This window comes from Ambystoma mexicanum, chromosome 1q (assembly GCF_040938575.1).
Source record: "Ambystoma mexicanum isolate Mex_15411 chromosome 1q, UKY_AmexF1_1, whole genome shotgun sequence".
Classification (NCBI taxonomy): domain Eukaryota; kingdom Metazoa; phylum Chordata; class Amphibia; order Caudata; family Ambystomatidae; genus Ambystoma; species Ambystoma mexicanum.
Genome location: NC_090922.1, coordinates 912,332,701 through 912,404,789, shown reverse-complemented (window position 1 = coordinate 912,404,789; position 72,089 = coordinate 912,332,701).

The following is a 72,089-nucleotide window of genomic DNA, read 5'->3' as shown; positions in this document are numbered from 1 at the left end:
AGCATATCACACCCATAAATCACACCCATAGAATCAAATATCTATCAAATGTTTGCAAATCTACAGTTTGTGTACTGTTTGGTTTGTATGTGAAGTTTTGGCTATGTTATGTCATTAAGATTGTAAAGTTTGGTAACAAGCACTGTAGTATAACAGATCAATGGAAGTGAACATTTTGTATTGTGGTGTATGGTTAGATGTTTGCTTCAATGGTTCTGGTATGCAGCAGTATTTATGTGTTCTATTAGAATTTATTTACTGTTTGATTTTTTGAGATTGGATATATTTTTTCATGAGTTGGGTAACTGGAGCACCTATTCTTTTTCAATTTCTGTGATAAAAGAAAAGAGCATGTTAGTGTGTATATTTTATAAAGACTTATTACATTGCATAATAGACATTTCAGTTTTTTTTCAACCCTCATATTTAGTAGTTTACAAACCAGTGTACTGTGCAATTTGCTCAGTTTCTGTGTTTGTTTTTCAAATCATTGGGTCTGTGGGAAAAAAAATTCATGTTGGATTAAAAAAAAACTTTTTTGTTATGCTACAGTCTGTTTGTTTTCAGTGTTCACTTGTTTCTGGCTAATGTTCTATCTTTTGGCTTGTTGCAGATTTTTGGAGCAGTTATATACCTGTTGGCGTATTCTAACTGTCTATTTTTTGTTATAATTTAGTGGTATTGATTTATCTGTGTGGTTGTTGCAAAATCTTGGGGCAATTAGATACCTGTTGGCATATTCTAACAGTTTTTTAATTGAAGTTTTGTTAATGTGTAAGTACACATTAGTTATTAAATTTTGGTTTTAAGAAGATTAAATAAGTGTTTGTAAGATTTGCTGGTGATCTCTGCTTTAGAGTAATGGTGCTATCATTACATTCAAACCATCCACATTTCTTTTTTATACATGCAATGTAGTGACCTGCATTGGTTGTGGCTCCTGCGTGGTAGATTATACCTATTGTTGTGAAGGTTTTCTTACCAAGTGATACTTGACCATGTGTGAATCCAGTCAACTTGCAGTTGTTTTTGGTACCATCTGCATTGTAACGTAGAAGCATTAGTATTACGTATTTACTATGTGTTTGTATTAGTAAGGTGTAGTGATTATCTGAATTGCAGGTAGTACATAATCTGCCATGGTTTTCATTTTGTACAAGTTGCTGAAATGGAATGGATTCACAATTAGGTATGGATACATACACAAAGAGCTCATTAGGGATGTGTTCCTATGTCACATTGTTGCAGAGAGTGCATGTATGTTTCCACATGTATGAAATCTGGAAGATTTCATTTATAGGTATGTTTTTGTTTTCCAGTACTTGTAGTAAGTACATTAGAAATTCTTGTGGATCTTCTTGTGAGTTTATAGTGAATTTCACCATTCCAGCAGAGTAGTCCAATTCTTGTCTTATTCCATGAACACTATACGTGTTGTCAGGATTGTTTGTTGTGTTTCTATGAAGTACTAACATTTACAAACACAATTGGTCTGTACTGTGTAAGTAAATGTTGTCAACAATTGGTGGCAATGTAAATAGTATATTCATTGCTAAATTTGCGTAGCAACTTACACCAGTTATATTTGAAAATTTGAATGGACCAGATAGTGCTGTGTACAAGTCATTTTTTCAGAGTGTGTGTTGCTTCTATGAAGAAGTACCTGAGTTATTTTGAGTAATAGGTTCTTCTTTGGTTGTGGTAATTGATGAAGCATTAGCTTCCTTTACTCTCTTTGGAGGATTTACAGTCAGATCCTGTTGCATTTCTGTTTGAATTAGTTTTCTTGTAAAATGTTTTTCTTTTTGTGGAACAGGATATGTTTTTAGATGGGGGTTGTTTAGTGAACGTAGTCTATTGTATTCTAAACTGCAAAGAATATCAGCATTTAGTTTACTTGCATCAAAGTTGATTAGAAATAGACCGTCAAGTGTAAGTAAGCGTGATAGTGCTACGTAGCTCATGCCTTCTTTAAAGACTGTGTTACCAATATCTATCAATGCTTTGTCGAGGGTAAGACCTTGTGATTTAGGAATGGTGACTGCGTATGCTAGAGTTAGAGAAAATTGTTCTCTGTGTACATACATGTCTTTGAAGAGAAGGAATCGAGCTGTTGAGCGACCTATCCTTTTTACTTCTGAAAGTTTGTCAAAGAGAATATTGACAAATTGAATGTTGTTGTCACGTGGGTAAGTTTGAAAGCCAACAACTATACCCAGTGATCCATTAACTAGTCCTTGCTCCACGTCAAGGTTACGTTTAAGCATTACTCTACAGTTTAAGGATAATTTTAATATTTTCTCCAAACCAGCTGTGTTAAAGATTGCATTTTCTAAGGTATTTAGACTTGTTGTGGCTTGTTGACACAAGGGTAGTGTCATACCATGTACGTGCAGTTTGTCTGTGGAGCAAATTTCAATTTTTGTTTGCATTTCATTTTTCAAAATTGTTTCATTGAATTTGAGTTAGCATTAAGGACATATAATTGACATTTGTGTGCGCTAATTGTTCCATAAAATCAGTAGCACATGAGTTATGGCCATAAAGTGCATGGATGTGCTGGGTTTTTAATATTGATTGTGTGTGCTTCTTCAGATAGTACACCAAATCTAATACTTTTTAAAATGTTGGCGTAAGTGAGGTATGCAGATTGGCGCATGTTTTCTGTTAATTCTCTGTATTGGAAATGTAGCCAAAGGTTGACATTTCCTATGATGCCAACAGTTTTATGGCAGAGTTTGTGTCCTAAGGTTTTAAAAATAGGTTCACCTTTCACTGGTGTCAATTGAAGAAGATCTCAGAAAACAATAATGTGTTTTCCTCCAAAGAATTCTTCGTAGTTTGTTTTAAGTACTTCTTGCAATCTGAGGTGAATCAAAGACAACATTAGGTTGGAGACCATGCTCACTTCATCTATTAGTAGCATTTTCATTTGTTTTAACACTCTGCATAGTTTCATTGCAGCTTCTGTAGAAAGTTTGTAATATTCCAATTTGTTTTGGTGTTCTACTGAAATGAGTAGTAATCGATGTAAAGTGACACCGCCTATGTTGTCGGCAGCTAAACCTGTGGGGGCAGTTACAACAGCTGACAGTTTGTTGTTCGTCAATTGTTGAAGGAACTTGCTGATGATTTTGATTAAGAATGTTTTGCCTGAACCAGCTTCACTACTGACGTATAGTAGTATAGGTTTGTATTTTTGGCAGGTACATTCTTTATTTTCATGTTGTACACCATGTGCAATTTCTTTTGTTACTTCTTGAAAAATGGTGCGCTGCTCTTTGTTCAGTTTTGATTGTAGTACAGTTAAGTCTTCTGTATCTTCTTCATAGTTACACATGGTGTTCTCTTCTTCTGTCATAGCTAATTCTGCCTCATTTGCTATTAGTGGCTGTCCCAGTGGTTCTTGACTTCCTGTTACAGAAGGTTGATTACTGTCGGGAGTGTCCTTATCTAGTTGGGCCTGGAGTTCTTCTTCGTGTTGCTGTTCATTGTGCAACATTGTTTTATACTGCGTAAAGTTTATATTGGTGATAGTGCTTCCATTTGCTTTGAAAGCGTCTTCATAGGAGTCATAGTTTTCTAGTATCTCTTCTTCTTTTCTCCATGGTTTGAAATGTTGTAGCAGGGACATGTAATATAGTTCTTTCTGTTGAGGAGTTTTTAATGACAATTTGATATGATTAATTAAGCTTTGTTTGGTAAGTTTCACTAAGCTGCCTTCACAATCTGTCACTCTATATCTACCTTTTTTATCATCAGGTTTTATATTATTTTTGTATGTGAGTTTTGGGCTATGTGGTATAGACACATGGTTTCCAAAGTGGTACTCTTGTTCGGGTAGTTGTGTCTAGTAAATTGTTTTTCAAAATGTCTTGGCTGTTGGGATCATTTTTGGCTATTGTTTCTATGTCCTCACATGATTTGAGAACTCTTTTTCTAGATTTAGCAGGACCAAGACTTAGCCATAATATATTTTCAGATTTTCCATACAAAGCAGTACCGGTTAAATGATCTGCAGCTTCATAAGAGCCACATTCTCTATGAGAGAGCATTTTTATGCCTAAACTGTACAATTTCTGAGATAGTGTTTTGTCTGATGTTAGGTCATTCCAGAGGTCTTGAAGCTCTGTTTTTTCTGCTTTGTTAAGTAGGCTGTAATATATCGTGCAACTGCAGTGGAATGTACTGCACATCTATGTGTGCATTCCATAAGAGGGAAATGATTGCATTGTAATCATTGATATATTTTGATTCTTTTGTTCTTTTTATGTAATACTTGTTCTTAGGTGATTTACCTTTAACATTATGTCTAACTGAAGACATGAAGTTGTTCACTCCACCTGTTTCTGTAACTGGTCTAGGGAAACCAAAGCAGCATTTGGTGTAGTATTTCCCTTTGTTTTTGTATTTGCGACGACAATATTTGCCACATTTGTGTCTTTGAAATTGTAAATTTTGTGCATGAAGATCACTATTTGTTGCTTTTGATGGAGTTTCACAAGTGACATATCTTTCAATAAACTGTAAAACAGGGGAATCACTGTCTTGACTAAATTTAGGAGCATCTTTAATCCATAAAAGCATGTGGATATGTGGTGCTCCTCTGGCTTGGTATTCTTTTCTCCAAAAGAAGTGTTGCACTTCTCCGAGGGCAGGAACAGTTTTATTACAAATAAAGTGTAGCATAGCAATGAAACGATGATGGAAATATCTTGAAACATTAACAGGATCTAGAGAGCAAAGTTCTCCAGGTGTTAGTATATGCATGTTTGTTTGGTTTTTTTGATATGTGTAGGAAATCATGTAAATCTTCCCATGCATATTTTGCACAACTTAATGTAACAAACCAAGTGTGTGGGCCAAGGTTTCTTATCATGCAATGTACATCTCCATGACGTCGGAACCAGTACTCTTTGTACCACTCATGTTTGCTAACAGATTTGCTTGATTTTAAAACCTCATCTTTTTCTTGCACTTTTTGTATTAATTGCGTTGCTGACATATTTTGAAAGTGGGTTCCTGATTTCAATATGTGTGCAACTCCATAACATAGAGTTGCTAGTTCACTTTCAAAGAGTAGGTGGAATATGTATTCCAAATTTTGTTTAAATCTGGGATTTTCAGAATACATTCATAATAAGCGGTATTCTGATGCTGTTATCTGAGTGGTTCTATCATCGTACCTTCCTCCTTTGCCAGTAGGAAAGAGTAAAGGAAAAGCATGTGCTTCTATACTTTTTTCCAATTTTCTGATTGGTGATCCTTTGGTTTGTCGCATTTGGTACGTTTCTAGTGCATCATCTATGGTGTCATTAGAGTGTAATGGATGAATTGTATAATGGTCTAACATATTGGATACTGTAGCAGTATCTAGAAGTTCAAATTGACCAGTTGACTCTTGAATAATTTCAGTTGTTTCCCTTAGGTTTTCTTCAATATTTATTTCTTTGTAGTATTCATTATTGTCGTTTGGATATTGCAAGGCTTGTCTAACATTATGTAAGTCTACGAGTTGTTGCCTTTTTTTTGTCTTTTGTTGGTACAGCATTTACTAAGACAATTAAAGATTGCTCTGTTGGACGTTGCCCTCCCAGAGTGTGCACATTTTCTTTCAGATCTAATGGTAAATAAACTACTTTGCCACAAATGCCTTTCACCAATTCAGAGGCAGGTAATTTTGCTGTTTTGGTTGAAGGCGTATTATTGCTTGAAATGGGTGCACTGTTTGAATTATGATGCTCTCATATAAATTGAGTTGTTGCAGGGGTTTTGGTAGTGGAAATAATTACAAGTTATTTGTGATAGCACGTGAAGGAGTTTGGTTGTTGTCAAGTTTTTTAGTGCAGTAACAGCAAAGTATTAAGGGGTCAGTTATTTCGTATTTGTTTTCTGCTATGAGGTAGAGAGCTAATTCAAACCATTTGGAATCTTTATTGTCTTCTATTTTGTATGTTACGTGTGTAGTTTTTTGTGATACTTTTATAAAAAGTTCTGCGGCATCACACACACACATGGTTTGGTACTTCAGCGGATGTACGTTTAAATTTTAGTATTTCTTTTTTGTATGTGTGTAGTAGAAGGTTGTGTGCAGAATTGTTGCTAGTCTTCTGTAAAGCTATTGCATTTTGTAAGTGGCTTTCACTTCCCAAATATTTTCTCTGGATATGGTTGATTTCTTTGAGTAGGTCTTTGGGTGTACCATGTAGAAGAGTGTTATTTAAATTGGCTAGTGCTAAAGCAGGACTTTTAGCATATTTCAGTTTATAGACTAGATTTCTTATAGTTAAATGATATGTTGATATAATTTTGATATGATGGAAGGTGCTTTTGCAAAAAGGTCCTGTATTGCAGGCTAATGAATGTCCTTGTAGTCCTGTGTATTTGCGCACTGGACAGGTATTCATATTTTGCAGCACTTTCATTTTGATTTTGTCTTTCACATACTGATTGAGGAACTGGCATAAAGATTTGAAAGATTTTTTTGGGAATGTTACACATTGACGTGCATGGCCATTTGTATACTGGACATTCTGGTTCAGTCGAATGGAGAGGTAATTCTGAGTTTTCTGGGATATTTTTGTAAGCAGCATTTCTTGTTCCATTTTGGTATTATTAATTTTTTCATAACCTCGTCCACTGCTATGGATGGCAATTGTGTTTGTTTGGTTTTGTTTGTATGCTTCTTCATTAAAATATGCTTCTGTGCTCATGGTGGGACTCCATTCAACTCCACAGATATTTAAGAAGTTATTTTTGTTGACATTCAGTTTATTGAGAAGTGTTTTTTGTAATTTCAGAGCCCACCTCAAAGGGGAAATGGGGCACACTATTTAAATGTACATTCACCAGGCTCGGATTTTTGATATGTCCGCGGACATGGCAGTAGTCTGCGGACAGCGTGTATTACATACAGGGATTTTGGGGTGGAGAGGCAAGCAAATGAGAATGAGCGGAGGTACGGATTGGTCAGTAAAATATACTGGGTGTGTTGTGTAAGGAGAGATTTTGTCAGAACGTCTTTTTCCTGAGAGAAGAACAGATAGCTATGGCTGTGTGTTTCCGAAAACAGATTATCTGGATTTTAGGAGACTTATGGATACATTGGTTGGAGGTGCATGCAGAACGCTGTGGAGTAGCTGCAGATCTTGGATTTCCTCATGTGGAAGGGCACTGGCATGGAGTGCGTGGAATGAAGTGGCTGGGCTTGGGACCTCTCTGTGCTACTTTAGAGACAGAGCATCATCCAGACATAATTATGATTCATTGTGGAGGGAACAGTTTAGGACATGTGTCTGTAATTTCTTTGCAATTTTCAATGAAAGAATGACTTGAGAAGGTCATGGACATGTTTCCAAATTCACAAGTAATTTTTTCTCGTATTGCACAAAGACAAATGTGGCTGCATTTCTCTTTATTTGGTCAACAAATGGAGACAGAGAGGCGCAATGTCAATAAGGCTGTTTGTGCCTTTCTAAGAGATGCTGGCGTGTCCTCTTTTCACAATAAAAATATTATTTTTCGTAGCACATACATTTTTTCGCAGAGATGGAGTCCATCTTACTTATGCTGCAATCAGATTTTTCTGAGAAATGTGCAAAATGCATTGCAACCTTTTTTGGAATTATAGTCATCTATTTTGCAGTAGATGTTGACGATTTCAAGTTTTTCAAACACACAAAAACACCACCAAAAGGCTGTTTTCAGAGCCACCACTTCCTACCAGATAAAAGTGCATTGGTTTTGCTAGGACAGCACCCTAAAATTTTATATGTCCTAGGACTGTCCGCAGACTTCCAAAAAATGCACAGGGCCCTGCACTGTTTATTTGCTACTTCTGTTTTTAAACTGTGAAAGGTGGCTCTGAAAAGACCCTTTCTTTTTGGATTTTTTTTGTTTTTTTATTTTTGTGTTTTTTACACACAACACACTAGGAGAGGAGGGTAAAGGAGGGTAAGGAAGGGACACCAACCACAGGGATAAGAAAGGGCAGGTGGAGAGAGGAAGATGTAGGGTGGGCCTTACTTAGGTAGGTAGCAGGTCTTCTGGTGCTCTGTGACCGTAGTCTTGAAAGCACTGCGAAGACTCTCCCCCCTGCAGAGAACTACGTCGCCGTACATACACAATATTGTGACCCTCGAATGGTAAGGGTCAACAGCATTGCGAATGGCCTGTGAAGCAGCTTGAGGGATGCGCTCTCCCACAGGAGTGTCTCTTGTGGTGAGAGGAGCGGAAACGGAGGATGCTGTAAAGGAGCTCAACTTACTACATTTATCACAAGGTACAACCTTGCAAATGTCCTCACTGTGGAACGACGTTAGGTGTTGTTTCATGGATGTCGTACCAAAGCTATACGAACCATGTCTCCCACAACTCAGCACCATTTTGCACTGGTTGCAGGTGACCTTGTTTGCACGTGCTTTTGGTACGTTACCATGAACAGTAAACAACCACCACACCCAAAACTCCAGCCGAGTGCTGGTAGTAGGGAGCCCCTCGACCTCATTCTCTTCATCTTCTTCATCCTCCTTCTATACATCCTCACTCGTGTTCCCCTCTGCAGGCCCTTGTGGAGGTGGTGGTGGTGGAGGGTTTGGGGGTGGTGCTGAGGCAGATGTAGCAACAGCAGCCATGGATGCTATCAGGGTTGATGAGATAATCTCAGCAAGAGCAGCAAAGGTAGCAAATGTCAATCTGCAATAGCCAGAAGTACAATGAAGATCAGCTCTGGGATGTGGCCTTTTATAGGGTTAAGGGGTGCGCTTCGCAAACAGATCAAACACCCAAAAAGGTTAAAAAAGTTAGAAAAAGTATGTGGAAAGCCAGGGTCATTGTCTGGGACATGTGCAATGGTGAATTGTTACTGTAAAATAATTTGGATTGTCTCAATAAGTTATTTTAAAATGTTGGGGAACCGGACAGTGTCCGCAAATTAGGACACACGCTCAGCGTGGGTGCGGTCACATGATGATGCTGGGAACACATCCGTGAAGAGAATGGGTGTCCGCAGGACACCAAATGCACGGGAATGGTCGTGAGCATACGCGCAAAGCAAAAGTCTCAGTTCGCCAACTCGGTCTCACGCCCCGCAACGTGTATCTCTAGACCTTGAGGGACGCAAGAGAGTAAATTACGTACATCAGTTACATATATACAAATCCATATCAAACAATCAGCTATGACATGTTTAACACCCCCCTTTATTGGGTTTCTTTGAACTTGGTGTGATGATGGACATTTTCGACAACTATGACACCTTCAAACATCTATTCTAGTAACAATTTGCAATTTGTGAGTGCGGAGGCATCTTTCAGTTGTTTAACAGAACACAACGCTTCTGTTCTTGGAAGTGAGCTACATACGGGGGGAAGAGTTGCATTCCAGACCTTGCCATCTATGAGGTGCTATTCGTGTCCTGGGAGCCGACACGCTCTAACGGGGCTCAGCAAAGGGGGGCCATGAGAAGAGCATAATTCAAGCCTTTAGCTGCTTTATTGTAACACATTCTACCTTATAATGAGACTGGCTGGCAGCTGCGAAATGATTAAATGCCCTGCAGCTCTGCTTCAAGGCTACATTCGGGAGGGAGCCGGGCATTCTTCCTGGTGCTGCCTACGTTGTGTTTCAACGAACTCTTGTTATCCTCGCGGCCCTGCGGCCTTGTCCTTTTACGTGCAGACAACAATGTTTTATAGTCGAGCAGTGTAAGCGGAAAATGTACTGCGAAGCAATAAGAACAGAAAGCAATGAGCAATGGTTAGAAAACAAAATGGCGATTCTTGTTACATCAAAATGGCTGTTCATTGGCAAGCTCGGAAACCTATATTCTGTCATATCGTGCATGAGACGGTTGGCCCACGGCCATCAAAATACGTTTGTGGTCACACAGAAGAGGTATCCATTTTTCTAGACTGACAACGGACAGGCGTGATGTTCGCAGGACTTACGGGTGAGTTGCACATGTGCGTAGATGTTCTGCAGACTGTACGGACAGGTATAGTGTCCTTAGGACACCTCCATTTTGTCTGACTAGGGACACCGCGTGTGTTCTTTGGACAGTTTCAACTTGGCTGCGGACGGTACGGACAGGTATAGTGAACTTAGGATTCCGCCATTTTGTTCACTTACGGTCATCTCGGACACCAGGTGTGTTCTAAGAACAGTTCCATCTTGGTTGTGAACGGTACGGAGAGGTTTAGTGTCCTTAGGACACCCCCATTTTGTTCATTTACGGACATCCCGGACACTGGCTGTGTTCTAGGAACAGTTCCATCTTGGCTGCGAATGGTACGGAGAGGTGTAGTGTCCTTAGGACATTCCCATTTTGTTAATTACAGACAGCTCGGACAGGTGCGCTGTCCGCGGACATTCTAACTGCTTTTAAAAAAAAATAAGACACAAAGGATTGAATTAAAAGACACATAATATTTTTTTTTATTATATACAGATACACAATTTATGAAAGAGAGGGGGAACCAGAAACTGATACAAATACAGGAGAATTAGGGGTTTGGGGAGGATGGATGGGAGGGGATGTAGGGATGGAAGTCTCATCAAAACTTTTTTTTTGGTGTTGAGGGTTTGGGGATAGTTGACTGGGACATGGAGAGGGGGAACAGGTACATGTGAGACAATGGTATTTATTTTTTTCTTTTATCTGGTCCTCCACTAACTGTTTCAAAACATTGACATTTTCCTTGAGCATGTCCATTTTCTGTTCCATCCGTTGCAGAGTCTTTTCCAATGTGTCTTTTGGTGTATTATTTTCATTGTTTGTATGGTTGGTTAAAAATAAATATATATGTGTTAAGTACACATAAAGTAATGATTATTAATTTACTTATATGGAGAAGTGTCTACCATTATTATCACTGTCTTCAGACATTTCCACATGTGGACAATTCTCCTCAAACCATTCCAAAGTACTGCACATTTCTGTGTGAAAAACAAAAATATATTAATTGTAGTGTACATAATACAAAAACTTTAGAAATATATAAGAAAAATGAAGTTTACTTACTAGTTTCTGTTGTGTAGGTCTACTGTTGCTTCTAGCTCTGCAGTTTCTGGGAGGTAATCATATTGGAGAAATATCTTTTTGGTTTTGGTATATTCCATGTTACTACATATGGTATTTAAATGGATGGTTGACATTGTTAGATATATAGGTTTCACTGTTTATTTATTATTACATATAATGTGTTTATGTGCTGCTTTTTGAACTTGTGCAGTGTTTATATGGTATGATAGAACCATTTAAAATACCCCATGAGTGTTTGGGTAGTGTTGATGTCATCCGCAACCGTTCACGGACATACGCACAGTCCGCGGACATCAAAATCACTAGCTTGGGGTTCAGTATGTTCTATGTTATATGTATATAAAGTAAGGGAATCCTAGTAAACATCTACCAAATTCACACTATGAAAATGTATATTCAGTAAAAAAACGATGTTAAAGGGATGTTATGGTTAAGTTGCGCTACTAAAAACCTATGAAATTCAGTAAAAAAACTTTGTGCCCATGTTTGTGCATGAGTAGCTTAGTATACTGGATAGAACTTCACAATAGAATGATATTTATATCTATGCATTGCTTAATGCACTAATTAGCTCCTGATATTTATTCCAATGATCCTTGACACTTTTTTGTCAACATTATAATAAGAATCCCTTGTACAGAGTTTTCATGAAGAGTAAATGCACATGTGATGTCATCAGGGATGTCATCAATGACATTTGTGATGTCATCTTTGATGTCCTGGTTGTTAGTCTTAGCAGTGCACGGTGGTGGCACGAGTTATGGTTGCTTAGTTTACCATAACTGACGAATTTCAAGGGTTTTTTGGTTTTACTTCGAACCATAAGGTACCTTTAACAAAGTTTTTTTTACTGAATTTCATAGGTTTTCAGTAGCGCAACTTAACCATAACGTCCCTTTAACAAAGTTTTTTTTACTGAATATATATATATGTATATGTGACAAGCGATCAGTCGAGCGTGAAACACGTTGTTTGCAGGCCGTGCCCACGGGCGTCCTGCCTCTGTTTTTGCTGCTGCCATTCTGGCCGTGTTTTTTGTAATTTAATAAATGTAATAATCCTTTTTTTTCTTTGGGAGTTTTGCTGATTACTTGGTTTTGGAGTTTTAACTAGGCCCACGGGGAGTGCGGTCCCCTCTTTCCTCTTTTTGTTCTGATTATATATATAAATATATATATATTCAGTGAAAAAACTTGGGTGGGGGTACACGAGGAAGACACGGGGCATGAGCGGGGGGTGGGGGCAACATGAGACACATGGGGCATGAGCGGGGGGTGGGGGGTACACGAGGGAGACACGGGGCATGAGCAGGGGTGGGGGGTAACACAAGGAAAACATGGGGCATGAGCGGGGGGGTGGGGGCTAACATGAGGGAAACATGGAGCATGAGTTGGGGGCTGGGGGAACACAAGGGAAACACGGGGCATGAGCGGGGTGTGGGGGGCAACTGGAGATACACGGGGCATGAGCGGGAGTGGGGGTAACACGAGGGAAACACAGGGCATGATCAGGGGGTGGGGGGAACATGAGGGAGACACGGGGCATGAGCGGGGGTGGGTGCAACAGGAGACACACGGGGCATGATTAGGGTGTGGGGGGTAACATGAGGGAAACATGGGGCATGAGCAGGGGGTGGGGGGCAACAGGAGACACACGGGGCATGAGCGGGGTGAGGGGGGCAACAGGAGATACACGGGGCATGAGCGGGGGTTGGGGGGAACACGAGGGAGACACGGGGCATGAGCAGGGGATGGGGGTCAACAGGAGACACACGGGGCATGAGCGGGGGGAGGGGGGAACATGAGGGGGACATGGGGCATGAGCGGGGGGGTGGGAGGGTAACACGAGGGAAACACGGGGCATGAGCAGGGGGTTGGGGGAAACACGAGGGAGACACGGGGCATGAGCAGGGGGTGGGGGGCAACAGGAGACACACAGGGCATGAGCCAGGGATGGGGGGAAGAGGGCAGATACTGGGCATGAGCAGGGGGAGGGGGTAACACAAGGGAAACACAGGGCATGAGCGGGGGGTGGGGGGAAACATGAGGGAGACACGGGGCAGGAGCGGGGGGTGGGGGGAACAAGAGAGAGACACGGGGCATGAGCGGGGGTGGGGGGAACAGGAGGAAGATATGGGGCATGAACGGGTGGTGGGGGGTAACACAAGGGAAACACAGGGCATGAGCGGGAGGTGAGGGGAAACATGAGGGAGACACGGGGCATGAGCGGGGGGTGGGGGGAACAAGAGAGAGACACGGGGCATGAGTGGGGGTAGGAGGAACAGGAGGGAGACACGGGGCATGAGCAGGGGGTGGGGGTAACACAAGGGAAACACGGGGCATGAGCAGGGGGTGGGGGGAAACATGAGGGAGACACGGGGCATGAGCGGGGGTGGGGGCCAACAGGAGACACACGGGGCATGAGCGGGGATGGGGGTATACGAGGGAGACACGGGGCATGAGCGGGGTGGGGGCAACAGGAGACACACGGGGCATGAGCGGGGGGTGGAGGGTAACACGAGGGAAACACGGGGCATGAGCGGGTGGTGGGGGAACACAAGGGAGACACGGGGCATGAGTGATGGGTGGGGGCAACAGGAGACACACTGGACATGAGCGGGGGTGGGGGGTATCACGAGGGAAACACGGGGCATGAGCGGGGGGTAGGGGGCAACAGGAGACACACGGGGCATGAGCGGGGCTGGTGGGGGGAACACGAGGGAGACATGGGGCATGAGTGGGGGGTGGGGGTAACATGAGGGAAACACAAGGCATGAGCGGGAGGTGAGGGGAAACATGAGGGAGACACGGGGCATGAGCGGGGGGTGGGGGGAACAAGAGAGAGACACAGGGCATGAGCGGGGGGTGGGGGGAACAGGAGGGAGACACGGTGCATGAGCGGGGGGTGGGGGTAACATGAGGGAAACACAAGGCATGAGCGGGAGGTGAGGGGAAACATGAGGGAGACACGGGGCATGAGCGGGGGGTGGGGGGAACAAGAGAGAGACACGGGGCATGAGTGGGGGTAGGAGGAACAGGAGGGAGACACGGGGCATGAGCAGGGGGTGGGGGTAACACAAGGGAAACACGGGCATGAGCAGGGGGTGGGGGGAAACATGAGGGAGACACGGGGCATGAGCGGGGGTGGGGGCCAACAGGAGACACACGGGGCATGAGCGGGGATGGGGGTACACGAGGGAGACACGGGGCATGAGCGGGAGGTGGGGGCAACAGGAGACACACGGGGCATGAGCGGGGGGGTGGAGGGTAACACGAGGGAAACACGGGGCATGAGCGGGTGGTGGGGGAACACGAGGGAGACACGGGGCATGAGTGATGGGTGGGGGCAACAGGAGACACACTGGACATGAGCGGGGGTGGGGGGTATCACGAGGGAAACACGGGGCATGAGCGGGGGGTAGGGGGCAACAGGAGACACACGGGGCATGAGCGGGGCTGGTGGGGGGAACACGAGGGAGACATGGGGCATGAGTGGGTGGTGGGGGACAACAGGAGACACATGGGGCATGAGCGGGGGTGGAGGGGGAACACGAGGGAGATACAGGGCATGAGCGGGGGGTGGGGGGTACAGGAGAGAGACACGGGGCACGAGCGGGGGTACAGGAGGGAGACACGGGGCATGAGCGGGGAGTGGGGGAACACGAGGGAGACACGGGGCATGAGCGGGGAGTGGGGGGAACACGAGGGAGACACGGGGCATGAGCGGGGGTGGGGGGAACGGGAGAGAGACATGAGGCATGAGCGGGGGGTAGGGGGGAACAGGGGAGACACGGGGCATGAGCGGTGGGTGGGGGGAATAGGGTAGACACGGGGCATGAGCAGGGGTGGGGAGAACGGGAGGGAGACACGAGGCAAGAGCGGGGGTGGGGTGGAACAAGGGAGACATGGGCTATGATCGGGGGGTGGGGGAATGGGAGAATATTCCAGACAAAACACAAAGAGACAAACAACGCATACACATATGAGTATATACAGGGAAAGTGAAGTAAGCAAAAAAGCAGAAGTAGTAGCAGAAAGAGTTCATAACCTAACTGATTATCATTATGCAGAGAAATAATTCCTCTGTTTCAAAGCTGCTACTTTATGTATGTGTATCACATGATGTGACTGGACCCTAAGGAAAGTAGTGTGAGTACAATGAATAGAAATATGAGCATATACAGGGAAAGTACAGTGATAAAAAAAACTATCAGAAAGCGCTGATAATCCTACTGATTATATTCATACACAGAAAGGATTGCTGTCTTTCAAGCCTGTGCCTTCCCCTATGTATATGTTTCATATGATGTGACTTGACCCTAAGGGAATTACTGTAAGAACATACTTGAAGTATAAGTCTACAAATATAGTACCTTTTCAATTTTTGGTTCCTGACTGTTACTGAACAAAACCATGTGGCCTAGATATGTCAATAAAGGAAAAAAGGGGGAGCCAGACATGTGATGTCATCAGGGATGTCATCAATGACATTTGTGATGTCATCTTTGATGTCCTGGTTGTTAGTCTTAGCAGTGCACGGTGGTGGCACGAGTTATGGTTGCTTAGCTTACCATAACTGTCGAATTTCAAGGGTTTTTTGGTTTTACTTCGAACCATAAGGTACCTTCAACAAAGTTTTTTTACTGAATTTCATAGGTTTTCAGTAGCGCAACTTAACCATAACGTCCCTTTAACAAAGTTTTTTTTACTGAATATATATATATATGTATCTGACAAGCGATCAGTCGAGCGTAAAACGCGTTGTTTGCAGGCCGTGCCCACGGGCCTCCTGCCTCTGTTTTTGCTGCTGCCATTCTGACCGTGTTTTTTGTAATTTAATAAATGTAATAATCCTTTTTTTTTCTTTGGGAGTTTTGCTGATTACTTGATTTTGGAGTTTTAACTAGGCCCACGGGGAGTGCGGTCCCCTCTTTCCTCTTTTTGTTCTGATTATATATATAAATATATATATGTATATATATATATATATATATATATATATATATATATATATATATATAGATATAGATATATTCAGTGAAAAAACTTGGGTGGGGGTACACGAGGAAGACACGGGGCATGAGCGGGGGGTGGGGGCAACACGAGACACATGGGGCATGAGCGGGGGGTGGGGGTACACGAGGGAGACACGGGGCATGAGCGGGGGTGGGGGGTAACACAAGGAAAACATGGGGCATGAGCGGGGGGGTGGGGGCTAACATGAGGGAAACATGGAGCATGAGTGGGGGGCTGGGGGAACACAAGGGAAACATGGGGCATGAGCGGGGGTGGGGGGCAACTGGAGATACACGGGCATGAGCGGGGGTGGGGGTAACACGAGGGAAACACAGGGCATGATCAGGGGGTGGGGGGAACATGAGGGAGACACGGGGCATGAGTGGGGGTGGGGGCAACAGGAGACACACAGGGCATGAGCAGGGTGTGGGGGGTAACAGGAGACACACGGGGCATGAGCGGGGGGTGGGGGGAACACGAGGGAGACACGGGGCATGAGCGGGGGATGGGGGTCAGCAGGAGACACACGGGGCATGAACGGGGGGGAACATGAGGGGGACATAGGGCATGAGCGGGGGGGTGGGGGGGTTACACGAGGGAAACACGGGGCATGAGCAGGGGGTGGGGGGAAACACAAGGGAGACACGGGGCATGAGCAGGGGGTGGGGGGCAACAGGAGACACACGGGGCATGAGCCAGGGATGGGGGGAAGAGGGCAGATACTGGGCATGAACAGGGGGTGGGGGTAACACAAGGGAAACACAGGGCATGAGCGGGGGGTGGGGGAAACACGAGGGAGACACGGGGCAGGAGCGGGGGGTGGGGGGAACAAGAGAGAGACACGGGGCATGAGCGGGGGTGGGGGGAACAGGAGGAAGACATGGGGCATGAACGGGTGGTGGGGGTAACACAATGGAAACACAGGGCATGAGCAGGGGGTGGGGGGTACAGGAGGGAGACACGAGGCATGAGCGGGGGGTGGGGGGAACAAGAGAGAGACACGGGGCATGAGCGGGGGGTGGGGGGAACAGGAGGGAGACACGGTGCATGAGCGGGGGGTGGGGGTATCATGAGGGAAACACAAGGCATGAGCGGGAGGTGAGGGGAAACATGAGGGAGACACGGGGCATGAGCGGGGGGTGGGGGGAACAAGAGAGAGACACGGGGCATGAGTGGGGGTTGGGGGAACAGGAGGGAGACACGGGGCATGAGCAGGGGGTGGGGGTAACACAAGGGAAACACGGGGCATGAGCAGGGGGTGGGGGAAACACGAGGGAGACACGGGGCATGAGCGGGGTGGGGGTTAACACAAGGGAAGCACGGGGCATGAGCCGGGGTGGGAGCAACAGGAGACACACGGGGCATGAGCGGGTGTGGGGGTACACGAGGGAGACACGGGTCATGAGCGGGAGGTGGGGGCAACAGGAGACACACGGGGCATGAGCGGGGGGGTGGAGGGTAACACGTGGGAAACACGGGGCATGAGCCGGTGGTGGGGGAACACGAGGGAGACACGGGGCATGAGTGATGGGTGGGGGAAACAGGAGACACACTGGACATGAGCGGGGGGTCAGGGGTATCACGAGGGAAACACGGGGCATGAGTGGGGGGTGGGGGGCAACAGGAGACACATGGGGCATGAGCGGGGCTGGTGGGGGGGAACACGAGGGAGACATGGGGCATGAATGGGTGGTGGGGGACAACAGGAGACACATGGGGCATGAGCGGGGGTGGAGGGGGAACACAAGGGAGATACAGGGCATGAGCTGGGGGTGGGGGGTACAGGAGAGAGACACGGGGCATGAGCGGGGGGTGGGGGGGTACAGGAGGGAGACACGGGGCTTGAGCGGGGAGTGGGGGGAACACGAGGGAGACACGGGGCATGAGCGGGGGTGGGGGGAACGGGAGAGAGACACGGGCCATGAGCAGGGGTTGGGGGGAATGGGAGAGAGACATGAGGCATGAGCGGGGGGTAGGGGGGAACAGGGGAGACACGGGGCATGAGCGGTGGGTGGGGGGAACAGGGTAGACACGGGGCATGAGCAGGGGTGGTGAGAACGGGAGGGAGACACGAGGCAAGAGCAGGGGGTGGGGGGAACAAGGGAGACATGGGCCATGATAGGGGGGTGAGGGAACGGGAGAGAGACACGGAGCATAAGCGGGGGTGGGGTGAACGGGAAGAACACACAGAGCTTACTGTGAAACACTCCATGAACCGATGAACAAAGATGGTGGGCGTCTCTCACAATAGACGCTCTGCACGCTTCACGGCAGCCAATCAGAGCGCACGTCAGATGTCCGCGGACATCACGCAAGCGCTTGCCCAATCCCCGTCCTGTCCGCGGATATCACTAATTTTTTGCACTTACATTTTTGTCATTTAAAAAAAAACTTCTGGATGGATTTACACCAAATAAAAAAAGCACGCTTTCGGGACCAAGCTGCCACTCCCGCCGCAAATTTGGTGTAAATCCGTCCAGCGGTTTGGGCTGTAGGCGTGAGCAAAGTTTTGAGACCCCTCCCTATAACGTTGCCCCCCCTGGACCAAACCTCACCAAAAAAAATCAGAGTGGGCCATATACTTTTTTTGCAAAGTTTGGTGAGAATTCATCCAGGGGGAGCGAAGTTATAAGCCGCCCAAAAAGTGCTCTTCCTATGGAAACAGCAACTTAACCATAACTACACGGCCACTACCGTGGCTGTGTAATATATATATATATATATATTCACTTAAAGGGACGTTATGCTTAAGTTGGACTAATAAAGACCTATGAAATTCAATGCAAGAACTTTGTTAAAGGGACTTTATGGTTCCAAGTAAAACCGAAAAACCCTTGAAATTCGCCAGTTATGGTAAACTAAGCAGCCATAACTCGCACCACCACCGTGCACTGCTAAGCCTAACGCCCAGGACATCAAAGATGACATCACAAATGTCATTGATGACATCACTGATGACATCACATGTCTGACTCCCCCTTTTTTCCTTTCCTGACATATCTAGGCCACATGATTTTCTTCAGTTACAGTCAGGAACTAAAAATTGTAAATGTACTACATTCGTAGACTTATCCTTCAAGTATGTTTTTACAATAATTCCCTTATGGTCCAGTCATTTCATATGAAACATTTACATAGGGGAAGACACAACCTTGAAAGACAGCAATCCTTTTTGTGCATTAAAATTATCAGTAGATTTATCAGCACTTTCTGTTAGTTTTGATGTTTTTTTATTACTGTACTTTCCCTGTATATACTCATATTTTTATATGTTGTACTCACACTATTTTCCTTACGGTCCAGACACATCATGTGATATATATAGATAGGGTAAGTAATAGCTTTGAAACAGAGCAATCATTTCTCTGCATAAAGGTAATCAGTTAGGTTATGAACACTTTCTGCTACTATTGCTGTTTTTTTTTCTTACTTCAATTCCCTTGTATATATTCATATTTGTATGTGGTGTTGTCTCTTTGTGATTTGTCTATAATAATGCAATTATGTGGTAAGTGGGTTTTATTACCTACTTATCACAAGTTTCACTATACGCAAAACTGTAATCTGAAAACAGTTATCATTTCACTATTCAAGATGGCAAGCTTATGAATATTGCACCTCCATCGTGTATGCTGCACACAATGCCTATGTTTCCACATGAGTACCTTAGTATACTGGATGGAACTTCATAATAGAATGCTACTTATATCAATGCATTGCTTAATACACTGATTAGCACTTGATATTTATTACAATAATCTTTGACACTTTTTTTATTAACATTACACTAAGAATCCCTTGTACAGACTTTTCATGAAAGGTAAATGCACATGTGATGTCATCAGTAATGTCATCAATGCCATTTGTGATGTCATCTTTGATGTCCTGGGTGTTAGGCTTAGCAGTGCACGGTGGTGGCACGAGTTATGGTTGCTTAGCTTACCATACTGGCGAATTTCAAGGGTTTTTCGGTTTTACTTGGAACCATAACGTCCCTTTAACAAAGTTTTTTCACTGAATTTGAAAGGTTTTTAGCAGTGCAACTTAACCATAACGTCCCTTTCACAAAGTTTTTTCACTGAATTTCATAGGTTTTTAGTAGTGCAACTTAACAATAATGACTTTGACTTTATATACATGTCATATGGAACTGACTGAATCTCTTCTACTGTACTTGATGTCCGCGAACTCATTTAACGTTCGCGGACATGTTCGAAGAACAGTACCACTACCTAAAAACTCTGGGGGGGTATGTTTGATTGTTATATCATAACATAGGAACATTTAACAAATTCAAAAAGGAGCACACAAACACATTATATGTACTAATACATAAGAAATGTAACCCAGATATGCAACACACTAACCATTCATTTAAATGCACTATGTTCTAAAATGGAATATACCACAAGAAGATAAATTGGCTTCCAACATAATTACCTCACAGAAACGACAGAACTGAGAACAAGAGCAGACCCACTGAATACATAGGACATATCTTACCTGAAATAGTAAGTATACTTAATTTTATTCATATATTTATAAACTTTCTGTATTAGATAAAAAAATATATTATCTTTTTTTTTCTCACAGAAATGTCTAGTACTCTGGAATGGCTAGAGGAGCATTTCCCACATGAAGAAATGTCACAAGATAGTGAAACTAATGGTAAACACTTTATAATATAAACCATTTAATTATTATTATTTTGTATACATTTAACATTTATATATATATTTTTTGGTACAGAGCATACCAAAATAGAAAATACTTCAGAAAAACCTGTTATGGATAACACTTTTCACAGTATAGAAGAAAAAATTGATTTATTGTTGACGAATTTTAATTAATTGAAAACTTTTGTGGAAGATCATTTTAAACCAAAAACCTCATACCATTGCCCCACATGTACTTGTCCCTCCTCACCATATCCCAGTCAATTATCCCCAAACCCTCTCCATAACCCAAAACGTTTTGATGAGACTTCAATCCCTTCTTCACCTAATAACAATCATGTTGAAACCCCTAATTCTCCTGTTTTTGTTTCTGTTTCTGCCTCACCTTCTCTGTCATAAATTATTAATATATGTTAAATAAAGTTTAATTTTTATATTGTGTTGTAAATAGTCTCATTTAAAAAAAAAAAACAATGTAGGTGTCCGCGGACAGTGCAGGTGTTCTGAAATGTTTGTAAAAAAAAAAATTCAAGTGTCCTGAAGAACACTATACCTGTTTGTACTGTTCGCTAGCAAGTTTAAACTGTTCTAAGAACACACGTGGTGTCCTGAAATGTTCGTAAAAAAAAAAATTCAAGTGTCCTAAAGAACACTATATCTGTCCGTAGTGTTCGCTATCAAGTTTAAACTGTTCTAAGAACACAATTGGTGTCCTGAAATGTTCGTACGTAAACGAAACTGGAGTTGTCCTGAAGAACACTATACTTGTTCTTAGTGTTCGCTAGCAAGATGAAACTATTCTAATAACACACGCGGTGTTCTGAAATGTTCGTAAAAAAAAAAATTAAAGTGTCCTAAAGAACACTATATCTGTCCATAGTGTTCGCTATCAAGTTTAAACTGTTCTAAGAATACAATTGGTGTCCTGAAATGTTCGTACGTAAACAAAAATGGAGTTGTCCTGAAGAACACTATACCTGTTTGTAGTGTTCGCTAGCAAGTTCAAACTGTTCTAAGAACACACGCGGTGTCCGGAATTGTTCATAATTAAACGAAAATGGAGGTGTTTTAAAGAACACTATACCTGTCCATACTGTTCGCTATCAAGTTTAAACTGTTCTTAGAATACAATTGGTGTCCTGAAATGTTTGTACCTACACGAAATTGGACGTGTCTTGAAGAACACTATATCTGTCCTTACTGTTCGCTAGCAAGTTTAAACTGTTCTAAGAACACACGCAGTGTCCTGAACTGTTCGTTTCACGTGTGACGCATTTTTAATTACTTCAGGACCCGAACAGTGCCCGTAGAACATCAACGCGCATGCGCTAACCAATCTCCGTGCATTTGGTGTCCTGTGGACATGCGCTGCCTTCGCGGACTTGTTCACGAACGGATCATATGACCGCGCCCACGCTGATCGCGTGTTCTGAATGCAGACACTGTTCATGTCCCCAAAAAATGTAAAAGTACATTTTCAATTAATCCATAATATTTTTCAATAAAATCTCACCATGGCACACGTCCCACATAGTAATCCTGATTTTCTACATACCTTTTGAAACTTTTTGAACTTTTTTTTGTGTTCGATCTGTCCGCGGACAGCACGCATGTCTGCGGACCGTGCACAAGCACCCCTATAAAAGACCACGCCCTAGAGCTTATTCTCATCGTGTTTCTGGCTATTCTTCAGAAAACAGTGATTTTTGCTGCCACCTGCAGATTACACCATCATCGAGATGGCATCTATGGCAGAACTACTGCCGACTGGTGCTGCACCTGCTTCAGCACCACCCCCACCCCCTTCACCACCACCGCCTCCCCAAGGGCCTGAAGAGGGGAACAGGAGTGAGGATGCAGAGGAGGAAGAAGAGGATGATGAGAATGAGGTAGAGGAAATCCCTACTACCCGCACTAGGCGTGAGTCTTGGGTGTGGCGGTTATTTACCATTCATGGGAATGGTCCTAAGGTTCGTGCAAACCGTGTTACCTGCAATGAGTGCAAAATGATACTCAGTCACGGGAAGCACGGTACGTATAGCTTTGGGACCACTACTATGAAGCGACACCTGAGGTCATTTCACTCTGGGGCTATTTGCAGGGTTGTACCTTGCGAAGAACGTAGCAGGTTGGTTTCCTCTACTTCATCCTCTGTTTCTGATCCTGTCACCACAAGAACCACCTCTGTGGGACAGCATCTTCCTCAAGCTGCCTCACAGGCCATACAGAATGCTGATGACCCTTACCTTTCGAGGGTCACATTTGTATGTATATACAGTGACACAGTACTCTGCAGGGGGGAGCGACTTCGTAGTGCTTTTGAGACTATCGTCTCAGAGCACGAGAAGATCTGCTCACTACCCAAATAAAACCCACTCTACATCTTCCTCTCTCAGCTCGCCCTTTCTTATCCCTGTGGTTGGTGTCCCCCCTTTACCTTCCCTTCCCCTTCTCTCGTAGTGTGTCATGTATAAAAAACAAAAAAAATACAAAATATCAAAAATCCAAAAAAAAATAAGGCTCTTTTCAGAGCCGCCTTTCACAGTTAAAAAATAGAAGTGAAAATAAATGAAGCAGGGCCCCTTGTATTTTTTAGAAGTCCGCGGACAGTTCATGAACATTTAAAAAATTGTGTTACTACCCTATCACAAACATTGCAATTTTTTCTGGGAGGAAGTGGTGGCTCTGAAAAGAGCCTTTGGGAGGTGTTTGTAAGTCAAAAATTATAAATGCTTAACACCTACTTCAAAATGGATGTTGTAATTTCAAAAAAGGTTGCAATGCATTTTGTACATTTCTCAGAAAAATCTGATTGCCACCATCAGTAAGATGGACTACATCTCTGCGAAAAATGTTTGTACTACAAAACAAAATATTTTCATTGTGAAAAGAAGACATGCCAAAATCTTTTAGAAAGGCACAAACAGCTATATTAACATTGCGCCTTGCTATTTCCATTTGTGGACCAAATGAAGAAGAACGAAGCCACATTTGTCTCTGCGCAATCCGTGAAAATATCACTTGAGAATTATGAAACATGTCCATAACCTTCCCAAGTCCTTCTTTCATAGCAAGTTGCAAATACATCCGGTCACATGTCCTAAACTGTTGCCTCCACAATTAATTAAAATTATGTCTCGATGTTGCTCTGTCTCCAAAGTAGCACAGAGAGGTAGCAAGTCCAACCACTTCATTCCACGTACTCCATGCCAGTGTACCTGCACATGTGGTAATCCAAGATCTGCAGCTACTCCACAGCTTTCTGCATGCACCTGCAACCAATATATCCATGAATCTCCCAAAATCCATACAATCTTTTTCCTAAAACACACAGACATAGCTATCTGTTGTTCTCTCAGCAAAAACAGTATATGAGAAACTCTCTTCTGGCACAACACACCCATTAAACTTTCCTGACCAATCCCTTTCAGTACTCATTCTCATTTGCATGACTTCTGAACCCAAAAATCCCCGGATGTAACTCCCAATGTCCGCAAACTACCGCCATGTCCGCGGACATATCGTAACACGAACAGCCCCTTCTACCATTTCCACTTAACTCTCTCTGCCATTCCCTCATTGGATGTAGCTAAGAAGTCACATGACCATGCACCAATCACATTCAAGACCTCTACATCTAACTGCATCATCATAGATCAGCACTGCAAGTGTACTGTGAATCTCTCTGAGTACAAGTGTCATATCATTGGCAAGCACCATCTACCAGAAATACTGTACAAGTCTCCAAGATTTCTACTTGCAGGTCAATGCATATTTTCTGTACAGTAGATGAACACATTTTCAAACAGACTTTTAGCTTGTGTAATCTGTAAACTGAATTTACTGTATTTTTTTCAATTTCCTAAAATCAACTATCACTTATAAACCTTTATACTATTTACTTTCTTTATACACACACACTCAAATCATGTTAAACTAACATTTTTTAAATGAAATATATAGACTACATATATTCAAACAAAATTGCATGCAAGCACAATCTATGTTTAAATCTTTAAAAAAAATACTTATACAATTTCATATTTTTTGTTTTTATTTATTTACTTAATTACTTTAATTTAGACATGACATTGAGGCGCTATTACCTAGAACAGCTTAGTTACAGAAATAGTGGTATTCACTGGGATATTATACATTTCACAAGACATAGTAAAGATATTTTTTTTGCTACAGTTAGTCATTCAATACAATTTGTTCATTAAGAACATATCATACGTACTGAACTGATGCAATGTATCTTATGTAAATAAATTAGTTTAATGGTTTTGAAGAAGGCGCTGAGGATTTCAATTAAAAAAATCAATATCCAAATTAAAAACAGCGCTATATACAAACAAAATTACTAATTTGAATCTTTTACAATTGCAGTGAAGACCTGTCTCCTGAAAAGAAGCAACCGAATTCGAAGAACAAAGAAGAACTAAAAAGTTACCTGTTAATTTAAGAAAAAAAGTAAGTAGAATATCACCATAATATTTGTGTTATTACTCAAACATACTGTAAAGTTAATACAAGCTATTTCTGTGCCTAAAAATAGAGATTGTGTACCATTTTGTCCACAAATCTCCATGTCTTAAACAGCGATTTACAGCCAGAATGGCCCACAAATTCCTATTTTTGGACACACAAATTACCCAACTGAACCGCTACAATTTTCGTATTATAGAAAAAACAACTGTTTTAATTGTATACATTAGATTTACTATTTGTACTTTTCCACAACACTAGCTTACTTTTTTTTTGTCATCTGAACCCCAGTTTAGTAACACATACATTCAAGTATACCTATCCCTACTAGTTGTAGTTCCCAATGCACAATCACACACCATTACATACATCTTTATCATCTTACTCAAACACTCATGCACACAGCACACATACATTGCAGAACACCCCAACCCATACCTTCTTTATTTTTTTCAACAGACCCTAAAGAATGCCTACCAAAAGTCAAGTCCATAGAAAGCAATGCAGAAGTAGAGCAAATGAAAATAAAAGTGGCCAACATAAGCATCCATCTCTAGTAGAATTTGTAAAAAAAGTTGAAACAAAACAGCTACTACAGTCATTTAGTGAAACACAAGAAGTTTCAAGCACAAAAACTTTGCCTCCTCTATCAAAATGTAAAACAAACCAAAAAATAATTAACAGAAAATCAGCTATCAATACAGATAATACTACTTCTTTAAATTTTAATATATTGCAAAGTAAGCATACCAAGAAAAGTATTTTAGCCAAAATGTACCATCACAAAGTCCTTCAAAATCTTATAAAAACAGGAGAGAAATCAGGTTCAATGCTTAAAACCTATCATAGGAAATTAATCTTAGAAGCGTTGATGGACAGTGCAATTCTTCTCAAAAGAAAGTTATTTATTTTACTGTTAAACAAAATGAAACCACTAACAAAACTAATAACTAAATTACAAAAAAGACTTTTCAATAAGCGAAATGTCAACTTAAAGAACTTCTAGGGTATCTGCAGAGGTGAATGGAATCACACTACGAGCACAGAACCATATTTTAATGAAGAAGCGTACAAACCAAAGCAAACAAATACAATTGCCATACATAGCAGTGGTCAAAGTTATGAAAAAGTGAATAATACCATAATGGAACAAGAAGTACTCCTTACAAAATTATGCCCTGAAAACTTAGAATTACCCCTCCATTGAACTGAATCAGAATGTCTAGTGTACAAATGGCCATGCACGTCAATGTGTAATATTCCCAAACAATGTTTCAAATCTTTACGCCAATTCTTCAATAAATATGTAAAAAGCAAAGACAAAATCAAAATTAAATTACTGCAAAGTATGGATACCTGTCCAGTGCGCAAGTACACAGGACTACAAGGACATTCATTTGCCTGCATTACAGGACCTACTTGTAAAACCACTTTCCATGATATCAAAGGGATATCAACACATCATTCAACTATAAGAAATCTAGTCTATAAACTATACTATGCTAAAAGTCCTGCTTTAGCACTAACACATTTAAATAACATCCTTCTACATGGTGCAGCAAAAGTCCTACTTGAAGAAATTGACTATATCCAGAAAAAATATTTTGGAAGTGAAAGCCATTTACAGAATGAAATAGCTTTAAACCAATTAAGCAACAATTCTACACATGGCAACCTTTTTCTAAACACATACAAAAAAGAAATACTAAAATTTAAAAGTACATCAGCTGAAGTACCAAACCATGCATGTGTATGTTGCCGTAGAACTTTTTATAAAAGTAACACAAAAACTGTAGACCTATCATACAAAATAGAAGACAATGAAGATTCTAAATGGTTTGAATTAGCTCTCTACCTTGTAGCAGAAAACAAATACGAAATAATTGACCCCTTAATACTTTGCAGTTACTGCACTACAAAACTTGACAACAACCAAACTCCTTCACGTGCTATCACAAATAATTTGGAACTATACCCAGTACCAAAGCCCCTACAACAACTTAATTTATATGAGAGCATCATAATTCAAACAGTATACCCATTTCAAGCAATAATATGCCTTCAACCAAAAACAGCAAAATTACCTCCCTCTGAATTAGTAAAAGGCATTCATGGAAAAGTAGTTTATTTACCATTAGATCTAAAAGAAAATGTGCATACTCTAGGAGTACAACATCCAATGCAGCAATCTTTAATTATCTTAGTAAGTGGAGTACCTACAAAAGACAAAGAAATATGGCAACAGCTGGTAGATTTACATAAAGTTAGACAAGCCTTCCAATATCTTAAAGAGAATAATGAATATTACAAAGAAATTAATTTTGAAGAACACTTGAAAGATACAACTGAAATAATTCAAGAAACACAAGAAGCTGGTCAATATGAGCTACTAGATCCTGCTACAATATCCAATACTTTAGACCATTATACAATTCATCCTTTGCACTCTAATGACACCATAGAAGATGTACTGGAAACGTACCAAATGCGTCAAACAAAAGGATCACCAATCAGCATATGGGAAAAAAGTATAGAAGCACTTGCTTTTCCTCTACTCTTTCCTACTGGCAAAGGAGGAAGGTATGATGATAGACCTATTCAAATATCAGCTTCAGAATACCGCTCATTACGGATGTATTCTGAAGATCCCCATTGGGAATACATATTCCCCCTACTCTTTGAAAGTGAACTAGCAACTTTATGTTACGGAGTTGCACACATATTAAAATCAGGATCACACTTTCAAAATATGACAGCTACACAATTGTTAGAAAAAGTGCAACCAAAGGATGAGGTTTTACAATCAAATATTACAAATCTATTAGCAAATATGCGTGTTACTAAAGAGTACTGGTTTCGACGTCATGGAGATGTATGTTGTATGATCAGAAACCTTGGCCCACCCACTTGGTTTGTTACATTAAGTTGTGCAGAATATGCATGGGAAGATTTACACGATTTCCTTCGCATATCAAATAAAAACAAAACAAACATAGATATACTAACACCTGCAGAACTTTGTTCTTTGGATCCTGTTAATGTTTCAAGATATTTTCACCATTGCTTCATTGCTATGCTACATTTTACTTATAATAAAACTGTTCCTCCCCTTGGAGAAGTGCAACACTTCTTTTGGAGAAAAGAATACCAAGCCAGAGGAGCACCACATTTCCACATGCTTTTATGGATTAAAGATGCTCTTAAATTTGGTCAAGAAAGTGATGCCACAGTTTTACAGTTTATTGAAAAATATGTCACTTGTGAAATTCCATCAGAAGCCACAAATAGTGATCTTCATGCACAAATATTACAATTTCAATGACACAAATGTGGAAAATATTGTCATCGCAAATACAAAAACAAAGGGAAATACTACACCAAATGCCGATTTGGTTTCCCTAGACCAGTTACAAATACAGGTCAAGTGAACAACTTCATGTCTTCAGTTAGACATAGTGTTAAAGGTAAGTCACCTAAAAATACATATTACATAAAAAGAAAAGAAGAAGTAAAATATATCAATGAATATAATGCAATCATTGCCCACTTATGGAATGCAAACATAGATGTGCAGTACATTGCAGACAATTCTACTGCAGTTGCACGATATGTCACAGGATACTTACCTAAAGAAGAAAAGACAAAGCTCCAAGACCTCTGGAATGACCTGTCATCAGATAAAACAGTGTCTCAGAAATTATACAGCTTGGGCATAAAAATGCTCACCCATAGAGAATGTGGATCATATGAAGAGGCTGATTTTTAAATGGTACTGCATTGTATGGTAAATCTGAAAATATAGTATGGCTAAGTCTTGGTCCAGCTAAATCTAGAAAAAGAGTTCTAAAATCATATGAAGATATAGAAACAATAGCCAAACGTGATCCCAACAGCCAAGACATTTTAAAAAACAATTTGTTGGACACATACTACCCAAATAGAAGTAATACTTTGGAAAACATGTGTCTATACCACATAGCCCAAAACTACACATACAAAAATAATATGAAACCTGAGGAAAAAAAGGTAAATATAGAGTGACAAACTGTGAAGGCAGCTTAGTTAAACTCACTAAACCAAATTTAATTAATCATATCAAATTGTCATTAAAGACTCCTCAACATAAAGAAGTATATTACATGCCCCTGCTACAACTCTTCAAACCATGGAGAAAAGAAGAACAAATACTAGATAACTATGACTCATATGAGGATGCTTTCAAAGCAAATGAAAGCACTATAACTGATGTAAACTTTACACCTTACAAAACAATGTTGCACAATGAACAGCAACACAAAGAAGAACTCCAAGCCGAACTAGATAAGGACACTCCTGACAGTAGTCAAGCTTCTGTAACAGGAAGCCAAGAACCACTGGGAGAACCACTAATAATAAATGAGGCAGAATTAGCTATGATAGAAGTAGAAAACACCATGTGTCAGTATGAAGATAAAGAAGACTTAACTATACTACAATCAAAACTAAACAATGAGCAATGTAGCATTTTTCAAGAAGTAACAAAACAAATTGCGCATGGTGTAAAACATGAAAATAAAGAATGTTCCTGCCATTATTATAGACCTATACTACTGTACGTCCATGGTGAAGCTGGTTCTGGCAAAACATTCCTAATCAAAATCATTAGTAAGTTCCTTCAACAATTGACAAACAACAAACTGTCAGCTGTTGTCACTGCCCCCACAGGTTTAGCTGCCTAAAACATAGGTGGTGTTACATTACACCGATTACTACTATTACCAGTAGAACACCAGAACAAATTAGACTATTACAAACTTTCTGCAGAAGCTGCAATGGAACTACGCAAAGTATTGAAACAAATGAAAATGCTACTAATAGATGAAGTGAGCATGGTCTGCAACCTGATGTTAGCTTTGATTCACCTCAGATTACAAGAAGCACTCAAAACAGACTATGAAGAGCTCTTTGAAGGAAAACACATTATTGTTTTTGAAGATCTGCTTCAATTAACACCAGTAAAAGGTGAGCCTATTTTTAAAACATTAGGACACAAACTCTGCCGTAAAACTATTGGCAGCATTGGAAATGTCAACCTTTGGCAACATTTCCAATACAGAGAATTAAAAGAAAACATGCGGCAATCTGCAGATCTCACTTATGCCAACATTTTAAAAAGTATCAGAGTTGGTATACTTTCTAAAGAAGCAGAAGCAATATTGAAAACCCGGCACATTAATGCACTTTATGGCGATAATGCATGTGCTACAGATGTTATGGAACAATTAGCCTACAAAAATGTCAATTGTATGGCCTTAATGCCAACTCTTGCAAGCTGTTTCAAATTCAATGAAATCATGCTAAGTAAAGAAATGCAACCAATCATGGAAATTAGCGCCACAGACAAACTAGATGTACATGGTATGACACTACCCATGTGTGACCAAGCCACAACAAGACTGACAGGGTAATTCATAGAATTTCGCACAAAAGTGGCGCACGCGGCTGGCGCACAGTGTCCCTGTGTGATACACTGCGCCAGCCGTGTGCGATAATATCCATTTCATCGCACAGCGTATTCATGGATTTTAGCCTCCAAAACCAGCCGTGGCGCAGAGTGGCGCAGCAACCCAATCCATCGCAAATGTCTGCGCTAACCCTGGACCAGTTCACAGGGCTGACAAACAGCAAACGCCAAGCAGGGAATGTGTATTTCGGGGGTTCGTGGGAAGTTTCACACGCGATCCCAACAGGGTACGTGTATTTTCAGGGGTGAGCCTGAAGTTTCACACGCGATTCCATCAGGACACGTGTATTTCAGTGGTGCGCGGGAAGTTCCACACGCGATTGCCCGGGGTACGTGTATTTCAGGGTGCGCGTGAAGTTTCACACGCGAATTCAGCAGGGTACGTGTATTTCAGGGGTGTGTGGGAAGTTCCACACGCGATTGTCCTGTTTACGTGTATTTCTGGGTGTGCGTGAAGTTTCACACGCGAATCCTGCAGGGTACAAGTATTTCGGGGTGCACGGGAAGTTTCACACACAAATTCAGCAGGGTACGTGTATTTCAGGGGTGCGCGGGAAGTTCCACACACGATTGTCCTGGGTACGTGTATTCCAGGAGTGCGCGTGAAGTTTCACACGCGATTCCATCAGGGCACCTGTATTTCAGGGGTGTGCGGGAAGTTCCACACGCGATTGTCCTGGGTACATGTATTTCGGGGAGCGTGTAAAGTTTCACACGTGAATCCTGCAGGGTACGTGTATTTCGGGGTGTGCAGGAAGTTTCACACGCAAATTCAGTAGGGTACGTGTATTTCAGGGGTGCACGGGAAGTTCCACATGTGAATGTCCTGGGTACGTGTATTTCGGGGTGTGCGGGAAGTCTCACATGTGATTTCAGCAGGGTACGTGTATTTCAGGGGTTCCGGGGAGTACTACACGTGAATTGGCTGTGTGGGTCCTCCAAGGTTTCCCTCTACACCCTTCACGGCCCCTGCAGGCAGCCCACACCACAGGGGACTACCCTGCACCCCTGCTCATGTCCCGCAGGCAGCTCATCCACCATGGGCATGCCCCCCAGCCAAGCCACATGTCACCTTGCACTACTGATCAACAATGCATGTCTCCCAGCACCCCCAACCCCCAGCACTGTGGGGCACCTGCCAGCAGGCCCCCACTCATGCCCAACTCATGTCCCCCTGTACCTCCACCCCCCAGCAGTCAGGGGCACCCTCAACCAGGCCCCCACACATGTCTCCCTGCACCCCCAACGCCCAGCAGTGCAGGGCACCCTCCACCAGGCCCCCACTCATGTCTCCCAGCACCCACACCCCCCAGCACTGTGGGGCACCTGCCAGCAGGCCCCCACTCATGTCCAACTCATGTCCCCCTACACCCCCACCCCCCAGCAGTGCAGGGCACCCTCCACCAGGCCCCCACACATGTCTCCCAGCACCCCGACCCCCAGCATCCAGGGGCACCCTCCACCAGGCCCCCACTCATGTCCAACTCATGTCCCCCTGCACCCCCACCCCCCAGCAGTCAGGGGCACCCTCCACCAGGCCCCCACACATGTCTCCCAGCACCCCCACCCCCAGCAGTGCAGGGCACCCTCCACCAGGCCCCCACTCATGTCTCCCAGCACCCCCACCCCCCAGCAGTGCAGGGCACCCTCGACCAGGCCCCCACTCATGTCTCCCAGCACCCCCACCCCCAGCATCCAGGGGCACCCTCCACCAGGCCCCCACTCATGTCCAACTCATTTCCCCCTGCACCCCCACCCCCCAGCATTGCGGGGCACCTTCCACCAGGCCCCCACTCATGTCTCCCTGCACCCCCACACCCCAGCAGTGCAGGGCACCCTCCACCAGGCCCCCACTAATGTCTCCCAGCACCCCCACCCCCAGCTGTGCAGGGCACCCTCCACCAGGCCCCCACTCATGTATCCCAGCACCCCCACCACTCAGCAGTGCAGGGCACCTGCCAGCAGGCCCCCACTAATGTCTCCCAGCACCTCCACCCCCCAGCAGTGCGGGGCACCCTCCACCAGGCCCCCCACTCATGTCCAACTCATGTCCCCCTGCAACCCCACCCCCTAGCAGTCTGGGGCACCCTCCACCAGGCCCCCACTCATGTCTCCCTGCACCCCCACCCCCCAGCAGTCAGGGGCACCCTCCACCAGGCCCCCACTCATGTCTCCCAGCACCCCCACCCCCCAGCAGTGCAGGGCACCCTCCACCAGGCCCCCACACATGTCTCCCAGCACCCCAACCCCCCAGCATCCAGGGGCAACCTCCACCAGGCCCCCACACATGTCTCCCAGCACCCCCACCCCCCAGTATCCAGGGGCACCCTCCACCAGGCCCCCACTCATGTCCAACTTATGTCCCCCTGCACCCCCACCCCCCAGCATTGCAGGGCACCTGCCATCAGGCCTCCACTCATGTCTCCCAGCACCCCCACCCCCCAGCAGTGCAGGGCACCTGCCAGCAGGCCCCCACTCATGTTGCCCAGCACCCCCACCCCCCAGCAGTGCAGGGCACCCTCCACCAGGCCCCCACACATGTCTCCCAGCACCCCCACCCCCCAGCATCCAGGGGCACCCTCCACCAGGCCCCCACACATGTCTCCCAGCACCCCCACCCCCAGCATCCAGGGGCACCCTCCACCAGGCCCCCACTCATGTCCAACTCATGTCCCCCTGCACCCCCACCCCCCAGCATTGTGGGGCACCTGCCAGCAGGCCCCCACACATGTCCCCCTGCACCACCACCCCCCCAGCAGTGCAGGGCACCTGCCAGCAGGCCCCCATACTTGTCCCCCCAACACCTCATAACGATCCATAATCATGGCCCCCATGCCCCCTCAATACACTGCCCATGCCACCCCAGTCTGAACACACCACCAGGTATGACATCCACCCCACAAAGAAATCACCAGCACATGATGCATCCCAAATGGCTAGTCTGCACATCAACATATATCCGTCAAACCCACACAATGACAGCATGTGAATGAAAAAACACACATTGCGACATGCATGAAACCAAAGAGAGAATACCACACATTGAAGTACCAAATGATAATGTATTAAACAGAAAAGCAAGGCAATGAAATGGAACAGAAGAAAATGGAAATAATAAATGAAATCCAGCATGTCCAATAAATGAAAAAGACACATGAAATCCAAATGAAAAGCAATCCAAAAGCAAGTCTCCAAAGTGTCAGTCTGAGAAAATAAATCCATGGTGCCAAAATAATAAAAAAACATTGATCCATGGGAAAAAAAAACAACAATCCAAATCCATTGTCAAACTATGTACAAAGTGAACATCCAGGGTCCATGTGCCCAATCCTTTAAATGAAACGTATGAAATAAAATCCTACCTAATGAAGAAATATATACAAGAAGTTGGGGCATTGTCCAAGTGCCCCAAAACAAAACAAAACCGAAAGGAAACTTAACACTAAAGAACTATTTACAAGGGCAGCGGGCTAGTCTGACGGCTCACTTCTGGATGTTCCGGGCCAGGGCATCATCGAACTCCTGCTCAATGTCCCGGAGGCGGTCCTCTTCCATGGCCCCGAGGGTCAGCAGGGATGATGACATGTTCTCTTCCAACTCCCTGCGGATTGCCTCGAGGCACTCGGCCCGCCTCAGGGCCCTCCGCATGGAGTTCTCCGCCCTGACCATCGTGAGCCGTGCCTCTTCTGACCGATGCCTCTCCGCATCTATGGCATGGCCCAACCGCTGCCACACGGAAGACACTTCATGTCCTGGGTCCTTGCCCTCCGGCCGATGCCTGCCCCTCCGATGTCGAAGGCCCGAGCCATCATGGCTCCCACCTCGTTGCTGCTGCTGCTTCTGCCTGTGCCTGTGCCCTGGCTCCTGCTGCCTGCACATCCTCCACCGGCCGGGGTGCAGTCGTTGATGCGGCCACCCCTGCTGGACGTCCGACTCCCGACTGTGGCAGGGCTGTGTCCTCCACCAGCCTGGCCGCACCGTCAGAGGCAGCTCCACAGGGCACCCAGGTGACAAATGGGTGGAAAGATGGCACGGAGGATGACTGGCGCATATGGTGTTCAGTTGAGGAGGGGGTCGGAATAAGCTCCAGCAAACGGAGGAATCCGGCCTGGGTGACCTGTCCCAGTAGGCCGACGTGGTCAACGAGCCATTCGAGATGACGTGCAGTCTCCCCATGAAAAGACTGCAGGTCACCTCGCATAGCCCGTTGACGCAACACCACACCAGTCAGGACAGGCTCAACCCGTACCTGGATAGCCACGTCCGCAGGCAGAGGAAGGCCAGTTGTTGTAAGCTCATCCCCTGCCTGAAAACGGGTCTGGACGTAGGCATCCCTGCTGGTGCAAGATGATGCAGTGACAGAATCAGGGAAAGGATTGCACACAGGCACCTCCGCGGCGGCCTGTGCTGCCTCCTGTCCCTGGTCCTGCACTGCACCACTAGCACCAGTGGAATCCCCACCTCCAGACCCTGTCTCTGTCGCTTGCACTGCCTCATCCTCCACCAAACCCCCCACCAACCTGGATGTCTCTGTGCCATCTTCCCCCATAGGGCCCTGTGGGGTCTCAGCTGCCCCTTCTGCTGCCGAGGAGTCCAACTCCGACCTCCGCCTCTTGGACCTCCCCCCGGCAGCTGCAGCCTGGGATGCGGCACCGGACTCCTCACTCCCCGACGAGATGACAACCTGGGAGGGAAGCCGTGCCTTGCGTCTCCGGCTGGTGGTGCAATCCCTGCCGCTGTGCTCCACAGCACCTTCTCCGCCCTCTTCATCAGTTGACGCTGCAGACAGGGAGAAATAAAACACAGGCATCAGGGCACTGTACAATGGACACATACACACATGACAGTTGTACATGAGTGGCATTGGCAAACCTCAGACATGGCATCACAATCGCCAACACACATGTCATTTCAACTCGCACACATGAGCCATACCACAGCCATATCGCAACAGCCAGCACCATCCATACACATACAACAGCATGAGCAGGCAAAGGTGAGCCAGACATCACATGCAACACAGGGAGTGCACTACACATGCACACACACCACCACACCTGCATGCATGTGTGCACCTCTGCCAACTGTTGCAGTGTTGAGATCGGCATCCATGTCACATCTGCCAATCAGTCTTCCACATCCCGGTGTCACATGCATCCATGTTGCATCACTGTTGCCCCCTTGTCAAATACACACACATGCACATGTACACAGTGCAGATACATGTAGCTGAAACCAACATCCATGTGTGACATTACGAACATGCCTACTTACATACACATTCATTCAAACATGTGTGCCCACGCATCTGCATTTGGCATGCAAGCCTACACACACAAGCACCATCCATGTCTCACACATGAGAGCCTTCGCATGTGTTAGCCCCACGGCCCTGTACACCCCCCCCCCTACTTGGCCCCATTAAAACAGATGTGCAACCGGCACACTACTGGGACATCACCACACGCACAGCTTGCAATCATGATGCATGTACACTTACCGCTCGACTCCAGACGGGTCTGCCTCTCAAGGACCTGGACGTGGAGCGCTGGGGATATGCGTTCCAGGACCCTCATCCGATCTTCCGACAAGTGGCCCCGGCGCCCCTTATCATCCGCTGCCTTCAAGAGGCGCCGGGCCTTGTTGAGGGTCCTGGACCTGAAGTCCTCCCACCACTTCTTGACATGATGGAATAGTCGGACTGCCACCCCCTCCGCGTTGATGGCAGTCCCGATGTCCGTCCAGATCTGAGTCCGTCCTTCCTTGTCGGTGCGCAAACTTCCGAAGAGGGCATGATACTGCCCCAGGACTTGCTCCACCAGGACACCAACTTCGGTGGCAGTGAAGCTGGTGCCCCTCTGCCTCTCTGGCCGGGGGTTGCCAGTGGTGCACCCCTCTGCCTATCTGGCCGGGGGTTGCCAGTGGTGCCAGATGTTGCAGTGCCCGACATGACAACCCCAGAGGCAGGAGTGGGTGGGCAACTGGGTCCTGGGGCTGGTCTGTGGAGCGATGGAATCCCAGTCGGGAGTCTTCGGTTCCAGCAGGGGTGGTCACAGCAACAGCACCCCTGGCTGATGTGCAGGCAGCAAATGGCAGGGCACGTGGGTAGTAGGCAATCAGGCAGCAGCAGATGGCAGGTGGGAGCGTGCTCCGGGCTCTGGGGGGCAGTAATTCGGCCTTCTGGGCAGGAGCGTGGTCTTCCGTGTGCTTACGCGTGGCAGCTTGATATGGAGTGATTTGGCACATGAAAATCCAGCACGTCTGCATGTAATTCGAGGAAAGGGCCTTAGCGCGTAAGCGCATCAGCACACGTATGCAAATTCATTTGCCCAAAGGCCCCCAGCGTGTAGGCGCGTCTATGACGTTACGCGCACGTGCGTTTTCCATGACGCATAGAAAAAATAAGCACGTCAGAGTGTCATAGCGTGTAATTGGTGGAAAGGGCCTCAGCACGTATGCGCGTCTGTGACGTGAGTGCGCGGGCATTTCCCTGTACATGGGTGCATGTTACACGTCCAATGACTGCACGTCAGAGTGTCAGCTCGGGTAATTGAAGGATAGGGCCGTAGCGCGTACACGCGGAAGTGACGCTGGACGTGTGGGCATGTTTAAAAGGTACATGTAGAACGCCATTTCCTTGTATATGCTTTTCGTGGAGAGCGAGTGGGCGAAATCTGTACTTCTTGTCGGTTCACACGCGATTTACTTCACAGCGTTCCAAGTTCGTACTCCCTGTTACCTCTGACAGCTTTTTCTCTTTTTGTCTTTTTCCTGGGCCTGTTTCCTCAAACAGCGTTCACTTCTTCTGTTGTCCTGTCTCCTCAGACAGCGTACAATTCTTCTTTTGGCGGAGGTGTTGCCAACGCGCACACGCGCGTCTTTTTCACAGTATTTTTCCAGGCAGACGGTGAGTCGCACACGTATTTAACATCTGTGCTTGCCCCGTGCGTCGCGTACCCCTTCAGAGGTCATTCTAGGCTGCGTGTGACACGCATACGTTCATTTTTGTGTTTCTGGGTGCCACAGGGTAGTGCAGGTTTATTTTTCCATGCACGTGGTCTAGGAGGGGTTGCGTGCACATTATCTCCCTTTTCTGGGGTGCCTGTGCGTTGCGTGACCCGTCATCTTCCCCCAGGGGTCACATTCAGCCTTGCTAGAGCACTAGGGTACGAATTCCATCTAGTACCCTACCCCTTTGACCCCCAATTGCCCAGGACAATAGTTTACTGCAACTCCCATACGCACAACAACATCAGTGCCATGGTTGGGAGGTGAGCACGGTGGCAAAGGTGGCCGAGCCTCAAGAGGTGGGCGTGGTGGATACGGTAGGGGACGTGGCCGGGACTTGCAGGGTGCCCATAGCCCCCCATGTGTGGATGACCAGTCAGGGACACCCATGCCCCCCCCCAGTTGAGGGTAACGTGGCTGACACCATCCCTGCTCAGCCCTTGTTGGACCAGCCCATTGTGGCACCAGACCTGGCACAGGTGACTCCATGGCTGACTTCCAGGTCAGCAGGTCTAGGCCACGTGTGGCAGTGCACGTTGGTGTCAACAGGCCACATGGATCAGGAGCAGCTATGTCATCTGCTGCCCCGAGTAGGCAGGGTGGGGAGGCTGCAGGGGCAGCTGCGACTCCATCCACCCCAGCTCTGAGTCTCCCAGCCAGGACAGTGTCGGTCCCAGTCCATCCTGCTGATGTTCCCCCTGACTACATCACACTTCAGCTAATGCCTGCACCAAGTTCATTCCCACACTCCTAGTGTCATGATCTCTGCTTCCAAAAGGTCAGGGTTTTCCCAACTCCCTTGGAAGCAGATCCATAACCCAGGTTCCGAGTGCCAACCAGTCCCAATTGGGACCTTTTGGACCCAGTCCTGGCGCCAGTGGCACCAGGCTCATAAATATGCCCAGTCCCAGCGCTGGAAGTGCCGGGCTCATAATGCTTGGGTGGACTTACCTTCAGCAGACCATGCTGCTTACTTGCCTGCCAGTTGAGCCTCTGATCCTCTTCTGTTTGGAACTACTTTTCCTGTTGGGTGGGGCTGGAGCCACTCCCTAGATTCAGAACACTGGAACTCTTCTGGAAGGCAGGAACTCTTTTCTTACCAGGAACTCTTTTCTTACTTAGGCGTGGCTGTGGAAGGAGACACCTAAGCACTACAGGAGGCTATTTAAACCACACCCGGTGGATGAATCTTGCTTTGTGTTATTCTGCAACCTCTGCAGCAGAACGCTCATCGTGTCTTCTGCATCCGGTCCTGGGCCTAAGGAAAAAGGCTTACCATCCTGAATCCAGTCTTCAGCAACACCTATAAAGACAAGAAAGAACAGGTTAGCATTCCGGCATCTGAAAGGCAAAGGCTTACCATCCTGAATCCAGTCTTCAGCAACACCTATAAAGACAAGAAAGAACAGGTTAGCATTCCGGCATCTGAAAGGCAAAGGCTTACCTACTCTTCGTGCGCTCCGGAGGTCTTCACACTGCATTCCGGCATCTGAAAGACAAAAGTTTACCAACTCTTCGCACGCTCCGGAGGCCTTCGGCGCTGCATCCCGCATCTGAAAGACAAAACAAGGTGCGTTTAAAGACATTGGGGAACTTTAATACTCACGTGCCATTACTCCTTTCCACATCTAATCCAGTGGGTATTCCGGCACCCTGCAGCCGCTCCGAACTCGTACCTGCAAAATAAAAAGACAGTTAGAGCGCATAGTGAAGCAGGCAACAAGCGCTTACTTACGTGCTTCCAGGCGCTTCTATTCATCACACGGGCTCCATCTTCAACTCACTTCAGCCCGTCATCCGCCATCGCCGGAACCCTGCAAAACAAGAGACATCATTACTAAAGACTTTAAAGACATTTGAATGACTCGAAACTTACCGTTCGTGCAGTAAACGACGGACAGCAGTCCTCTGAAGTCAAGAGGCCTGCGCTACCTATCCAGTGAAGAAACTGGTTACAGCACCCTGCCCCGAGGCAGATGGAGAGCTCGGCATTCACTTACCTAAGACATCTTACTCTACACGTCAGGCATACAGTGCACAGAGGTCCAGCCCAAAGAGCCAACCGGGTGCTACACATCACCTTTGAAGATACGGTAGTCGCCCAGTCAAGACCGGCGCCTCTGCGAGAATCAGGTGAGCGTTACAGAACACAAAGCCTACCGCAAAACTCTCGCCCAGGCGCTATGGAAACCTCGGATACTGACCCCCTAGCCCGGTTACTTGGGGAACTAAGGGCAGAAGTGCATGCAGCTCGTCAGGAAACGAATGCTCTAAGAAGGGAACTAATTATTTCCAAGGAGAGAACAGACAATCTTGCTAGACAAGTGCTACAGTCACAAGCCGGACAGACCCCGTTACCCGCATCAGGGGCAAATCTTCCTTCAACATCCTCTATGAATCCAGTGCAGATCAACCTACCTGGGAATATACCTCTGGCTCCGCCCGAACGATTTTCTGGTGACCCAAAGAGGTTTGCAGTATTTATCAATCAGTGCCGGTTGCCCTTCTTATGCCGGCCAGCAGCCTTTCCAACTGATCAAGCAAAAGTAGCTTTTGTACTTTCGTACCTTAGTGGGAATGCGGCAGACTGGTCGATCCCTCTAGTTAATCAAGATGATCCGGTTCTCCATGATTTTCAAGCCTTTCAGCTTAGTATGGAAAAACTGTTCGCTAGACATTCACAGGGGCAGGCCTTGGACAATGAGCTTCTTTCGTTGCGACAGGGTAATCAAGACCTTTTGGCTTATATTGCATCTTTCAATAGACTAATAGTGGAAACTCAATGGCCTGAGGACAAAAGGATTACGCTGTTTTATAGAGGTCTACGTGGAGAGCTCAAAGACGTTTTAGCCCAAGTAGTGAATCCCCCACAAGACTGTTCGGATTATATAGACTTGGTCGTTCAAATAGATCACAGGCTGCAGAACAGGAAGGCCGATCGTTCCAAGTTTGATGCTCGAGTATTTTCCAAACCGCCAACTCCTTCCAAAGGAGTAGACTCCGGGGAACCCATGCAAATAGGGGGTCTGAAAGGTCCTCTAACACAAAGGGAGCGGGAAAGGAGGAAACAGTTGCAATTATGCCTATATTGCGGAAACTCAGGGCACTTTCTTCGAGACTGTCCGGTGAAACCTGCCAAGAAGGCAGTAGGAGCTGCAGTTACCAAAGTTACAAACTCTGAGCAGGGAAACGACCTCGCCCGACAAGAATAGAGGTCCTCTTGCCGAGCGTGAAAACCGTTCCGTGACCTCGCATTTCGTGATACCTATGGTCCTCATTAGCCCTGATAATCCGGATCGATTACATGCAATTGAAGCTTACGTCGACAGCGGTGCCATCGGCAATTATGTGGATCATGAAATGGTTTTGAGGATGAATCTAACTCTTTGTCCCAAGGCTGTAAAGGACGTCATTACTACGGTGGATGGTACGGAGATAGCCTCCGGGCCAGTAACGCATACCACTCAAGAGGTGACGCTAGTAAGTCAAGATGGACACCATGAGAAGATCGTGTTCGATGTGATCAAGGCCCCTCAGTTTCAGATTATTCTAGGAATACCTTGGTTAGAGAAACACAATCCTCTGATCAATTGGCGTCAAGAACGGTCCAGTTTCCAGAATGTGTCTCTACTTGTCACCCTCCACCTGGTGTTGCACTGGCCGCAATTTCTTCAGAGACTCCCCAGTTACCTCCCGAATACCTAGAATACCAAGATGTTTTCCGGAAGGATCAGGCTAACTCTCTACCTCCTCATAGGTCTTATGACTGCCAGATAGACCTGATACCTGGATCTACTCCTCCTTGTAGTAGAATTTATGCCCTCACCGAGCCTGAGAACCTTCACCTTCGACAATACCTGGATCAATACCTGGCAAATGGGTTTATTCGTCCTTCCAAGTCCCCTGCTTCTTCAGCTTTGTTCTTCGTTCCAAAAAAGGAAGGAGACCTTAGAACTTGTATCGATTATCGCTCCCTGAACCAGATCACCGTTAAGAATAGATATCCGTTACCTTTGATCCCTGAACTCCTGGACCAAGTCAGAAAAGCATGCATATATACAAAGCTGGATCTTAGAGGAGCTTACCACTTGGTACGAGTAAAAGAGGGCGATGAATGGAAGACGGCCTTCCGCACCAAGTATGGGCTATTTGAATATCAGGTCATGCCCTTCGGACTTTGCAATGCCCCGGCCGCCTTTCAATATTTTATGAACGATGTCCTCAGAGAGCTCATAGATGTATGTGTTGTTGTTTACATTGACGACATCCTCGTTTATTCTTCATCGGAATCTGAACATCGGAAACACGTGAAAATGGTCCTCGAAAGATTGCGTCAACACAAACTTTTCGCTAAGTTGGAAAAATGTGTTTTCAACGTGACTGAAGTTGAATTCTTGGGATTCATATCACCTGGCGGAGTGCGTATGGATTCAAAGAAGGTCGATGCAGTTCTCAAATGGCCATCACCATCCTCCGTAAAAGGTGTGCAAAGCATGTTAGGCTTCGCTAACTTTTACCGCAGGTTTATCCCCGAATTCTCTCGAATAGTCCAGCCCATCACTGCCTTGTTAAAGAAAAACAAACGTTTTGAATGGTCTACCGAGGCGGAACAAGCTTTCCAGGATTTGAAGACTAAATTTATCTCTGCACCAATCTTAAAAGACCCTCGCCCCGAACTCCCCTACATCGTGGAAACTGATGCTTCAAGCCTTGCAATGGGGGCAGTTCTATCACAAAAGGACCCGGTAACCAATCAGTTGCATCCCGTGGCATTTTGGTCCCGCAAATTCTCGCCTCCTGAAATCAATTACACGATTACTGACAAGGAACTTCTGGCTATCAAGTCTGCCTTTAAGGCTTGGCGGCATTATCTGCTGGGGGCCCGACACACCGTTACTGTGATTACGGATCACCGAAACCTGCAATATTTGAAGACCGCAAAAGCCCAATCCTCTAGACAACTCCGTTGGGCATTATTCTTTGCCGAGTTTGACTTCATAATTACCTATCGACCTGGTACAAAGAACGGTAAAGCCGATGCCCTTTCTCGGATGGGAGTGGAAGAACACTTGGTCAACCCTAAACCTGTACCAATCATTCCCGAACAAAGAATTCTGGGTGTAATCGCCACAGAATCCATAGAGGAAGTTAAGGATAAAGCCAGGCAACTTGTAACTCCAGCAGACATACAGAATTGGCATCTGCAGGGAAAGGACTTTGCAGTAAAGGACAACTTATTGTATTTCCAAGAACGATTATACCTACCCAGCACAGATTTACAGAAAAAAGTAATCTCTTGTTATCACGACTCTTTAATGGAAGGTCATCCCGGTATAGCCAAGACCTCAGAAAAGATCAAGCGCTACTTCTGGTGGCCGTCTTGGAAAAAAGATATCAGAGACTTTATAATGTCCTGTGGAGTATGCGCCCAAAACAAGAGTCAAAAGGAAAGACCAGCTGGCCTCTTACGCCCTATTGACATCCCACCTCGCCCTTGGCATACGCTTTCTATGGACTTCATCACCGATCTACCTCCATGCTCCGGATACAATACGATTCTAGTAATCGTGGACTTATTCTCCAAGATGGCGCATTTCATTCCACTCAAAGGCTTGCCAACAGCAGCAACTCTGGCCCGAGAATTTCTCGAAAACATCGTCCGACTGCACGGTTTTCCTTCGGTTCTAATTTCGGATCGAGGTAGTCAATTTATTTCTCATTTTTGGCGAAGTTGCTGTCGGTCGGCTCAAATTGATGTGAGACTATCGACCAGTCACCACCCTCAGACCGACGGACAAACCGAGAGGACCAATCAAACTCTGGAACAGTATTTACGCTGCATGCTGCAACAAACTGAAAAAACTTGGAAAGATATCCTTTGGATAGCCGAGTATGCCTACAATAACTCTGTCCATTCGGGAACTGGGAAAACCCCGTTTTTTCTTTTGTACGGCAGTCACCCTCGAACCTCGGAGTTGGATCCCCTCCAAGATCTTGAAACACCAGCAGTAGACTACCTGCATTCTACAATCACCCAAGCCTTTAAGGAAGCTGTTTCTCACCTTCAAAGGGCTAAAGAACAATACAAGAAAGGAGCATATCAACATCGGAAGGAAGCCCCTCACTATCAAGTAGGGGATCAAGTCTGGTTATCCACCAAATATCTATCTCTAAAAGGGCCACGCACATTCAACCCAAGATACCTTGGTCCCTATTCCATCACTACCATAGTAAACCCAGTAGCGGTCAAGTTGGACTTGCCCCCGCACATGAAGATACATCCGGTCTTCCACGTCTCTCTATTAAAACCCGTGCAACCTCAAACCCGACTAACCAAATCTCCAAAACCTATCCTAGTGGATGGAGAACTCGAGTTTGAAGTCAAAAGCATTCTGGACTCCAAGATCTCCAAATCTAAACTATTCTACCTAATTGACTGGAAAGGCTACGGCCCCCAAGAGAGATCCTGGGAACCTGCTGAATATGTCCACGCTCCTCGCCTAATCAAAAGATTTCACCAAACATTTCCTGACAAGCCAAAACCCCCGGAGAAGCCCGGTTTGGGAGGGGCCTTGAGGGGGGGTACTGTCATGATCTCTGCTTCCAAAAGGTCAGGGTTTTCCCAACTCCCTTGGAAGCAGATCCATAACCCAGGTTCCGAGTGCCAACCAGTCCCAATTGGGACCTTTTGGACCCAGTCCTGGCGCCAGTGGCACCAGGCTCATAAATATGCCCAGTCCCAGCGCTGGAAGTGCCGGGCTCATAATGCTTGGGTGGACTTACCTTCAGCAGACCATGCTGCTTACTTGCCTGCCAGTTGAGCCTCTGATCCTCTTCTGTTTGGAACTACTTTTCCTGTTGGGTGGGGCTGGAGCCACTCCCTAGATTCAGAACACTGGAACTCTTCTGGAAGGCAGGAACTCTTTTCTTACCAGGAACTCTTTTCTTACTTAGGCGTGGCTGTGGAAGGAGACACCTAAGCACTACAGGAGGCTATTTAAACCACACCCGGTGGATGAATCTTGCTTTGTGTTATTCTGCAACCTCTGCAGCAGAACGCTCATCGTGTCTTCTGCATCCGGTCCTGGGCCTAAGGAAAAAGGCTTACCATCCTGAATCCAGTCTTCAGCAACACCTATAAAGACAAGAAAGAACAGGTTAGCATTCCGGCATCTGAAAGGCAAAGGCTTACCATCCTGAATCCAGTCTTCAGCAACACCTATAAAGACAAGAAAGAACAGGTTAGCATTCCGGCATCTGAAAGGCAAAGGCTTACCTACTCTTCGTGCGCTCCGGAGGTCTTCACACTGCATTCCGGCATCTGAAAGACAAAAGTTTACCAACTCTTCGCACGCTCCGGAGGCCTTCGGCGCTGCATCCCGCATCTGAAAGACAAAACAAGGTGCGTTTAAAGACATTGGGGAACTTTAATACTCACGTGCCATTACTCCTTTCCACATCTAATCCAGTGGGTATTCCGGCACCCTGCAGCCGCTCCGAACTCGTACCTGCAAAATAAAAAGACAGTTAGAGCGCATAGTGAAGCAGGCAACAAGCGCTTACTTACGTGCTCCAGGCGCTTCTATTCATCACACGGGCTCCATCTTCAACTCACTTCAGCCCGTCATCCGCCATCGCCGGAACCCTGCAAAACAAGAGACATCATTACTAAAGACTTTAAAGACATTTGAATGACTCGAAACTTACCGTTCGTGCAGTAAACGATGGACAGCAGTCCTCTGAAGTCAAGAGGCCTGCGCTACCTATCCAGTGAAGAAACTGGTTACAGCACCCTGCCCCGAGGCAGATGGAGAGCTCGGCATTCACTTACCTAAGACATCTTACTCTACACGTCAGGCATACAGTGCACAGAGGTCCAGCCCAAAGAGCCAACCGGGTGCTACACATCACCTTTGAAGATACGGTAGTCGCCCAGTCAAGACCGGCGCCTCTGCGAGAATCAGGTGAGCGTTACACCTAGTCCATAGTCCACCGGGGCTCCTGCCCCTAGTGTCCAGAGCGGCATAGGACACTCAGGATCCCCACCACCTTCCAAGCGGAAGAGGAAGAGTGCTCGTCCAGTACAGGCTGATGCACCAGACACTACACAGTCCGGGCCGCCAAGGAAGCACAGCTTCAATCAGGCCGAACTTGATGCACTTGTGGAGTATGTGTCCGCACATGACAGCGAAATGGTGATTACTGCAGGATGCAAGACCACACCTGCACAACGTCTGACACACTGGCAGACCATCGCAGACATCTTAAGTGCCCTTGGATTCGTGAGGCGCACAGCTAATGATTGCGACAAGCGCTGGAATGACCTGAAGTGCAGGGCAAAGAAAAAGCTGGCCTCAAGTCATGTCGCTACTCTAGTGACTGGAGGTGGGTCTCCAGCAGAGGACATTGAACTCACTCCACATGAGTATGTTGCTGGGACCTACGTCACGGAGGGACAGATCCAAGGTGTGGGAGACCTGCAAGATTACGATGCATTGTCCGGTGAGTGCACCTGCATGTGTGTGTCATCCATGTGCATGGTGTGTGTGAGGGCTTCTGATTGAGTGCCAGGTGAGGGTGTGTGTGCCTGAGTGGTTTGGGTCACCCATGTACTTCATCCAATACATTCTGTGCACCAGGATTTGGGTATTGCAGTATCCCTTCTGGCAACAGTAGACATTTAGCCCAACCTCACGCCAGTTGCCCCTGAAGTGTCATCTTGCCACAACATTGTTGCGTATTATTCTGTGTTCATTGAGGCTGATTGTTTGCATTCCACCACTTACACTAGGCATTTCTCAGTCCTATTGTCACATGTGTGACATGGCTATGGTACATGCCATCTGTGGGATGGCATGTGTCATGTATGTGTATTGGACATGCCAATCACAGGCCAATGTGTGATGGCACTGCTAGCCAGTATGCAGCAAATGTGTTGGTCTTCCATCTTGGTGTCATCAATGTGTGCCATTTGCCTCCCCTTCATACACAGTGACGTGCATGCATGGGAGGGTTATAGTCATGTGGGACATGTGTCAATGAAGTACTGGTTCTGTTGCTTCTCAGCCCTAATTGTGTGCCAAGGTGCTAATGCCTTTTCCCATTTCTTTTCTTTCATGTCTTTGCAGGGGATGACACACTTGATACTGCTGGGGTTGTGGAGATGGTGCAGACACAGGAGGGGTCTCAGGCCCGACCGGGCACCAGTGAGGGACGTGGTGTGGTGGTGGGTGAGAACCCACACTTGCTGCAGACCATTATCTCAAGGGGTGTCTCTGGGTGCACCTCCCCCGAGCTCTATTCAGGTGTCGATTCGGATGATGAGACCTATGTGCGGTCGCAGGTAAGTGTTTCTGGGAGGGATTCTGTACTGTCCAACCCACCTTCACCAGGGGTAGAACCCTCAATGGGGATGTCAGTGTTGGTAGGTCCGCCTTTGGTGGCTACGGATGCAGGGTCACACTCCGCAACATCTGATCCTGCCCTGGGCCAGCAGATCAGAGGGGGAATGCAGTCCTGCAGCCTCAGGCAGTGCCGGCACAGCAAGGCGCAGTTTGCCTTGCCCCAGACAGGTGTGATGCCCGCCAACGCGGTGGCCGTACGCCACCTGGCAATACCACATGGGAGCAATCCATATACGGTATGGCAAACCAACAGGCAGCATCATCTGAGATGATGGCTCAGGCCATGGATAGGGTGGCCACTTCCATTGTCCCCCAAGAAAGGCTGATGGAACAACTACAGCAGGCAACAGACTCCATTTGCCAGTCACACACGGAGGACATGTTGGCGTCCAACAGGGACAGACGGGCGGCGCTGGAAACTCTGCGGGAAGCCATTTCTATTGAGTCCCAGGGCCACAGGGAAGCCCTGAGGGTGGAACTCCGTCAGCTCAGGGTGACTCTTGTTGAGCTTGAGGCTTCAACTGACACGAGGACAGACAGCAGCTGGAGCGGCTCACACGTACGCTCTCAGCTGAGATGCAAGCAACCAGGGAGGAGGTCTGGGCATCCCGTGAGTTGTTGCACAGGGACCTCTGCACGATTATCCTCCAGAACCAGACCTTCCACACCCGCATGCTTGCTGCCATGGAGGACCAGACTAGGGCTTTGCATGGGCTGCCTCGCATAGTGCCACCACCTCCTGATGCAGCTGCAGAGGGTGAGGAGAGTGACAGCAGCGATTCTCTCACAATAGGGTAGCCGTGCAGGCCATGAGCCCATGGAGGTGTTTTTTTTCTCCCAAAATCCACACAGGTGGGTTTTGGTGTGCACCCTGTCCTCGGACCTCCTGGGTGGCCTCCCCCACCCCCCTAGCCCATAAATGGGCATTTTTGATTTTTGATTTTTTTTTACAGTGTGTTGCCTTGTGTGGCTCCCGTGTTCATACGCTGTATTGTGGCTGGGCACATGCAGGCTTGTCCTGAATTTGGGTTAGATGCTTGGGTTTGTGTGACACACATCCCTCCTGCTTTCCGTTTCCATGGGCTTGCAAAGGGTGTGCCCAAGTGACATTGACTTACACAGTGACGTTGGACTCCAATTTGCTGTGTGGGCAGTCTGTGGTCAATACTTTGTATACATTCCCAGTGCATATTGTTTTTGTATTGTACACTGCATGGTGTATTAATATTTGCCTCTGCATCCATCTCAGGCGGTCTAATTTGGAAATGGAGTCCATGTTGTAAGCAGTGCACCTACACTTTTGCGTTGCACTGTACAGTTGGAAGTGGTCGAAGTGCTGGCATTATCAGGTAGTGAGACTACCAATTTTTTAAATCCGTACTGTCATGTTTATGGTAGGTTGGAGGTTGTGTAGGTGATTAGTATTATTGCTAAATATTTGGTAATGTGTGTTGTTGGTCCTGCATTACTGTGAGCATTTCATGTGTGGCCAGTTTCCATTAGGGACACTGTACTTTGTGACACTTGTGTCATGTTGTGGGGATTCATTTGTTTGCTCTCACATTGCATGACATGCCATGGTGTGTTGTGTGGCGGTGCCGGGGAGGGGTTGGGTGACATGGCACTGTTCTCATGTTGTATTTTGCAAGTGGGTATTCATTTTTGCTGCATAGAAGTGTGTCTTTTGATGACACTGCATTGGTGGTGTTTGTGTAGGTAGGGATGCACACATTGTGACACTTCCAGGTGAACAATCTGAGGCTGCTATGGTTCTGACAGTTGACTGTCCCTTCATTCATCATAATTGTCAGATTGAGTCATCATTGATTGTCAGATGGTATGTGCCAGGGCTGTGTGCACTCCACAGGGGTGTGATTTCTATGTGAAGTAATTAGCCACCAGCTGCGTACGGGCTGCCTCACCCTGTGCCCTTTCCCCTCCCATGCGCAGCGGCCGTGCATGTGGTTGGGGATGTGGGGGCACCACCATGTCCACAGCCAGGCCCCGGCGTGTTGCAACATTGTGCAGGACACATGCTGCCACTATGATCCTGCACACTACTGGGGGAGCGCATAACAGCTGCCCGCCAGAACGGTCAAGGGAGTTAAAGCATAACTTGAGCACTCCGAATGTGGCTCCACTATGCCCCGGGTTGCAATATGGGCTGTGTTGTATCTTACCTCGGGAGGCGTGATGGGGTTCCGAATTGGCGTCATCATGTGGGTGCTCAGAGGGTAGGCACTGTCCCCTGGGGAGGTGGTGATGGGGATCATTAGTGAGGTAGTGACATTACTCTGTATCTGTCATGCATGCGTGTGCTGTGGCATTTATACTCACCAAGCAGCCATGCATCGCCATGCCGCCCAGCTTCCATGTCCCGGTTTAGGGTTGACATCCTGTAAATGAAGCTGTCATGGGTGGACCCTGGATAGTTGGCATATACTGTGGTGATGATTCCCTTGGCATCACATACTGCCTGGATGTTGATGGAATGACAGTGCTTGCGGTTTCTATAGATGTGCTCAGTTGCCGTGGGATGACGTAGAGCCACATGGGTACAATCAATGGCACCTAGCACTTTGGGGAATTGTGCCACCCCGTAGAAATCCTGGCTGACAGCATGCCTTTCTGCAGGTGTTCTGGGCAGGTATATGTGCCTGACTGATGGGCGTGCAGTGATGATGGCCAACACCTGGTGCAGGCACCGTGACTGTGTGGCCTGTGACACCCCCCCCACTATGGCACTTGTCCGCTGAAATGATCCGGTAGCCAAGAAGTGCAGTACATTGAGGACCTTCTCCAGGGGGCTGAGTGCTTGGAGCACAGGGTGGGTGACGTGAGGTCATCCTCTGACTCACTGACCAGGTCGAGTATTATGTGAGGTGGAAACCTGTACCTCCCATACACCTGGTCATCAGGCATACCAAAAAGGCTGGTTCTGGGTGTAAAGATTCTGGCCCTGACTATCCTCCTCCTCCTCCTGCGGTATCCCACGGCCACTGCTGCTAGGAACGGTATACTCATCCTGGCGTCTGAGCTTTTTTGTTGTTTGTGCACACTTTTATGCTGCGCGGGTCATGAGCCTGCTTCATGCTGGCGTACGTGTTTCCGGATTGGACCTTTTTTTTTGGCGGGTTGTAGGCAACTGTGTAAATCTTCCCGCCTACCCCAGGAATACACGTAACACGCTCTCCCAGGCCCAGTCACGTGTAAATATTCCCGCCCACCCCAGGAATACACGCACCCCACTCTCCCAGGCATAGTCGCGTGTGGAAGTTCACACGAACCCTGTAATACACGTACCCTGCTGATATCGCGTGTGGAAGTTCACGCGGACCCGTAATACACATACCCTGCTGAAATTGTGTGTAAGACTACCCGCGCACCCCTGAAATACACGTACCCAGGCCAATCACACTGCTTGGGGGTGGGGGTGCAGGGAGACATGAGTTGGACATGAGTGGGGGCCTGGTGGAGGGTGCCCCTGACTCCTGGGGGATGGGGGTGCAGGGAGACATGAGTTGGACATGAGTGGGGGCCTGGTGGAGGGTGCCCCACAGTGCTGGGGTGTGGGGGTGCAGGGGGACATGAGTTGGACATGAGTGGGGGCCTGGTGGATGGTGCCCCTGGATGCTGGGATGTGGGGGTGCAGGGAGACATGAGTTAGACATGAGTGGGGGCCTGCTGGAGGGTGCCCCTGGATGCTGGGGGGTGGGGTGCTGGGAGACATGAGTGGGGGCCTGGTGGAGGGTGCCCCCAGACTGCTGGGGGGTGGGGGTACATGGAGACATGAGTGGGGGCCTGGTGGAGGGAGCCCCTGACTGCGGGGGGGTGGGGGTGCAGGGAGACATGAGTGGGGGCCTGGTGGAGGGTGCCCCTGGATGCAGGGGGGTGGGGGTGCTGGGAGACATGAGTGGGGGCCTGGTGGAGGGTGCCCCTGACTGCTGGGGGCTGGGGGTGCTGGGAGACATGAGTGGGGGCCTGGTGGAGGGTGCCCCTGACTGCTGGGGGGTGGGGGTGCAGGGAGACATGAGTTGGACATGGATGGGGGCCTGGTGGAGGGTGCCCCTGACTGCTGAGGGGTGGGGGTACAGGGAGACATGAGTTGGACATGAGTGGGGGCCTGGTGGAGGGTGCCCCTGGATGCTGGGGAGTGGGGTTGCAGGGAGACATGAGTTGGACATGAGTGGGGGCCTGGTGGAGGGTGCCCCTGGATGCTGGGGGGTGGGGGTGCTGGAAGACATGAGTGGGGGCCTGGTGGATGGGGCCCCTGACTGCAGGGGGGTGGGGGTGCAGGGAGACATGAGTGGGGCCTGGTGGAGGGTGCCCCTGACTGCTGGGGGGTGGGGGTGCAGGGAGACATGAGTGGGGCCTGGTGGAGGGTGCCCCTGGATGCTGGGGGGTGGGGGTGCTGGGAGACATGAGTGGGGGCTTGGTGGAGGGTGCCCCTGACTGCTGGGGGGTGGGGGTGCTGGGAGACATGAGTGGGGGCCTGGTGGAGGGTGCCCCAGACTGCTGGGGGGTGGAGGTACATGGAGACATGAGTGGGGGCCTGGTGGAGGGTGCCCCTGACTGCTGGGGGGTGGGGGTGCAGGGAGACATCAGTGGGGGCCTGGTGGAGGGTGCTCCTGGATGCTGGGGGGTGGGGGTGCTGGGAGACATGAGTGGTGGCCTGGTGGAGGGTGCCCCTGACTGCTGGGGGCTGGGGGTGCTGGGAGACATGAGTGGGGGCCTGGTGGAGGGTGCCCCTGACTGCTGGGGGGTGGGGGTGCAGGGAGACATGAGTTGGACATGGATGGGGGCCTGGTGGAGGGTGCCCCTGACTGCTGAGGGGTGGGGGTGCAGGGAGACATGAGTTGGACATGAGTGGGGGCCTGGTGGAGGGTGCCCCTGGATGCTGGGGAGTGGGGTTGCAGGGAGACATGAGTTGGACATGAGTGGGGGCCTGGTGGAGGGTGCCCCTGGATGCTGGGGGATGGGGGTGCTGGAAGACATGAGTGGGGGCCTGGTGGATGGGGCCCCTGACTGCAGGGGGGTGGGGGTGCAGGGAGACATGAGTGGGGCCTGGTGGAGGGTGCCCCTGACTGCTGGGGGGTGGGGGTGCAGGGAGACATGAGTGGGGCCTGGTGGAGGGTGCCCCTGGATGCTGGGGGGTGGGGGTGCTGGGAGTCATGAGTGGGGGCTTGGTGGAGGGTGCCCCTGACTGCTGGGGGGTGGGGGTCCTGGGAGACATGAGCGGGGGCCTGGTGGAGGGTGCCCCTGACTGCTGGGGTGTGGGGTGCAGGGAGACATGAGTGGGGGCCTGGTGGAGGGTGCCCCTGGATGCTGGGGGGTGGGGGTGCTGGGAGACATGGGTGGGGGCCTGGTGGAGGGTGCCCCACAATGCTGGGGGGTGGGGGTGCAGGGGGACATCAGTGGGGGCCTGGTGGAGGGTGCCCCTGACTGCTGGGGGGTGGGGGTGCAGGGAGACATGAGTTGGACATGGATGGGGGCCTGGTGGAGGGTGCCCCTGACTGCTGAGGGGTGGGGGTGCAGGGAGACATGAGTTGGACATGAGTGGGGGCCTGGTGGAGGGTGCCCCTGGATGCTGGGGAGTGGGGTTGCAGGGAGACATGAGTTGGACATGAGTGGGGGCCTGGTGGAGGGTGCCCCTGGATGCTGGGGGGTGGGGGTGCTGGAAGACATGAGTGGGGCCTGGTGGATGGGGCCCCTGACTGCAGGGGCGTGGGGGTGCAGGGAGACATGAGTGGGGCCTGGTGGAGGGTGCCCCTGACTGCTGGGGGGTGGGGGTGCAGGGAGACATGAGTGGGGCCTGGTGGAGGGTGCCCCTGGATGCTGGGGGGTGGGGGTGCTGGGAGACATGAGTGGGGGCTTGGTGGAGGGTGCCCCTGACTGCTGGGGGGTGGGGGTGCTGGGAGACATGAGTGGGGGCCTGGTGGAGGGTGCCCCTGACTGCTGGGGTTGGGGGTGCAGGGAGACATGAGTGGGGGCCTGGTGGAGGGTGCCCCTGGATGCTGGGGGGTGGGGGTGCTGGGAGACATGGGTGGGGGCCTGGTGGAGGGTGCCCCTGAATCCTGGGGGGTGGGGGTGCAGGGAGACATGAGTGGGGGCCTGGTGGAGGGTGCCCCACAGTGCTAGGGGGTGGGGGTGCAGGGGGACATGAGTTGGACATGAGTGGGGGCCTGGTGGAGGGTGCCCCACAGTGCTGGGGGGTGGGGTGCAGGGTGACATGAGTTGGACATCAGTGGGGGCCTGGTGGAGGGTGCCCCTGACTGCTAGGGGGTGGGGGTGCAGGGAGACATGAGTTGGACATGAGTGGGTGCCTGGTGGAGGGTGCCCCACAGTGCTGGGGTGCAGGGGGCATGAGTTGGACATAAGTGCGGGCCTGGTGGAGTATGCCCCTGACTGCTGGGGGTGGGGGTGCAGGGAGACATGAGTTGGACATGAGTGGGGGCCTGGTGGAGGGTGCCCCTGACTGCTGGGGGTGGGGGTGCAGGGAGACATGAGTTGGACATGAGTGGGGGCCTGGTGGAGGGTGCCCCTAGATGCTGGGGGGTGGGGGTGCTGGGAGACATGAGTGGGGGCCTGGTGGAGGGTGCCCCTGACTGCTGGGGGGTGGGGGTGCAGGGAGACATGAGTGGGGGCCTGGTGGAGGGTGCCCCTGACTGCTGGGGGATGAGGGTGCAGGGAGACATGAGTGGGGGCCTGGTGGAGGGTGCCCCTGGATGCTGGTGGGTGGGGGTGCTGGGAGACATGAGTGGGGGCTTGGTGGAGGGTGCCCCTGACTGCTGGGGGTGGGGGTGCAGGGAGACATGAGTGGGGGCCTGGTGGAGGGTGCCCCTGACTGCTGGGGGGTGGGAGTGCAGGGAGACATGAGTGGGGGCCTGGTGCAGGGTGCCCCTGGATGCTGGGGGGTGAGGGTGCTGGGAGACATGAGTGGGGGCCTGGTGGAGGGTGCCCCTGGATGCTGGGGGGTGGGAGTGCAGGGAGACATGAGAGGGGGCCTGATGGAGGGTGCCCCACAGTGCGGGGGGTGGGGGTGCAGGGGGACATGAATTGGACATGAATGGGGGCCTGGTGGAGGGTGCCCCTGACTGCTGGGGGGTGGGGTGCAGGGAGACATGAGTTGCACATGAGTGGGGGCCTGGTGGAGGGTGCCCCACAGTGCTGGGGGGTGGGGGTGCAGGGGGACATGAGTTGGACATGAATGGGAGCCTGGTGGAGGGTGCCCCTGGATGCTGGGGGGTGGGGTGCTCGGAGACATGAGTGGGGGCCTGGTGGAGGGTGCCCCTGGATGCTGGGGGGGTGGGTTGCTGGGAGACATGCGTTGGTGGGCAGTAGTGCAAGATGACATGTGGGTTGGCTGGGCGGCATGGCCATGGTGGATGGGCTGCCTGCGGGACATGTGCAGGGGTGCAGGGTAGTCCCCTGTGGTGTGGGCCGCCTGCAGGGGCCGTGGAGGGTGTAGAGGGAACACCTGGGAGGACCCACACGGCCAATTCACGTGTAGTACTCCCCGGCACCCCCGAAATACACGTAGGCTGCTGGATTTGCGTGTGGAACTTCCCGCGCACCCGGAGTACACGTACCCTGCTGATATCGCGTGTGGAACTTCACGCGCACCCCGAAATACATGTACCCTGCAAATTCACGTGTGAAACTTCCCACACACCTTGGAATACACGTACCCTGCTGAAATCGCGTGTGAAACTTCACGCACACCCTGAAATACACGTACCCTGCAAATTTGCGTGTGAAACTTCCCACGCACCTTAGAATACACGTACCCTGCTGAAATCGCGTGTGAAACTTCACGCGCACCCCGAAATACACGTACCAAGGACAATCGCGTGTGGAACTTCCCACGCAACCCGAAATACACGTACCCAGGCCAATCACGTGTGGAACTTCCCGCGCACCCCGAAAAACATGCACACGCTATTTTTCACACAGTGGGTGTCCGTGTTTGTCGGTATCCCTTTGCACCTCATTTGTCTTAGAGGGCCACAGTATGGATCATTCACTATAGCTGTATATAGGTGCTTTTTGTTAGCGAACATTTTGGCGCACATTTATTTCAGGCGCAGGGACGCTACCGCCTGCTTTCTTGTGGTGAACTTCTTTGGCCCTTTGCGCGTCTTTGCCCGTGCGCTGGTTTGCTCTATTCGATTCCATGAATATGAGTTGTAGGCGAGCGTGTGGGCGTTCCGCGCAATTGCCTCCTGTACTTCCCCCGTGACGCCCATAATTTCACACGTTGTTCCCCATTCCGAGTGTTACGCCCCGTGTTCCGCCTACTTTTGTTATGTGCGCCGCGCTATGTGCGATTTCGCTGTGGCCGTGGCGCACGCCGTTTGATGACCTGGGCGCCGGCGTGCGCCAGGCACTTTTTCAGCGCACATCCAATATTTTTCTCATGCACGGACTTCCATGAATCGATGTGTGCTAGTTTCCCTGCGATTTTCGCACTTGCACTGCGATTTTCGTTCTTTCATTGCGAATCGCAGGTTTTCGCACGCTTGCGCCGAAATTTTCGGTGCACATTAATTCCATGAATTGACCTGTGAATAGTTTAGAAAAATCAATCTCAAAACACAGCAGGCTTTGAAAAGAGATTAAAATTATCCTTAAATTGCAGAGTAATGCTTAAACGTAACCTTGACGTGGACCAAGGACTAGTTAATGGAGCACTGGGTACAGTTGTTGGCTTTCAAACATACCCACGTGACAACAAAATTGAGTTTGTCAATATACTCTTTGACAAACTTTCAGAAGTAAAAAAGATAGGACGCTCAACAGCTAGATTCCTTCTCTTCAAAGATATGTATGTACGCAGAGAACAATTTTCTTTAACTCTTGCATACGCAGTCACCATTCATAAATCACAAGGTCTTACCCTAGACAAAGCAAGGATAGATATTGGTAACACAGTCTTTAAAGAAGGCATGAGCAACGTAGCACTATCACGCTTACATACACTTGACAGTCTATTTCTAATCAACTTTAATGCAAGTAAAATAAACGCTGATATTCCTTGCATTTTAGAATACAATAGACTTCGCTCACTATACACCCGCCACCTAAACACATATTCTGTTCCACAAAAAGTAAAAGGTTATAAAAGAAAAATAAATCAAACAGAAATGCAACAGGATGTAACTGCAAATCCTCCAAAGAGAGTAAAAGAAACTAATACTTCATCAAGTACCACAAGCAAAAAAGAATCAATTAGGGAAAGTAAACCAGGTACTTCTTTAAAGAAGGAAGACAAACTCCCAAGAAAGCAGTTAGATACAGAACTACCTGGACCATTTAAATTCTCAAATATAGTTGGTGTAAATTGCTACACAAATGTATCAATGAATATTCTATTTCAATTACCACCAATTGTTGACAACATTTACTTACACAGTACAGACCCATTGTGTTGGCAAATGTTAGTACTTCACAGAAATGCAGCAAACAATCCTGACAACACGTATAGTGTTTATGGAATAAGACAACAATTGGACTACTGTGCTGGAATGGTGAAATTCACTATAAACTCACAGGAAGATCCACAAGAATTTCTAATGTACTTACTACACGTACTGGAAAACAAAAACATACCTTTAAATGAATGCTTTCAGATTTCATACATGTGGAAACATACATGCACTCTCTGCAACAATGTGACACAAGAAGAAATCCCCAATGAACGCTTCATATATATATATATATATCAATACCAAATTGTGAATCCATTCCATTTCAGTGACTTGTACAAAATGCAAACCATGGTAGATTATGCTCTACCTGCAATTCAGATAATCGCTCCACGTTAAAGTAAATTCATAATACTAATGCTTCTACGTTACAATGCAGATGGTACCAAAAACAACTGCAAGCTGACTGGATTCACACATGGTCAAATATCACTTGGTAAGAAAACCTTCACAACAATAGGTATAATCTACCACGCAAGAGCCACAACCAATTCAGGGCACTACACAACATATATAAAAAAGAAATGTGGATGGTTTGAATGTAATGATAGTACCATTACTCTAAAGCAGAGATTACCAGCAAATCTTACAAACGCTTATTTGATGTTCTTAAAACCAAAATTTGATAACTAAACTGTATTTAAACCCTAAGTAAACTTGTGTTAAAAAAATATAAACTGTTAGAATACTCCAAAAGCTATCTAACTGCTCAAAGATTCTTCAACAACTAATCAGATAAATGAATACCACTAAATTAGACCAAATACACAGTTAGAATACGCCAACTGGTATCTAACTGTCCCAAAATTTAACAATATCCAAATAGATAAATCAATACCACTAAAATATATCAAAAAAATAGACAGTTACAATACGCCAATTGGTATCTAACTGCTCCAAAATGTTATAATATCTGACCAAAAAAATAATATGCTACTGCTCCAAAAAAATGCAACAAGCCAAAGTATAAAGCATTAGTCTGAAACAACAAGTGAACACTGAAAACAAACAAACAAATAAACTGTAGCATAACAGAAAAAGTTTTTTTTTTAATCCAACATGGATTTTTTTTTCTCCCACAGACCCAATGATTTTAGCAACAAATACAGAAACTGAGCAAATTGCACAGTACTCTGATTTGTAATCTACTAAATATGAGGGTCCAAAAAAAAAAAAAGTATATTGATTATACAATGTAATAAGTCATTACAAAATACTAATACTAACATGCTATTTTCTTTTATCACAGAAATTAACAAGAAATACATGTACTCCGGTTACTAGACCAAACAGTAAGTATACAATAATAAGGAGAACCATCGCAGCATATCACATCCATAGTATTCAATACCTTTGTTCCTTATACATTTGTTTTTCACCCAAAGTTATAAGCAAATATGAATCTGATATGCTGCGGTGGTTGTGGCCAAATGTCCATGCACCCAAGACTCTATGCCCTGGCCACAACCACCGTAGCATATCACATCCATAGAGTCAAACATTTCAACTATGGTCTATGGAAACGTTTAATGTCTGCGGACATTATGAGTGTTCTTAGAACACTTTCAACTTAACAACGAACAATACGGACATTGTCCTCAGAACACCCCCATTTTGTTTATTTGCGAACATTTTAGGACACCGCGAGTGTTCTAAGAACACATTCAACTTGCCATCAAACAATATGAACAGCATCTTCAGGACACCCCCTACGAACATTTCAGAACAACGCGAGAGTTCTTAGAACACATTCAACTTGACAGAGAACAATACGGACAGCGTCCTCAGGACACCGCCATTGTGTTTATTTACGAACATTCCAGGACAACGCGAGTGTTCTTAGAAACGTCTTCAGAACACCACCATTTTGTTTATTTGCAAACATTTCAGGACACCGCGAGTGTTCTTAGAACACATTCAACTTGACAGAGAACAATACGGACAGCGCCCTCAGGACACCCCCATTTTGTTTATTTGCGAACATTTCAGGACACAGCGAGTGTTCGACAACGTCTTCAGAACACCCCCATTTTGTGTATTTGCGAACATTTCAGGACACCGCGAGTGTTCTTAGAACACATTCAACTTGACAGAAAACAATACGGACAGCATCCTCAGGACACCCCCATTGTGTTTATTTACGAACATTCCAGGACACAGCGAGTGTTCTTAGAAACGTCTTCAGAACACCCCCATTTTGTTTATTTGCAAACATTGCAGGACACCGCGAGTGTTCTTAGAACACATTCAACTTGACAGAGAACAATACGGACAGCGTCCTCAGGACACCCCCATTTTGTTTATTTGCGAACATTTCAGGACACAGCGAGTGTTCGACAACGTCTTCAGAACACCCCCATTTTGTGTATTTGCGAACATTTCAGGACACCGCAAGTGTTCTTAGAACACATTCAACTTGACAGAGAACAATACGGACAGCGTCCTCAGGACACCCGCATTTTGTTTATTTGCGAAAATTTCAGGACACCGCAAGTGTTCTTAGAACACATTCAACTTGCCAGCCACAACCCCCCATTCATATTTGTGAACATTTCAGGACACAGCGAGTGTTCGACAACGTCTTCAGAACACCCCCATTTTGTGTATTTGCGAACATTTCAGGACACCGCGAGTGTTCTTAAAACACATTCAACTTGACAACGAACAATACGGACAGCGTCCTCAGGACATGCCCCATTTTGTTTATTTGTGAACATTTCAGGACACTGCGAGTGTTCTTAGAACAGTTTCAGCTTGCTTGCGAACAAAACGGACACATATCGAGTCCTCAGAACACCCCCCATTCAGTTTATTTAGAACATTTCAGAACACCTGTGATGTCCGCAGACAAATCAAACACAAAAAGAACGTCTAACACATAAAAAAACACAACTATCATCCTATCTCATACACTCCCACCCTCCCCAAACACTCCTACACACCAACACACTCTACTAAATACAAATTTTGAACAAAGTTTCACTGCGCTGTCCGCAGATGTCCGCGAATCCAAGATGGCGGGTGCTACCGAAAATCTGATGCGCTTCACGCTCCACGCCGTCCAATCAGCGAACACGTTGCATGTCCACGGACATCACGCAAGCCGATTGGCCAATCAGGACACTGTCCACGGAGCGAACAGGGAAGTGTGTCCGCGGACCGAACACAGATATCACTATTTTTTTTTTACCTACTTTTTGGTCATTTTAAAAATAACTACTGACAGATTTTCACCAAATTTACAAAAGCACACTTTCGGGAGCAAGCCACTGCTCCTGGTCCAAATTTGGTGAAAATCCGTCCAGCGGTTTGGGCTGTAGACGCAAGCAAAAAAAAAAAATTTACCATTCAGTCTATGGGAAAAAAAGAGTTTTGTGACACCCCCTATAACTTTGCCCCCCTTGGACGAATCCTCACCAAACTTTCCGAAAAGATCAGAGTGACCCAAATACTTTTTCTTGCAAAGTTTGGTGAGGATTCGTCCAGGGAGAGCGAAGTTATAAGCCACCCAAAAAGTGCTCTTCCTATGGAAACACCAACTTAACCATAACAACATGGCCACTACCGTGGCCATGTAATATATATATATATATATATATATATATATATATATATATATATAAATATATATTACAGGGCCTGCGTTAGTGGCCCCGTAGTTATGGTTAAGTTGGTTAAGTTGCTCAACTCAAAGAAAGAGCACTTTTTGGGTGGCTTATAACTTCGCCCCCCTGGATGAATCCTCACGAAAGTTTTGCAAACTGAGTTTATGGCCCCCTCTGGATGATTATTTATAGTTTGGTATGGCTTTTTCCAGGGGGCGTAAAGTTAGCAGGGTCACAATGGAAGAAAAAGGTTGCTCACGCTTACAGCCCAAACCGCTGGACTGATTTTCACTAAATTTGAGGCAGGAGAGCTTGTTTGGTTCCAAAAGCATGCTGTTGTAAATTTGATGTAATCCCGTACAGTAGTTTGTTTTAAAACAGCCAAAAAGTAGGTCCAGTGATATCTGGGTCCAGATGCCTGCGGATGGTGTGGTGTAGAAAAAGTCTGAAAAACATATTTGAGGTTATTCTGTTGGCTGAAAGGGGGGCCACAAAGGGTGGGGGTGGAATTAAGATGATTTGGAGCTGTTTTTATAGGTAAAAAAAAGTGGGTGCAGGTGCGCTACGCTCCATGGACAGCGTAGTAGTCCACAGACAATGCAGTGAATGTGCTGCTTGTAAAACACATTTGGGGTGATTTCATGGCTGAAAAAGGGCGTAGAAAGGGTAGGATAGTGGAATAACGATGTTATGGAGCTGTTTTTATAGGTGAACAAGGGTCCACCTTAGTGTCCATGGATATTACATGGATGGGAGGTTGAGGGAGAGTTTTGTAATTTGAAGTTGAATTGTACATATTTGTTGTATGGTTTCATTTTATTTTGCTGGCCATGCCCCCAAGAATCTGTCCACTGGCAACACACACTATAGTAATGTGTACAGTAATTTTAGGTAATGCATTGGGAGCACACAATATTTGTAAAATGGTGGAATAAAATAATTAAAGTCTATATGGTATTTGTAATTGTAGTTAGTGGTCGAAGTGTACAAAAAGAAGTAGTGGAGCTATGGTTCCTGCTGGTGTGTATCCGCTCCTCAGAAACCCCATCACCACATCCCCTTCCATACCCGATACAAACCCCCAAAGTGATGTACTTGATTTTTAAGGGAACGTTCGGTGTAGTGTACTTCTTACAGTTTTAGTTTAAAACAAAACTATTCCAGAACGGTTTCCTTTTAAAATAAAAGTATAAGAACAGCAAAACTTAATTTAAAAAAGTAGAGGGGCACCTCTCCCAACCACTCCTGTTCACTTTGACCCCTAATTGTAGTGCAGTTGAGGACAGTGCTTTTTAAAGTATCCTTCACCTTTTATATATGAACAAGAATTGTATCCTGATTGAACGGTTGGTTATGTGATACTATTAGCATTATGGAACAGGTGCTTGACTGGCTGATTTGTTTTAATCTCTGACCACCCTTACCAGGTGCAAGTGGGCTGTTTGTCCTATAGCACCTCACTGTTTACCTGTAGAGTACCCTAGAGTTATATCCTAAAATTGCGGTTCTTGCATATGTATTTCGTTACTAAGGCTCACCTGATGTACTTTGTCTCTTATTATTTGTAGTGTTATGTTAATGACACAAAGGTTTTCTTAAACTTCCCTGAACTAATTTCTAGTTTTTTTTTTAATCTTTAATTGTCTAACTGCGTTTGAGGCATTGTGTGCAGCTAACAATCTGTGTGGCAATGCTAGTAAGATGGAGATATATTGAACCGTGCTACAAGTGCCCTGTTTTTCTCCAAATCTCTGATCACTGTCTTTGGGCTGTCTACTTTCATCATTCTATGAGGCCAACAACCTTGGGGTTATCCTTAAGTCTTGTCTGTACTTTATTATTTACATTTTGGAGCTTGTAAATAAAGCCCATGATTTGAGCTCCACCTCCTTACAGGCACTGGGCCTCATTACGACCCTGGCGGAGTGGGTTTACGCCAGCGGTATTCGCGGCGGACCCGTCCGCCCTACTACGAGTTCCCGTAGCGCCATGGAGCGTTTTCCGCCTGGTTTTTCCGGGCGGAGAAATCCATGGCGCTACGGGACCTTGTTGTTAATTACGCCACCGTATTTTACGGTGGCGTAATTAACGCCTTCCCCACTCCCATTATACCCTATGGGGCAAAAATGGGAATGGGGAAGGGTAAAATGGGGATTTACCGCCCCGCCAAGGTCGGAATGGGGCGGTAAATCCGCCAACCCCCATGGCGCTATCGGCAGCTTTCCGCCATGCTCCATGATGCATTTTGCGCCACGATTTCCGCCAGGGTCGTAATGAGGCCCACTGTACCGTTTCTCACATTCACCCAAAAGCTGAACATCTGTACAGACATGGTTTTGTGTATGCTGGACTACTGCAAGAGCCTGTTCAGTAACTTCCGTCTTTGTTGTTTATTCCTCCTTTGGCTATTATATAATAGGGTTGCGTGACTTATCCTTGGCCTTAAGATCAGGGATTGTATCACTGGATAAATGAAATGTGTACATTAGCTCCTTCTACTTGCAAGCACTGCAAAATTTGCAACTTTGTTTCCCTACATACTGACCTGCTAAAGCCTCCCTCTGTTGCTTTAAATCTAATAATCTGCTTGTCAAACCCTTCTTGAAACATTGAGTGTCAGGAATGTGTCTGTCTTTGGCCATGCTTGTGTTTGGAGCAGGCTTACTGCTCCTGTTACACTTGAGCTGGTCTTCCTTATGTTCCCAAAATGTATGAACACTCTATTTCTCTGTTCCTGTTTTACTTAATCTCTTCTCTACTAACTTATTTCACTGCCACAGAGAGTGGTGGCCTGGTCGCTTATGAACATGACCGGTTCCAGGCTGTATATGTAGTCGCCATTAGTAAACACCATCCCTGCCCCCTTTCAGCACTGACTGTGTGAGTCTATTGATTGGTGGATGTGTACCATCCTCTTTGGGCCTCCTGTGCCCCAGCAGGTAGCTAGTGGCCCTGTAGTTTGGTGTGTCTTGGTACTTTCATTCTGGGCTTCGATGAGCACTTGATAATGGCTACTACTCTTTCCATCCATGCACTTGTTTTACTGCACAATGCATATGTGCATTTAAACCAGCAGTGTGTACAATTATTTTGGATAAGAAAGTGAAATGCATATGGACAAGATTGATAGAACATTTATAGCAGCATTTGGTGTGTGGAATTTTAATATACTGATAGGGTATATGTACCGTTTCTTTACTGATTGGTGGATAAATGTGTGAATGGTTTAAAGTAGGCAATGAGTAAGTGTAAAAAACATAACAGTAACAAGAGTATCAGGGCTGTGTTGTGTGATGGTGTGTATATGTAATAAGGCATGAGCTAGACAGGGGAATGCAGAGACTGTAATGGAATGATTGACTTACAAGATTAGAAGAATGTATACTTTTCTGATCAGGGATAGGCACATATATGTATTTTCCACAAAGATCTGGAGTAGACTCACATTTCTTACATAGTGGACACATATGATTCCACTCATAACTAATTCTTACGTACCTATCTACACTAACAGTTTCTTGAATTAATATATCAAAGACAGTCATTACAAATTATTGACTATCTTCCCGAGTACTTTGGGAAAATGTTGATTTCCACTTGCAACATATACTACATTTCGAATTGACATTGCTAAATGCATATGTGTGGGTTTTAATATACCGATTTTGTAAGAAATGAAAGTTCCACACATACCTGCTTCTCTGCTGTAGAAGCTATGTTTTGCATCAATGGTGTCATTTGAAACAACATACACAAAGCTGCATTAGCATAGCATTAAACTCCTTTTTCATTAATAAATCTGAAATGAGAGTATGTCATAGTTGAACAACTCTGCAACTCCAGCAGATTCTGTTGTTTGTTTATGCTTAAGAGGTATGATTTTATTAAAATAAAGTCTCAATAAACCCTTTTGTGTCCGGCTTAGGGTTTAGCAGGTATAGGTAAAAGGTTCAGGTGAGGAGTATACAATACATGTAACCTATTATATTCTACAATGAAAGAAATGTCAGCTGTCACTTTTCTTTCATCAAAGTTTATTAAAAATAACTTTTCTATATTTTTCACACGTGACAAAGCTACATATGACATTCCTTCTTTAAACAATGTATGACCAAAGTCAGTAAGTGCTGTTTCCAAAGTCAAAGGTATACTTAAAAAGAATGAAAATTGAAGTGGTCCGAGAAATCAAATGAGTTTGTTCCACATGATCAAACTTTACTTCATTCAATGTTTGTACTGTGAGAAAAAGTATGAAATGCAATCACTCTTACCATCGCTCCATTAACTAGACCAATTCATACATTCACGTTTTAAAATGCCTTCCAGAGCTATTGTTTTAAAAATTGAATACTCTAGTTCTCCCAATCAAGCGTTTCCTCTCTTATCCAACTCTAAAGGGATAGCATAGCCATCTAACACATCACACAGTTTTATCTGTACAATATTTGATTCTCTGACAGTAGCATTGTAGAGTTAAACTTGTGACACTATGCAAGATTCCACATCAAAGCAACGCAAGTCATATTTATTTCCTTAAGATTCAAAGGAATCATGTTACAAATCAGTCTTCCCGTTAAGACAGCTTTAACATTTTCCTCAAGAGCACCTAAACGAATCTCATTAAGCATTTCTGCATACTCCAAGTCTGCAGATTGCCTCATATTACTGTTAAGTTCCTGATATTCAAAACAATTCCAAAGGTTAAAATGACCTTTACTTCCTATACTTTTTTTGACCATCTTTAGACTGCAACATTAAGAGAACTGGTTTACCTTTCACAGGAGTTAATTGTAACACGTTTCCAAAAACCAGTACAGATTTACATCCAAACAAAAAATTGGGCCTCATTATGAATGTGGCGGAAAGGCAAGAACGGAGCCGCTAGTGCTACTGGCGCCGTTGTTACCTCTCCACCACATTATGAGTCCTGCCTGCCAGTGCCGGACTGCACGCATGGTCTGACCACGCATGCAGACCGGCACCCGCGAGCAGAACTAATGATTGCTGGTGCAACAATGCTCCCGACCCCCATTCTGCCCAGTAGGCTGGCCATACCGGCACCCATGAATGGGCAATTACCAGCCCATTAATCTCATAATGGGCCAGTAATGGCCCATTCGCAGGTGCCGGGGCCGGTAGCGAGTTTGGCAGTAGCCGTGCCCTTAATAAGGGCACGGCTACCGCCAAACCTAATATGAGGCCCATTGTAGTCAGTTTTCAAAACCTCTTGCATTCGCAAGTGAATGAAAGCTAGCATCAAGTTAGACACCATACGTACTTAATCTACAATCAAGGTATTCCATTTTCTAAGATCATTACCTACTTTTTGTGCTATACTTGGTGCAAGTTTTTGATATTCTAGATTGTTTTCATGCTCCACTGATAACATCAACAGGCAATACAAATGAACACCGCTTACATTAAATGCTGCTAAACCTGTTGGAGCAGTTACAATACATGACAAAGAGGAGTCAGCAACATTTTGGATCCTACCTCCTATTGCATGAATTAAAAAAGATGTACATGTTCCTGCTTGACCACTAACATACAACAATACAGGTTTGCATTACACACAATAACATTCATGCTTGTTATGCTGTAAACCATGTAAGAACCTATCTTTAATTTTATAATACACTTCTTTTTGCGCTACATTAAGTTTAGTAACTATTTCATCAACATTTGCATCTGCAACTTTACTTTGTTCCATTGCACTTTCTACTTCCTCCATAGCAAGCTATACATTGGTTTGAATATTTGGGTCACCTAGCAAATTTTGACTTCCTGCTACAGAATCTTGACTTCCCTCAGGAGACTCTTTTTCCAATTCAGCTGCTAAAAGTTCTTGATGTAGTTATTTCTCAGTAACTCCTAGTACTGGTCACATTTTATACAGGCAATTAATTATTTTTTAGCAAAACATGATTCTTCAAAAGTTTCAAAACTTCCAAGCAAATCACTCTCTGTACACCATGGGAAGAGCAACTGCAAAAGACAAAAATAAAATAATGCCTTTTACTCTGCAATTTGAAAAAACAGTTTCATATGGTTAATGATATTTGCCTTCTCATGCCATACTAGACAACCAGTACATCCATGTACTTTAAACCATCCTCTGTCACTGTTTGCTTCAATATTTCAATATGAGTAGCATGGTGCTACTTCATATAAACAAAGATCCTCCAACACTTCAGATGTATTTGGATAATATGTATCAATCAAGTTGGCTTTCAGAATCTCTGTACTACCAGGTACTGCTTCAGCTAGCTGCTCAATTTCAGTCAAATGCTTCAGTACCCAAGTTCTAGTACTAGCTGGTCCAAGACTTAACTAAAGTACAATAATGTTATCTCCATAGAGAGGAAAACTAGTTATTCGATCGGCGGCTTCGTAGCTACCACACTCTCTATGTGAAAGCATCTGCAGATCAAAACTTAAAATATTCTGACTATGAGTTTTATATGCTGATAAGTCTGCCCATACTTCAACTGCATTGCTCTTTTTAGCTTTTGTCATGTATGCTGTAACATTACGAGCAACAACTACTGTATAATCAGCAATAAACTGTACATCTGTATTTGCATTCCATAGCTGATAAATGAAATTATTGTAATCACTAATAAATTGCATTCCTTACTTCTTTTTAAAAGATAGGTATTTCTTGGTGGCTTACCAGTAACATGGTGTCGAACAGATGACATTAAAGTATTTACTCGACCAACGGGTGTCACAGGTCTTGGAAAGCCAAATATGCACTGAGTATAGTAATTGTCTTTACCTTTGTATTTTCTCTGACAGTGCTTTTCACATGAGTGCCTGTGAAATCTTTCCACTTTGTTCCATAGATCAGCATTCACGTGCTGAGCAGGAATTCACCATATCTTTCAATAAACTCCATCACACAGCCATCACTTTCCTTACCAAACTGAGGAGCGTATTTAATCCACAACAGCATATTAATATGTGGAGCCCCACGTGCTTGGTACTGTTTCCTCCAAAAGAAATGTTCAACAGTACCCAATGGACCATTTTCTCTATTACATATAAAGTGTAACATGGCTAAAAATCTGTGATGAAAGAACTACAATACATTTACAGGGTCCATAGAACACAATTTTCCTAGTGCCATACATTCTATATCCTGTTTCTGTGCATTACCTTCACAAAACCACTCTGCAAGAGCATCCCAACCATGCTCAGCACAACTTAAAGTTACAAACCAAGTTGGAGGGCCCAAGTGGTCATGTATCAAAACTCAGAGTTTCTCCTATACCAAAATGCTTTGGTTCCTCTCATTGTAGCAGGAACATAGGTAAGTTTACCCTCTAAAACATATATATTTTCTTTTACCTGTTGCAGCATCACGCATGGTGAAAGATTTTGAAATCTAGTTCCGGTCTGAAGTGAATGAGCAACAACAGAACATTATGGTAAGGAAATTCACTTTTGTACAATAAATGAAAAATATATTCCGCGGTATCAAAGAAATGTTTACAACACTCATAAAATATGCAAAAGAAAACAAACTAAAGATAAACATGGGAAAAACCAAAATCATGGCTTTCTCCACAAAAAAGTCTCCCATCCAGATATGGTAACTGAAATAGGAATAATAGAATATGTGAACTTGTATCTGTATCTCAGTCTAGATATGAGCAATGACAGAGGTTAGAAAAATATAATCGAAAATAAACAAATCAAAGCAAAAATACGAATAGAGCTAATAGCAACATTTACAAGAGAAACGGCCGGGTTCTCGATAGAAGCAATCATAATCCTATATAAGAAATGCTTCAGCCCGATGATTTTATCCGGGCTAGAGGCTTTAGCAATGCAAAGACTTGACTGGTTGGATGCACTAGAAGGTCCGTTCTGCAGAAGGCTTCTTAAACTGAGTCCAAGCACACCAATACAATACATCCACCTTGAACTAGGTTTAATATCTTTAACCCTTTAAGTGCCACAGACAAGCCGGTTTTGGCACTCTGCTTTGCTCGATCCCTGCAGGGCAGGGATTGAGCAAAGCTGTAATCCATCCCCGGGCTATGTGAGGGGGAGGTCCCCCCTCACTGTCGGGGGGCTGAATTACCTTCAGTTTCACGCAGCGTGCGTAAAGCATGTCGGCGTGAAACTGAAAGTAAAATCACTGCAGCAGCCATTTTTTGGCTGCTGCAGTGAAAGAAAGAAGGTAAGATCCCTTCTTTCTCTTCGTCGATCTCCGGCTGTATTTCAAGCCAGAGATCGAGGCTGGTATCGTTGGAAAGGGGAGATTATCCCCTTTACAACGATACCTATTGTGTGGCATTGATGCCACCGGATCAATACAGATCCGTTTGTGATGTGGGGGAGGGGGGGGTGCTTACTAGGTAAGTGGCCCCCTTCCCCCCGTGGCTCCACAGCATGGGGCCACAGTGCCAGAGACCCCTGGGGGCATATGATCACTGCCAATCACTGTCAACCTCTCCCCCCCGGCCCCCAAAGCATGGGGGCACATGCTTGTGAACCCTGGGGCAGATGACTGACCATCTGCCCCCAGGGAATAATATTTTTAAAAAATGAAAACTTTGAGGGAAGGGGGGAGGTGGGAGGGGGTTTGGGGCACTGGGGCCCACTAGACCACCAGGGATATGGCAAAAAGTGGTTCTCCCCTTTCCAAGGACACCATCTACATGAGGCACTAGCCACCATGGATTTTTTACTGAATGAAAGGGGGGGGTGGCCCTCCCTCCCAACCGAAGTAGAAAGGGGACAGCCCTTGTAACCTTTCCTGGGGACAGATATCTGCTCCTATGAAGGGGCATCTGACCCCAGGGAGGGATGCATGAGGTGGGCCCCCCCTATCTGACGCCAAGGAGGGATGCATGAGGTGGGGCCCTCCATTTGGGGTGGGGGGAGAGGCCACCCCCGTTCCAGTAGAACATTTGTCAGCAACGTAGGGTGCCCCTCAACCCCCCCTAAAAAGCAGCCGACGATATTGTATTCTTTTTTTGTTTACCCAACTTCGCTTGGCGCTGATGGCCACATTAGTGTGCCAATCTGCCCCATGGGTGCCCAAAACCTACTGCCCCATCTATTGGGGGGCCTGTCCCACCATTTGTGGTGGCCCTCCCCTCACCCACACCGAACGGAGGGGGGATGACACCTCATGCAGCCCTCCCTGTCGGATGGGTCAGCCGTGCGAAATGTGCGGAAAATGCGTTTAGTTTCCCACATTTTGGCATTTTCAGGGGTGTCTGGGTAATAAATTCTGGTGCGATTTGCCCAAATCATACGTCTGCGGATTCCCACGGGTGTCCTTTTTCTAAAATGCATGGGGTTCCCTGTTTTCCTTCGTGGCTTGGACACCCGAGGCCCATATCTGTATGTTGTGCCGGTCGGCAGAGCGTCTGAAATTCCGGTCTGAAAACAGACTTGGTGTTAATTGTATTTTAGGCTTTCCCCTTGGCGACCAGGTAGGTGCACCCACACATGTGAGGTACAGTTTTCATCAGGACACCTGTGGGAACACGGGACGGTAGGCCATGTGTTGTTGGGGGTGTGTTTCGATGGGCGAGCCGAGCAAAATGTGCGGAAAATGCGTTTTTTTCCCCACATTTCGGACTTTTCGGGTGTGTCAGGGTAATAAATTCTGGGGCGATTTGCCCAAATCATACCTCTGCGGATTCCCACGGGTGTCCTCTTTTCGGAAATGCATGGGGTTCCCTGTTTTTCCTTGGTGGCTTAGACACCCGAGGCCCATATCTGTGTGTTGTGCCGGTCGGCAGAGCGTCTGAAATTCTGGTCTGAAAACAGACGTGGTGTTACTTGTGTTTTAGTCTTTCCCCTTGGCGGCCAGGTAGGTGCACCCACACATGTGAGGTACTGTTTTCATCGGGACAGCTGTGGGAACACGGGACGGTAGGCCATGTGTTGTTGGGGGTGTGTTTAGATGGGTGAGACGAGCGAAATATGCAGAAAATGCGTTTTTTTACCCATATTTCGGAATTTGCGGGGGTGTCTGGGTAATAAATTCGGGGACGATGTGTGCAAATCATACCTCTGCAGATTCCCACAGGTGTCATCTTTTCGGAAATGCATGGGGTTCCCTGTTTTCCTTGGTGGCTTGGACACCCGAGGCCCATATCTGTATGTTGTGCCGGTCGGCAGAGAGTCTGAAATTCCGGTCTGAAAACAGACTTGGGGTTATCTGGGTTTTAGGTTTTCCCCTTGGCGGCCAGGTGGGTGCACCCAAACATGTGAGGTACCGTTTTCATCGGGACACCTGTGGGAACGCGAGACAGTAGGCCATGTGTTGTTGGGGGCGTGTTTCGAAGGGTGAGCCGAGCGAAATGTGCGGAAAATACGTTTTTTCCCCACATAGCGGAATTTGAGGGGGTGTCTGGGTAATAAATTCTGGGGCGATTTGCCCAAATCATACCTTTGCGGATTCCCACCGGTGTACTCTTTTCAGAAATGCCTGGGGTTCCCTGTTTTCCTTGGTGCCTTGGACAAGCGAGGCCCATAGCTGTATGTTGTGCCGGTCGGCAGAGAGTCTGAAATTCCGGTCTGAAAACAGACTTGGGGTTACTTGTGTTTTAGGCTTTCCCCTTGGTTGGCAGGTAGGTGCACCCACACATGTGAGGTACCATTTTCATCGGGACACCTGTGGGAACGAGGGACAGTAGGTCATGTGTTGTTGGGGGTATGATTCGATGGGTGAACCGAGCGAAATGTGCGTAAAATGCATTTATTTTTCACATTTCAGACTTTGCGAGGGTGTCTGGGTAATAAATTCTGGGGCGATATGCCCAAATCATACCTCTGCAGATTCCCACGGGTGTCCTCTTTTCGGAAATGCATGGGGTTCCCTGTTTTCCTTGGTGCCTTGGACACCCGAGGCCCATATCTGTATGTTGTGCTGGTCGGCAGAGCGGCTGAAATTCCGAACTGAAAACAGACTTGGGGTTACTTGTGTTTTAGGCTTTCCCCTCGGCGGCCAGGTAGGTGCACCCACACATGTGAGGTGCCGTTTTCATTGGGACACCTGTGGGAACGCAGGACGGTAGGCCATGTGTTGTTGGGGGCGTGCTTCGATGGCTGAGCCTAGCGAAATAGGCGGAAAATGCATTTTTTTTCCCACATTTCGGACTTTGCAGGGGTGTCTGGGTAATAAATTCTGGGGTGATTTGCCCAAATCATACCTCTGCGGATTCCCACGGGAGTCCTCTTTTCGGAAATGCATGGGGTTCCCTGTTATTCCTTGGTGGCTTGGACACCCGAGGCCCATATCTGTGTGTTGTGCCGGTCGGCAGAGCGTCTGAAATTCTGGTCTGAAAACAGACTTGGTGTTACTTGTGTTTTAGGCTTTCCCCTTGGCGGCCAGGTAGGTGCACCCACACATGTGAGGTGCCGTTTTCATCGGGACCCCTGTGGGAACGCAGGACGGTAGGCCATGTCTTGTTGGGGGCGTGTTTCGATGGGTGAGCCTAGCGAAATATGCAGAAAATGTGTTTTTTTCCCCACATTTCGGAATTTGCGGGGGTGTCTGGGTAATAAATTCTGGGGCGATGTGCGTAAATCATACCTCTGCAGATTCCCACAGGTGTCCTCTTTTCGGAAATGCATGGGGTTCCCTGTTTTCCTTGGTGGCTTGGACACCCGAGGCCCATATCTGTATGTTGTGCCGGTCGGCAGAGAGTCTGAAATTCCGGTCTGAAAACAGACTTGGGGTTATCTGTGTTTAGTCTTTCCATTTGGCAGCCAGGTGGGTGCACCCACACATGTGAGGTACTGTTTTCATCGGGACACCTGTGGGAAAGCAAGACGGTAGACCATGTGTTGTTGGGGGAGTGTTTCAATGGGTGAGCCGAGCGAAATGTGCGGAA